Source organism: Eupeodes corollae, chromosome 3 (genome assembly GCF_945859685.1).
Source record: "Eupeodes corollae chromosome 3, idEupCoro1.1, whole genome shotgun sequence".
Taxonomy (NCBI): Eukaryota; Metazoa; Arthropoda; class Insecta; order Diptera; family Syrphidae; genus Eupeodes; species Eupeodes corollae.
Window position 1 is genome coordinate 131,757,347 of NC_079149.1, and position 72,089 is coordinate 131,829,435.

General features: G+C 32.3%; 2 protein-coding genes across 2 annotated transcripts; both read left to right on the forward strand.

Annotated features, from left to right (window-relative positions):
- The first annotated feature begins 38,420 nt into the window (after positions 1-38,420).
- LOC129951286 (mediator of RNA polymerase II transcription subunit 15) lies at positions 38,421-47,478 on the forward strand. The gene is made up of 3 exons (XM_056063369.1): positions 38,421-38,698; positions 45,417-45,683; positions 45,750-47,478. Exons 1-3 carry the CDS (start codon positions 38,690-38,692, stop codon positions 46,824-46,826), a joined length of 1,353 nt encoding a protein of 450 aa, XP_055919344.1. The 5' UTR covers positions 38,421-38,689; the 3' UTR covers positions 46,827-47,478.
- Positions 47,479-56,555: 9,077 nt separating this feature from the next.
- Positions 56,556-57,411, forward strand: LOC129952386 (uncharacterized). The gene has a single exon (XM_056064941.1). The coding sequence runs from the start codon at positions 56,595-56,597 to the stop codon at positions 57,168-57,170; it is 576 nt and encodes a 191-aa protein (XP_055920916.1). The 5' UTR covers positions 56,556-56,594; the 3' UTR covers positions 57,171-57,411.
- The last annotated feature ends 14,678 nt before the right edge of the window (positions 57,412-72,089 follow it).

Below are 72,089 nucleotides of genomic sequence, written 5' to 3' on the forward strand. Positions count from 1 at the left end.
ATGTCCAGAAATCGGAGACAATTCTGTTCTGAATGCCGTTGGCTAGGGTTACGAGGGATACGTGCAAGAATTGGAAAGATGCAAGATGGTCATCGTTGATCTTCACTGGCAGCCATTAGCAAGCAAAAGTGTAGTGAAGTACCTCGGTATCTGGTTAGATCAGTATTTATATTTCGACAGACATATAAATGGTGCTCTGACCAGGGCCAGAGGAACCTTCGCTCTGAACAAACGGCTGTTTTTTAGCAGTCGGCTTGACCCCAGAGTGAAGGTAATTTGCTACATGGCCCTCATACGGCCGATGATCGTTTATGGTTGTCCTGTGTGGTTCAACGTTGTCCCTTCACAGATGTAGAAGTTTCGGGTGTTCAAGTTTTTACGACGCTGTACCGGCTTACATAGAACAGCTGAATCTTTTTACGTGCATTACCATCTGAACGAGGTCCTGTTCAACAGGGTTCGAATCAACAGAATTGACAATTTCGTGATAGAACTCGATCGAGGTCACATTATAAGAGCTATGTCCTCGACCAACAATTTAATTTTCGGGGCGTTCTATCCGAACGACGAGTATTTTGAAAGTGCACGCTTGAGCGGCTTCATTCAGTTCCGCTAATCTACCACGCCAGACGACGACGATAGGCGACTACTATATAATCGGGACGTCATGGCACAAGGCGGAGCGGAGCTCCTTCGGTTCAGTAGGGCTGTGTCCTAATGGGACCAAACTGATAGGGTGAAGCAGAACCAGTTTTGGTGGCTTCAATCGGCACTTGATAGTGGGAAGTCGGGATGGGGTTTTAAGCCTTGGCCGGCTTACATACTTGTTTTATAGTTTCAGGGTTTTGTTTTAAGTAGAATAGGCATGATGGCACAAAAAAATACACACAAAAAAAATAAAATAAAAACATGGAATACAAAAAAAAAATAAGAAAAAAGACACGGAAATCTGAAAAACAAAAAACGTTTGATAGTTAGATTTGTTTCTGTGGTTGTTCTCGTTTTAAGTAGTTTTAAGGTAGAATAGGTAGTTTTAGTTAGCTTTAAGTTTTATATTAGTGACCTTATTTTAAGTAGTTTTTAAGTTAAAATAAAAAAGGATGCTGATATTAGTTTTTTCTAAATTTTCTAATAAATACAAAAATTAATAAAATGGAATTGAAGTTCAAAAGATCTTAGAGCCGAAAGGCATTAGCATTAAATATTATTGTTTAACTTAGAGTGGCCGTATGGGACCAGTAAGTTAATTGTAAGTTATGGTTAACTAGGCTAGTTTTATGAATTTTCGTCTAGTTTTCAGATAGGTTTTGTGGTACCCGTGGCATGATGGTTAGTGCGTTGGACTGTCATGCCAGAGGTCTTAGGTTCGATCCCTGCCTATGCCATCCAAAGTCTTTTCACGGGTACTGCCTCTTGCGAGGAATTGACAAATTCTCCCAGAGTAACTATTGTCATGAAAAAGTGCTTTCTCAAAATTAGCCGTTCGGAGTCGGCATATAAACTGTAGGTCCCCTCCATTCCTGACAACATTACTCGCACACAGGAATGGTTGAGAGTTGTAAGTCACTAGGCCTTGGTTCTCAACGGACTGTCGCGCCACCCAATTTATTATTTTTTTTTATTTTTTTCAGATAGGTTTAAGATTAAAGTAATAAATATGAATTTGAAAAAAAGATATTTGAAGCTAAATAATTGAGATTTTCTAACAACTCGGCAAATTATTATTGTAAATACAAAAATTAACTATTGAATTAATTTAAGGGCTCCTTCTCAAAAATGATGTTCCAACAGTGTTAATTTAAAAACAGTATTTTCTAGCTTGATAAGATTCAAAGTTCAGACAATTTCATCCAGTTTTGAACAAATCTCGAATTGTTTTCATGTTTCTAAGTGAATTTGTTAATAAAAATTATGTGACTATTTTTTAGGAACTTTCAATTTAGAAATTCGCCATTTGCAAAAACTAATATATAGAAAAATTATTATATAACAATTATTGTATAAAATTAAACAAATCGTTAGCTCACTGTGATTAAAAAGTAATAGGAGCTTAGGACCTTGAAAAAAGGAGTCGTCATAATAAAAACTCTGCACAGTCGGCATTTCGAAATATCTCTGTAATAATACTAACTATAAAATCTTGTTTCTACTATCACAGCTTATTTTATAGTATTCCTGAAGAGAAATCAACAAAAAGCCAATTTTTCGACATTTAAGGTTTTCATAGAGCTTTTGTTGGAAATCAAATTTTTGTTTGCACTGTTTACAGTCCTTACAATTATTTCATTACTGAACAAGTCTGCTGATTTTAATACATCTCCTTTACCTTTTTCGAATGTGTACTTTTCCCAATTGTTCTGAATTTCTTAATTTTTCAGTAACCAAAATTTTCTCATAAAAATATTTTCAAAGCGGATCTTATAATTCAAACAATGCAAGGTCATTACAGAGGAACGATTTTATTTAAAGACGTAATAATTTTGTTTTCAAACTTGATCTGACTTATTTTTGTTTCTGCTTAAATTATCAGAAATTGATTATTGATTTTACTGCCGATACATATTACGTACAAATTTTCCATACTTTATTTTACTTAAATCAAAACTAAATACAAATTTCTCCCACTTGTTACAACAACTCAATGAAACGTAAAATCTCCTTCCCCATTTATTTTAAGGAAAAAGAACTCCTTATTCCTAAGAATTAAACTCAATATGTAGATATCCTTCGCTTTATGAACTTCTATAACCAATCTGTGCTGCTTCTAACATTTCTTAAACGTAATGATGCAAAAGAAAAACATACTTTAACTTCGTATTCAAAACCAAATACTAGAAAAGTTAACTCATGAACTTTCCGGGTCACTGATGCGTATACGTAACTTTTTTTTCTTCTTTCTTTTGTTTCTCTTTCGTTTGACTCTTAGCCAAATTTTGAAATTGAATGACTAAGATTCTCAAAAGTTCACCATAATGTATCTTTCATTCTACCGCATAATAGCATCACATGAATATAAAAACTACATCCTTCGCAGTCTTCTATACAACAATTGTCCACCATCCAGCATATCCTTCGATTTTTTTTCATTTCTCAGATTCACTCACCCTTATAAACGGTATCTCTTTTCGAACATGTAAAAGTAAGTAAGTTAAGTATGCTGAAAAGGAAAAATCACTTTTTGCCTTGAGCTAGCTAAGCACAGCTATTGCCGCCACGCCGTTAGCGAATATGTATGTATCGAATTCGAAAACACTTAATGACTTAATAACTTTGTCGCTGCCTTTTGCTTTCCTTCTTCTTTTTTGACTGCATCATTCGAGAGTTCAATACACAAAACTCACATCAGGAGTATTGAAAACTTTTGCCTTTTCTCTCGAATCGAGATAACTTGTATGCGGTGCGGATGGCAAACTACAATTTGCCCAACGGTGCTGAAGAAAGATACCAAAACTTTAGTTTTTGCGAGAACTTAGAACAATGCTTTCTAGAAAAGGGTGTTGCCAATTTGTTTTTTTTAGAATTTTTGAACAAAACAAGCGTACATCCTGTTTTTATAAAATAAGAATGAAAGAAAATCTTATTTTATTTTTAAAAGAACCAGCACCATACTTAAAAATTTAAAGTACAATTGTAGTAGATTTTAAAAAGAATGCAAACAAATATTTATTTTTCATTGGTTTTATTAAAAAAATGCTCGAATTTATGTTTTTATTAAAAATATAATAGACTTTTTTAAATTCCTTTAAATATAGTATCGTCTCTTTCACAAAATTTTAGTACAATTGTACTAGATTCAAAAAACAATGCAATCATTTTTAATTTTCTAAGTTCATATTTTCTATTGTCAATGAATATAACATTTGAATTTGCTTTAAAAAGACTTTATGATATTTTAAAGAATCCAAAGTAGAAAAAAATCCTTAAAGTGGCAACACTTTTCCTACCATTTCTTTAAATGCTCTGAGAAACTATCGGGAAATGAATCAAAACCAACTCGATATGTGTATAATACGAGCACATAAGTTTTCAATCGGGAATTGAAATGCGTACGAGTATTATTTGTTAAGATTCTCTCAAACGTAAGCCCGTACTTTTGCAGTCAAAAACTTCCACATCAGACATTGATACTAACTTAGCAGGACTTTGTTTGTGTTCACAAAGAAAAGATCCTTAAACAAAAACCCAAAGGCAAACCTAAAGAAAATCAAAGAACAAAAAGGTTGAAAGGTAGAAAGGAGAATGGAGAAAATGGGAAAGTAAATCCCAAGAACTATACTATAGGAACAGCTATTTGATGCAATGTCTTGAATTAGAAATCTCAGTTCCTTTAGAAAACGTTGGTATTCAGTTCTTAAAGAAAATGGAAGTAAATGAAAGAGTTTGTGTGGGGTTTTTTGTGGGGGGGGTTTTCGAATTGGGTGAACTTTCATTTTGTTAACATTTTTGTTTTGTTTTTGTTTCCGTTTTCGTTTTGTTTTTAATTCCCCAGGAGAATATGACTTTTTGCTCTGACGCTACTGGCACTTTTCTCGTTTTAGCTTTGTTGTGTGTGTGTGTTTAGTTTAATGTAATTAATTTAGCTTAACACGAGATAATGCTGTGCGAAAATGGTTATGTCTTTAATTTGTAATGAAACAATTATTACTATTTTGATAGTTTGAGTTTTCTTCGTTTATACTTAATTCGAAGTATCCCTGCTGTTTGGGAGTTGTACAATAGAAGTTGAGCATATTTATATTCATGATGTAAATTTAATTGAATGTCAAAGAAAAGATTACAGAAATTTGTTTTCAAGAGTTTCGTTTTGAATATTCTATTCAAAATGAAAATGACTAACTTGAGATGCTAAGATATAAAAGAAGACAAAAGACCTGCCAACAGAAATGATGTTTGAGCTTTTGATTTGTTTTCTTGATTTTACGAATCAGTTTTCTATAAATAACTTTGTGTAGGTATTGAAAACGCTGTTTTTAAATTTCCTAAAAACTTCCAAAAAACTCACGTTATTCTATACAAAAAGTTTTGAATTTTAAGATTTGTTGAGATTCCGATTTCTCCTCACAATTTATTTAAAATTTTAAAGATATCTTGGATATCTTCCTCATCTTATAACACCAATTCTTGACTTATTATATTCAGCTTTCATTAGTGAATCAGTTACTGGAATAGTAATAAACAATTCCATCCATATCAAAGCTGTATTGAAACAAAAATAATTTGTATATCTCCTCTAGACCTACTAACAACGCCAGAAGATATAACTTCTCACTTAGTTTCTGCCAAGAGCATGCCTTGTAGCTCATCCATTAGGTATACTAAGAACAATAAACCAAATAGCTTTGTCTCTTCTTCTAAATTAGTGACGAATCCCACGTTTTTTGATTCAACTTGCAATAGAAATATATTGCCTGCAGAGTCAAAGAATTTACACAAAGTCAAAAACGAGGTGTTTGAAAACCAAGCCAAAAAATTCAACAGGCTTGCCCTCTTCTACCAAAACGTAAGGGGACTTCGTAGTAAGACTGCAGACATTTTTCTCAACTCCCAATCATTTCCACATGACGTATTCGTTTTGACAGAAACTTGGCTATTCCGACACAGAACTTTTCAGCCAAAAGTTTAAAGTTTACAGAAATGATCGTCATGTTGGTAATGCAAAGGTTTTAGGTGGAGGTGTTCGCATAGTGGTAAAAAATACATTTTTCTCTGCTCCTGTATATTTTCCATTTGAATCATCAATTGAACTGGTATGTGTGAAGATAATGGTACAGAATAAGACTATTTTCATTTTAAACGTTTATATTCCTCCAAAAAGTTTAGAGTCTGTTTATAGCAAACTCTACTTACCATTAGACTTTGTTATCAGTTTGTCCTGAGCTGATACCAATATTTTACTTTTAGGTGATTTTAATTGACTGGATTCCATCGGAAGATGAATCTTGAAGCCTCTCTTTTTTTCACAATTGGAACTATTTTTTCTCAATTTAATCCTTCTTACTAACTTACAGCAAACAAGCTGTATTAAAAACTCAAAAAATCGAATTTTCGATTTAGTACTTTCTTCTGACGCTATTAGTACTCTTGTTCTAGAATCTAGATAAGGGATTACTAATATAGATAAATATCACCTCCCCTTGGACATTTTTCTTGACTTAAATAATCACCTTACTAAACACAGTAATTCCTTTGATTGCTTACATAATTTTGACTTCAGAAGAGCTAATTTCCAGTTGTTGTCTAAAGATTTAACCATTTCTGGAATTGCTGATACTTTAGCATTTTCTAATATTGACGAAGCAGTTTTAATTTTTTATAAGATCCTTAATAATTGTTAAGAAAAAAATCTACCTTTTAAGAAATCAAGAAATACTAACTTTAACCACCCTTGGTAAACGAAAGAATTGCGTTTGCTTCGAAACAAAAGAAACAAGGCATGGAAAACTTATCTCAAAACTCTGTCTCCAATCAACTTCTCTGTTTATGTTGAATTCTTTAATGAATTTCAGTCTCTTTCTAATTTTGTATACGATTGTTCTGTTACTGATATGGGCACCTCTTTGAAAGAGAATCCTAAAAAAATTTGAAAACTTGTAAACTCAAAGAAAAAATCTGATGGCTTTGCAGTTAACTTCACTTACAAGAATCTTTCGTTAGATAAAACTGTTGATATCTATAACGCTTTCGCAACGAATTTCCGTGAGTCATTTGTTAATAGCCCTCAAGAAGTTGATGAAGTATATTTTCATAATCTTCACTCCTTTTCGCAAACTAGCTGCACATCCCTGTGCTAAAGAGTACGGTCTTTGATCTTTTATAATTGAATAATGACTGCTCAGCCGGGCCCGATGGTATTCCCCCGATAGTACTAAAAAAGTGTAGTAATTCAAACTTTCTCTAAAAACAGGCAAATGACCCAGTATATGGAAGAAGTGATTTCTAAAACCAATTTTCAAGAAAGGTAACAAGTCGGATATTAGCAACTACAGGCCCATTACAAAGCTTTCTTGCATTCCTAAATTGTTTGAACAAATTGTTTGTGAACGTTACTTACTTAATTCTTTACTTCTGTTTTAAATTGCTTTAATAAAAGAAACAACTTACTGGATTTTATTTTTAAAAGTCCTTTCCTTAACTTAGATGTCATGATTTGTAAAACAAAAATTATTTGAAAGTGATATCTCGGCTGTATCTTAAGATTTGGCCAAAACGTTTTATAATTTAGGACAACAATGTGACACCTTGTATTTAAAAAAAAATGTAATAAAGTGATAAAAATAAGTACGTTAATGTACCAAATATCGGCCTTCAGGAGATCCAAATAAAAATCATAACTTGCCAAAGATTTGTCCGATTTATAAAAATAATGGCTCAATTAATCTTAAACTAAAAAAATTAAAAGATACAAAATTTAAAACGGAAACATTGTCTAAAAGGTCTTAGACAATTTAAAAACACGCTTTTCAAAATCTTATAAAAATAAAAATCTGAAAAATTTTATAATTATGAGAATAGACAAAGAACTAATTTTTGAAAGTAACTAGTGAGATATTTAACACAGTCATAGCTTTTCTACTTTTCCAAGTTGCTTAAAAAGTAATAAATTTATCTTTATTTCCTAAGGACAGAGAAGTCAATTTAAGGATTTTTATACGAGGTTGTTGACCTTGGTTGCTTCGTCCTTTTAACAATTTAAATTATATCTTTTTAGTCTGAAGTTTAAAGCTGTCTATAAGTTGAGAAATTAATCAACTTTGTGTTCCTTCTTATTCCCTTTTTCCACATTTTATTTGTTTCAATAGATTTAAGGCACTAAATCATAAAGTGTTGAAAAAAGAAAGAAATACACATTTTAAACAACCCTCGTTAAGTTTATTGTTGCTTTAAAAAAAAGGTTCTATGACTAAATTCAGTAACCTAAACATGCTTTTCATCTTAAAGAATTTTACTTAGTTTTATACTCTGGTTATATCCTTGCACAACAATTTATCTAAATTGATGGCTTTTCTATTGGATTCCCTACATTTTCGTCCTTAAGTCCTTAAATAGTTTCCATTCAATTCAAAGGGTGTTAAAATCGATGGTCCATTGATGTTGGATAATAATTATATTAAAAGCAATTTTTCTACTGAATCCCAGAAGGTTTACGTCGTCGTCATCGGTCGGTTGTCCTTAAATTTAGGATATTTTGTGTGTCTATAAGGACGTCGATATATGTATGTTCTTAAAGTTCACTATAGATTCGTGCGTAATCAATCAAATCAACCGACTGACTACAAACTATACGACGTCGTCTGAAACTGAAGACGATGACGGCAATTTCTTAGAGAGGTATAATATCTATCGATTTATTCTTTTATATTTTGGGGTTTTCTATTTATTGAAGAGGTTCCAGAGGCTAACTATTCATACATATATGTATGTATATAGGTATGTAGAGATTGGCTTCTTATTTCTTTTGACGATAAATAATAGATATGGTCTCTTCTGTATCTATCTATGGCCAATGATTGATGGGTAAACATATTAAATCAAAGAACTATATACAAACCTACATTCTACAAAATATAGTGTGTGTAGTTTTCTTTTTTGTTGTTCTGTTTATCCTGAGAGTTTTCCATTTTTTTTTTTTGAAAATTTTCTATTTTGAGAGGCTGCTTGATTTTAATGGATGCCTCTTTGTATTTCATCATTGGGTTAAAGATTTGTTTGTCTATATATTATTTCCATTGTGTTCATAGATAAAAGGTTCAAATTTAGTTTTTCTTCTTTTTTTTGGAAATATTTACCAAAATGATGTAAGATAATTTGCTAACCACTTTTTTGTCTTATCCTTGTTTGACTACATACAGAAAACGATGTTGATTTTGGAAACCCAAAAAAATTGTGTACAACATTTAGCTTTCAATCAATTCAAAGAGAGGTTTGAAATATCGAAGCCATTTAGTAATTTAGTTGTGGGCTAAAGTTGGCTAATTTAAGTTTCAAGAAATCTGTTTACTTTTCCATTGATTACCAAACCAACTCAAATAATTCAATCTGCTCGTGTTTTTAATAGCTCTCTATTATGATTATAATACTTAACACTGTTACTAACTGAATTTCTAATAAACAAATGAAAGTATTCATCGAGTCAATGAAAAAATTGTTATTTTATGAACAACCTTAACCAATTAGGAGGTACCATTTACTGGCTTAAGAATTTTATAACGAAGACCTGTATCTTGTGCTTACAGTCTTGGAATTACTTATTTCTCAGAAAAAGTTGAGACGTGAGAGTAGTAAATCACTTGGTATTAAAATGTACACAAACTGCTCCACTGTCAAACCTAACTTTAATTATTTGTATTCAAAGCCCAATGAAATTATTTATATACTTCGAAAAAACTCACAAAAAAACTTTATTCGATAAAAAGCGTCATTTATATGTCCTTTAAAATATCAAAAATCGAAAAGAGGCTTGCTTCAAAGTTTGAAAGTTTTTGTTAAAAAGGTTGAATTATTCTTAAAGATTTTAAAATTATCAACAATATTTTGCATAAAATGAAACGGTTTAATATTTTTTTTTTGTTAACGAGGTTTTAAGTCGAAAACCTATTTTTAACGATTCTAGAAGCATTTAAAAAAATGTATTTCTTAAATAGACGATCACAAATTGAATGAATGAAATTAATTTTAAGTCGATATCTTCTATTGTTCAAAAAATATCGAGAACCAAACCAATTTTGCTTTTATTTTTTTGTAGATTTTATTTTGTATACAAAAACACACTGTTGTATTTTTATAAAAAAAGGACTGAATATCGAAAAAAAATGTATGTGACACAAAATTAGTTTAAAGCCAATATTTTTAATTTTTGAAAAGATATTTGAGTCGAAATCAATTTTTACCATCTTTTATTTTCATTTTTTTAGGTTTTCGTTTTTTGTAAAAAAAACTATCAATTCGATGTTGCTCAAAATGTTACAGAATGTTGACTATAATATTTTTTAAAAGATAAAATTAGTTCAAAGCCAATATCTCAAAGTTTTGAAAAGGTATTTGAGCCGAAAATCAATTTTTACCACCTTTTGTTATTTTTTTAGGATTTCAATTAAAAAAAAACTGTCTATTAAATTTTTCTCAAAATGTTTCCAAATGTTGACAAAAATATTTTTGAAAAGATAAAATAAGTTTTAAAGCCAATATCTCAAAGTTTTGAAAAGATATTTAGTTGGAAAATCAATTTTTACTAAATTTTGATATTATTTTTATGTTTTAACTTTTTGTAAAAAAAACTGTCAACTCGATGTTTCTCAAAATTATACTGAATGTTGACAAAAATATTTTTGAAAAGATAAAATTTAGTTTAAAGCCAATATCTCAAAGTTTTGAAAAGATATTTGAGCAGAAAATCATTTTTTACCAATTTTTATTCATTTTTTTAAGGTTTTGTTTTTTTGTAAAAAACAATGTCAATTCGACTTTCTCAAAATTTTTACCAGATATCAAAACATAATTGTTTGTTGAGCAAAATGGTTTTGGAGATAAAATTATTTTTTGTTCATAAAATTTTCGAATTGACAAATATTGTTGTTTCCATTTTGTTGCGGTAAATTTTACCACAACAAGTTTCACCTCCCTTTGTTGCTAACCACCCTTAACGAACCACCCCCAAAATTCTAGAAGAGTCTAGTAGAATCCTGGACCATCAGCCAGTAATCTGCTCTCCTAGCATTTTGGGAAAGCAAATTTAACAGGTATCACCAAAGTGTGCGAAAGGATTCCACACCAACGAACTGTGCGACGGTTGACCCACATATAGGTTGAACAAGATTATCAAGGCATGAAGACCCATGCCCAGCAATGTGTGTAGTAAAGTCACATCATCATTAACTTAGTATGGCCGAGGGCCCATCATAATATTACCGATAGAAAAATCACTCTAAGAATATCTTGATAACTTTTATTTAAATTATAGGCTTGGCTACCGACTTCCTTCAATACGACATAAGTAGTTTCTCCTCAACCAAAATATAGCGCGTGTAGGTACCCGGTAATGCGAGTAATTCCACGCGATTTTTCCAGAAAGTCTTGACTGGAATGGGTTCGAAAGTGAAGAGCTGAACTCACTCATTGAGCTACTGGGTGATAGCATCACCTCTTTAAACAGATCGCGTGCGTTGAAAGATATCTGGCTTCTCAGTCGCACACCCCAATCTTATGGATTCAAGAAGTTGCGGGACCGAGACAGATTAATCACCACGCAAAAGGTCCGTGAGGATTTGCCTGAGGGCAAGTAGCCGGAAGGGTCAAGCTCGCCATGATAATGGCCACTTTTTTTTCAATTGCACCCAAAGCCTTTTGACGAAAGAAATTTTTTGAAGGAATTTTTTGACCTACATAAAGTAATTTTGTTTCGTACGATAGTTTTTCTTTAAGTTTCTATTGAGTTAAAGATTTTGTTTTGTTCTGCCGAGGAGAAAAGTTGAGGAAGGACTACGATAGCTGTTGGAGGAAGTCAAAAAGAAGCTAAGTATAGTGTTTTCTGTTGTTTCTGAGAATATTGCTTTTGCTTGTGTTTTTCATTTGTTTCCAATTCGTCCTTTTGACCTTCGAGTCAAAGTATTAATTTCCTGATATTACGGGACGCGTTTACCGCTTTTTGATTTTTTTTTTCTTATCGAAATAATTTTTTCGAGTGATTTCTTTTACCGGTTTTTATCATTATATATATCATTTTCTTTTGCAAAACATTTATCGAGAATTACCCTTCCGTCAATCTCAATAATTCAATTTGTATCTTTCTCTTTTATAAGAGATCCTAGTTTTTAATCCCGGCTTCGGCTAAGGTTTTCCAGGCAATAAAACATAATTTAAATTTCCTTTCTGGAAAATAAAACCTTTCTTTTATATCGATATCATTTTGATATCAATTTTATTTCAATTTTATTGATCACCTTGATTGATCAGAAACAGAAGACTAGCTTTGAAGTTCTTAAAAAGTACTAAAAAAAAAAAATTCTGTGAAAGAGGAATCTCCAATATCCATGATGCACTTTCACAAAAAAGCCTTGCACTATCAAAAATAAACGAGGATATTTAAGAAATAACTCTTCATTTTTTACGAAAAGCTTAAGTTTGAACCTCTGAAAACAATTGATGTACAGACATTGTAAATATATCACTTTGTAAATTGTTTAACGTTTTAAACTCAATTCTATCTTGAAAAAAATGCTTTTTTATCTTTTATAAATACAAACAATTTTAAAAATTAATTTTGTTAAATATACACCCCTCCCTCTGAATATTAGGGTACTTTTTAGGAAATTTTAAAGCTTAATAAAGTTTAATCCAAATTTGTAAAATATTTCAAAATTAGGTCATTTTTGTATATCTTTTCTAGACTATCCAGAAAACTATCCTATTTTATTAACTAACTATTTGAAGTTAATAAAGCTCATTTCTCAAAATTCTCTAGACTACCAGCAGTGAATTTTTAAAACTTTAAATTAGAATTAAAAAGTAAATCACTGTTGCACAACAAAAACTCATTTAAAAGACTACTTTTTTGATAATGAAGCAAATTTTTCGTATGTTCGTCGGCTAACTTCAAAGTTATTTTATCAAACAATTCAATTCCTCAAAAACCAACACACAAATAAAAAAATAAAATAAATTGGATGGCGCGACAGTCCGTTGAGAACCAAGGCCTAGTGACTTACAACTCTCAACCATTCCTGTGTGCGAGTAATGTTGTCAGGAATGGAGGGGATCTACAGTTTATATGCCGACTCCGAACGGCTAATTTTTTGAGAAAGCACTTTTTCATGACAATAGTAACTTTTGGAGAATTTGTCAATTCCTCGCAAGAGGCAGTACCCGTGAAAACACTTTAGATGGCATAGGCAGGGATTGAACCCAAGACCTCTAGCATGACAGTCCAACGCAATAACCATCATGCCACGGGTACCACACAAATGTTTGCGCAAAAATAAGTTTAAATTTTTGTAGATTTTTTTGATTTTCGATTCCATTAAAAAGTGTAAGTCGAAGTAAATGACGTCTTTTTTTCTAGAACTCATACGCCATTAAAAACATTGTTCAAATAGATTTGTCCATTCTTTAGACATTTTTTTTAAATTTTTAAGAAAAGTGATTCATCACTCAGCTTTTTGTTGGAAACTTCCATATTCAAATAAGCCCTAATTAAAATTGCAACAAGATCCGATTAGACTTGACGGAGACTCGTGTTTGACTCATTTAAAAAATTGCCATTTCAAAAAAGGCAATTCTCAAATTTTCAGAGATTTTTAATCTACCGAAATCAAAGCCATCAACTAAAAATAAAGGGTGTCCCAAAATTAACGCAAGATTTGAAAACACCGTTTTTAGTCTTTTGATAGTTATATTTTTATTGACTCGTAAAGTACATAGGATAGGGTTATGTATGGAATAACACATCGGGCAAATGGCCTCCACGGCTTTGCATGCACATGCGCACTCTTTTGTTGAAATTTTCCATGACCATTCTGCATAAATGTGGCTAAATTTCGTTGATGCAGCGTTTAATCTCCTCCTTTAATGCACGGGTGGTTGTGGGCTTGTTGACATAGACTTGTGATTTCAAATAACCCCATAAAAAGAAGTCTAATGGTGCACCGAAACGAGAGAGTACACGACCTGGATTTTGGCAGAAAGAAATGTGTAATCATGTCGCGATATCGAGCACCAGTAACAATCACTGCTTGACCAGCATCATTTTCAAAAAAATATGGCCCAATTATGCCTTCAGCCCAAAATCCACACCATACAGTCACGCGTTGTGGATGCATTTGTTTTTCGACAGTCACATGTGGGTGCATTTGTTGATGTTCAATAATCCATATAACGAACTCTCTTCTCGGTCCATGGTCATTAGGCTTCAATTGTTGTGTTAATTGAATTTTGTAAGCATGATGACACAGATCTTTGGTGAGTATACGCTGTAGAGAGGTTCTTGAAATTTGCAATTCTTGTCCACGACGCCGAATTGAGGTTCCTAGATTGTCAGCAACACTCTTACGCACTGCTTCGACATTCACATTTAAACGGCTTGTTTTTGGACGACAGTGTGCTTGGCGTCTCCAATGGATACAGTTTCCATTAATTTTTCAATTAATCTCTTCACAGTTGACGAAGTTAAATCACTATACACACCATTTTTTGTATGAAATTTTCGAACTGCAGCCGCCAAGCTTTCACTATTTTTGAAATATTCTTTAATAAGGAAGACACGTTGTTCTATCGTGTGACGCTCCATTTTTAATAACCCTATTAGCTGTTTTTCAGGGTTGCCAACACTTCACTGCACAAATGGCGGCAAATTCAAATCTTGCGTTAATTTTGGGACACCTTTTACAATACTTGTCAGAACGAAAGATATCGTCAAAGATCTCCATAGATTTCGGGTCTAAAATAAACATTAACGTTTGAATCTTTAAATCAATACTATGAATATTAATGTTACATCTCATGGTCAGCTCTTTAAGTAGTCTATGATGTGGGTTAAAAAGTTTAATAGTCTCTTAATACCAAGGTAACCTTTCAGTTTCAACATATTCTCCATAACACACATAATTCCTAGTGTTTTTCAAAATAATTTCATCTTCAAACCAAAAACAAAACAAAAATTATTTCAAAACTAATTTCCATTATCAATCTTTCTCAATGAAGAAATAACAAATAACAAACAATTCTTCAACTTTAATTACTTCTTTAATCCCATAACTCAATTATCACCACAAAATTACCTTATTTAAAATATTATTGCTCAAAACCAAAAAACAAATTCCCTTAAGCATCAATTAATGGTTTATTTTCTTAGAATTGTATTTATTTGTTCTTCTTTGTTTTTTTAAAATTGAATTCACTCACCTTTCAAAATATCCTGCTTCCTATTGCTACTGTTATTGATGTTGGCGTGTGGTTCCTCCCTCAAAGCTATATCCAGTTCCATCTCCATCTCCATTAATTTCCGAGGCTACGAGATACGCATCAAAAAAATTAATTCATTCAGAAAAATCAAAAAATTATAATGAAAAAAAAGAACAAAAAAAGTAAAAGAAAAGAAAAACTTTTTCAAATTATTTTTAATTCCCTCTCGAATTAAAAAAGAGTGGTGTTAATGAGATATCACTGCTGGCCAGCCAAACAAATTCATCAGCAATCTCATTAACAAAACTCTTTCAACCGCTTTTACCACCCACCAGCAACACCACACCACCCCCATTACCACACCCACCACAACCATCAACAATCAATCGCGTAAACAAAAAATTAAACAATGAAAATATCGATTTAATCAATAATAAAATCGCGGTATTGAGCGGAATTGAAATTGGAATTTTAATTAATTATAATAACCAAAAAACAACAACAAAAAAGAACACTTTTGCTCATTAAACGCGCATAATTTATCCCTGGGCGTTCGACGTCCATAGATTGATAGATTTCGCAAGAAGCAAATTTCATCAATTGATTGTCGGAGCGTTATGTGATGTGCTACTATCGTTCCTGTGACAGGACATAATTTGATGCATCTGTCAACATATTTACCGCTAAAAGCACGTACGCACTATCCGAAGATAAAAGCCTTGAGCTTGCATTTGCTGTCGATTTATCTGTGGAAAAAAACACCTATGTAGAAAGGATCTCAAAGAGATAAAGCTTCCACATCCTGGCATTGGTATTCATGGAATTCAAATCTGCTCCAGAGAAGATATGACTTACCGTTGGCATGAGAGTTGGAGTCGATGTTGTTGTTGCAAAGAAATCCTTTGGGAAGACACGTTGATGCACAGCGATGACATTGCACCGATAAATCGCTAGTTACGGCTTCTGAATTCGACGGATGGCACACTACCGTTCCCATTTTGCTTCTTTGAATTTACACGCTTCTGGATCTTTTTATTTGTGTACGTATTTTTTCCCAGAAGTGACACTGGAATGTAGAGAAATACTTTTTGAAGTATTGATGGAAACAGGAATTTTATTATTGGTATTTTTTGTTTTATTTAACATAAAGGTACGTAAGATACTTTTAGCAAAGGTATGTTATTTTATTGACCAAAACAAACGAAAGGTTGTCTAAACTAAAAGCTCCAACTCGAGATTTCAAATTTGTGGATCCATTTTTCCTTACTCCAAATTGTTCAACAATCTTTGAAAAATTCATAAGAAAAATCTAATAACTGATTCCGATTTTCCATTTTATTTTTTAAATCTGGTTTTTAAAATGAAATTTCATAGACAAGGACAACTCTGTGTGACACCGTTTTGTACATTATTTCATTTACATTTGACATCATCAGAATTGGAAAAAATAAGTTTTGCAAAAGTTTTCCAATATCGAACAGAACAGATTCGAGTTCTTTGAATATACATACATTTATCTATACTCCTACCTCCCCACTTTTTGAAGATGAGAAAAGTCTCATTCAAAATAAATTTGTTTCCTGATGTTAAAGTTTGGTCCATATTTTTTGTTTTTTCTTTTGCTTTACCTTTGAATTATAGAAGATTTTGCTTGTTTTTATGGTCTTAAGAAAAAGAAGAAACAGGAAGGTATTTAGGTGTTTAAGAAAAACCACTGCAAACAAATAGTTCTTAGTTAAAAAAAAGTTGATTTACGGTATAAAAGTTGGTTTGACAAACAATTTCAGATTGTACTTCGTACCTTTGACATTTTTTAAGTTGAGAACATTAAAGAAACTTGTACAAAACTTACCTTTGATAATAAACAATACATTCCAAATATCTCTCTGACCTTAAAAAATATCAAAAGCACAACTAAAAGACGTAGGAATTAAGTTCTGTAAACTTTTATAAAAGAATTAAGTTGAAAAATTGAGAAATTTTCAGTCCTTGAATTTTCTTCTAACTAAACAAGGATTAGGTTTTGAGTCAGTATTTTACAATTTGGTACATTTTACGAACTGTATGGTTAATTGATAGGTTAATTGATTAATTCTTGACTCTTGACCCCTTGCCACTATGAAAAAATATATCAAGAACACTTTTTAACTAGACCTCTATTTTTTTAAATTTTATTAAAAATTTTAAATAATAAACGGCTGAATAAGAAAGGTGGCTAATTTTTAGGCCCAAGGCGTACACCCATAAAACTAGTTCTAAATAACAGCGCCACTGACCTTTCCTACGCCACAATTCCTGGTTAGATATTGTTTGTGTCCAGCGAATTTTAAGGATGTGACGCAGACAGGGGTTCACGAAAGCCTTCGATTTTCTCAAGATGGTGGCCGAGACTTTCCATGCAAGCATTTAATAGCATGGATTTCACATTGGATTCGAAGAATCTCAGTTTAGTGCGTAAGAAGACTTGACTGGATTTCCAAATTTGTAACAAAGCTCCAAAGGCAACACGAGACTTATTTATTCTGCTTTTTACGTCCAGACCCGTACCACCATTTGCTGATACAATACTTCCGAAGTAATTAAATTGTTCGACCTCTTCAATAGGCGTGTCATGCAGAATAATACGATGTTTTGTTGGGGGCCTGTTAGCATTATTTTTGTCTCTTTGCTATTTTTTTAGGACCACATGATTCTCCTTTAACCCGTAAAGTTTGATACATCTCGGTCAGCCCACTGATGTTATTTGCCATGAGACATATATTGTCGGCATAGTCTAAATGGCTGAGCCCTTCAAACGTTCTCCATTGAATACCTTGTCTCTCAGTAGTACCGTCGATGGCCGTCAGAACATCATCTATCGCCAGCAGAAAAAGATTTTGCGATAAAACATCACCGTGTCTCACACCCTGACGCATTTCGAAAGAGTTGGATAGCTGCCCTTGCATTGTTGTAGGACTCCTTAATAACGGCAACCATTTTTGGCGGAATTCCCCTCCCAAGAAGTGATCTCCAAATAGATTCTCGGTTAACTTGGTCAAAGGACTTCTCAAAATCTACAAACATGAGGTTAAGCGGTGTTTGAAATTCTGCAGACTGCTCAAGAACAGCCAGCTTGTTTCCTCTTGATTCTAGCCTTTATCCGTTCGAGGATTAAAGTTGTCATTAGCTTTGGGAAAACGGACAAAACGGTAATACCACGCCAATTGTTGCAGTTCTTGAGATCACCTTTTTTGGCAATCTAACAATCACTCCATCCTTCCATTCCATGGGATAGGTTTCGTTTTCCCAAACAGTTTGTATAAGCGGATGCAAGATACTAGCTGCTGTGGTGGGATCAGCTTTCAGAAATTCCGCTGGTACTCCGTCAAGCCCGACTGCTTTCTTGTTTTTGAGGAGATTAATAGCTGTTTCAATTTCCACAACTGAAGGGGGTTCGATTTCGATACCCCTGTAGGATCTGCGCATTTCGTTAAGTTGGGGCACTTTAACACTCTGTTCAACGGGGTCCTCATTTAACAGGGCACAAAAATGATCCTTATACCTGTGAAGTTGATCTTCAATTGATACCAATGGTGTCCCATCCACATCCATTACAGGATGATTGTTGTTGTTTTTTTCCCGACAACTTCCTTGGCTATTTGGTACAATTCTCGAATACCTCCTCTTTTTGCAGCGTTTTTAGCGAGTTCATCTATCCTCACCCTTCTGTCACGTCTCAAACAACGATATACCATCTGAGTCAACACTCACATTCAATGACGAAGCTCTGTAGTTAAGGGTGTTGATATAACTACGTTTTATGTTGGGATCACTTAAAGCATTCGTTTTGAATTTAGGATTTATAGCTGTTGTATTAAATAGATTCAAGTCATGAAAACCACAAAACAAATGCTGGTGTACCCCAGGGCTCTGTTCTATCTCCAACACTTTTTCTCATTTTTATTAATGATCTCCTGTCTGCAAATTTTAATATAATACACTGTTTCGCTGACGATAGTACTCTTAGCTTTTCATAAAAAAAATGTTAAGCTCAATAAATTCCGACCTAAACCGCATTGTACAATGGGGAATAATAACCACTGAACATCTCGATATTTTAGGTTTGTGTATAATCAGAGAGAAAAAAACTAAACGAGAGAACCAACTTCGACAGTTGCTCTCTTTTTGCCTACAAGCTGCGATTTGCACATAAACTTGCATATGTATTAACTCCATATAAAAAAAATGTGGGGAACGAATACTTATGCAAGAAGATGTGCATACTCCCCACATTAAAAAAAAAATGGCGTCCACCTTTGAAAAATGGCGGATGCCATGCTGTTCAGAGGTGTTCAAAGAAAATTCAAAATTGTGGATGAACAATTTTTTGGTATTCTCATTGTGTTACTTTGGGAGTAATATCATTCGAATATGAAGTGAAATTAATTACTCTTGTTAGGTGCCAGAACAATGAAGATTTAGCAACAATTGTAAATTACGCATTTAGAGAAATATTAGTTAGTTATTTGAAGCCAGTTTTAATTATTAAGTAAGTAAAATAAATAAGGTGGTGCAACGGTGCAATGAGAATTAGGACCTAGAAACATAAAACTCTGAAAGCACTACAGCTATTATTTGTTTTATTATTATAGCTGCGTTTATGAGTTTAATTTTCGCTCAGACCGTTGATAAATGCAAAAAAAACTCAGATTTAGTTTAATTTTCAGAGTTCATCGACTTAATTTTGGCTGCGAGAGTTGCTGGAACATTGACAACGAGAGTTAAAGAATGTAAACATGGATCATTAAAATAAAACAACGCAGAAACATTGAAAACATTTTTATATACTCATCTCTTTTTTACATTCCTATTGTATTTGTGTGTACTCGTTGTTCATTTTCTTTATGTTACCGACATTTCCAAAATGCTGAAAATAAGTGATTTAAGTAGAGACTAAATAAAAAACCGTGAACTTCTGTTGCCAATTTTCATCGCATAAGATTTGTGAATTGGCGATAAGCTATTTTCACTAAGCTAGTGTGCTGTTTTTAAAGGCTTAACTACATATGTAAGCCGAAAAGTACTTTTGTACAAAAGTAAAATTATTTGTATTCTCGCTAGGTCAGTAGTTTTGTGAAGAGAATATACAAATTTGTTCTTCAACCAAAATTTAAGTCTTATGCATCATTTTTATAAGTTTTCCAGTTCTACTATTTATTTATATCTTATCTTTCAGTTATATAGCGATAAGGAAAAATCTGTTAGGGGAAGTTCTAACTACAGTTTTCCTGAAAGTGCATTGTGGGTTATTCATAGATGTTTGCTAAACTTTTTAGGCTATTCATAAATAAATGCAAATCCAAGTTAAGGGCTAAACCTGAATAACTATAAACATAGAAAATGCTGTGTTCAAGTAATTATTATCGCAGCCAAATTTCATAATTAATTTTGTTGGTGTATAAAACAGCTGAAAGACTAATTCATGACAAATAAATGTTACGTTAACAATAAAATCCAGAAAATATCGATTGATACCGTAATTACAGAAGATATGGATATTTAATATAAATATTCCCGGTAAACTGTAGACCTTTATTATTTCCACCTATTATAATTAATTCGATGTAAAATAATTCAATGCAGTATATTGTAGATAAAACAGCAGTTAAGTTATTAATTAAGGTATTACTATTGAAATAAACATAACATACATTTATAAAAAACATGTACTTGTTCATAACAAATAAAGTCTAGTCTAAAAAACCTTAACCTTGTTATACACTCTTTCTGAACACATCTTTTCTGGTTTTGGTTGTTAATGCCATCTATCTGTAACTCAAAGAAAGAGAAAAGAAAAACAAATTCACCACAATCTTCCGTTTTAACGTTTACCGTAATTCATTGACAAACGAAAATTGTTTGCTAGAATTAATTTGTGAAAACCAGAGAGAGACAGAAATATCAAATGTCTCGATTCTCTCTGCTCTTCGAGGTGAAAACATGTATACACCGATACGAATTCAACACGCTATAAAAAATGAGAGTAAGAGGTTCCAAATTGACGGAGACGAGGAAATTTGGCTATCTCATTTAGTTTTTTCTCTCTGGTATAATGAACCACCTTTTGTGGGACGATCACATACACGATGTGGCTAAAAATGTCGCAAGATGTTTTGGTTTCCCAAGGCGATGCAAGAAGTTTTACTTCCCTCTGATCTGGTTGTTATCTACAAGACTTATTTACGTCCAAAGCTTAAGTATAACTCCCATATCTGGGCTGATGTTCCTGCAACTTACTTAAGCCTCTTGCTGGTGATAATGATGTAATAAGATCATTAAAAAAGAAATGTTTCTTGTCTCACCCTCTTTTACTGTTATTTTAACGGTTTTTGCTCTATGGAAAAAGCCAGCTGCATTTCTATTCTTAAACAGTTCAACTGTGATACTCGCGCTTCTAGGAATGCTGTCAACTACAGAGATTCATTCTTTAGCCGTACTACGCGAATGTGGAATGTCTTTCCCACTCATTACAATATTCAGAAATTCAAAACCGATATGCACCGACACTTCCTTTAAACCCCTAAATCCATTTTCTAGTATTCAAACTGTGTCTACATAATAATTGTAGTATTATCCACTTGAATGTGCTCTTATTATAAACTAAGGTCCCTAGAATAAAGAAGTCTATTTGCGTTGGTCCCAAATATCTCTACCAACTACCAACTTTATTAAATTAATTTGACGAAACCAAAATACCACAATTGAAGTTCGAAATTTCAATAATACAGTAATTAAGGAATCTTTTTGTGCTAATTTTGTTTCATTTTCCAGCCCTTGCCCTAAAACATTAATTATGGTAAAACTGTATTCAAATAATTTTCTAATTCTTTTATTTTGATCCATCAGACATTTTTATGTTCACTCAGAATAAGAACACTAAATTAGATCTAAATACCTGCATCATGAAACTACGAATTCCAATTATGGTTTTTCTTCAGCTTAACGTACCTGAATTATCCTCATCCTGATTAAATTTATAAAACCTTGTTTTTTTTCAGGCCCACATGTGACCTATTAAGCAGAAGAGAAAACATCAATTATGTTATTCACTGAATCTTCTTTGCGGATTTCTTAAAAAGCAGCTTATTTGTATTATCCGTCTTATATAAACCCCCAAACATAATAAATGTCCTTAATACAAAATCTGAAGCCTCATAAAACTCTTTAAGTTGGGTGGGATTACAATACAAGAGTGTCTTTAAAAATATTAACATTGAAAAGACGTTTTTTTTTTGTTTTTTGTTCTTTTGAAGAAGCTTAATAATAAATTTGTTCAAGAGAAAATAAAGTCATCATCATTGCTATTAATAAGTACTTGAACGAAAAAGTTTTCATCCCCAGGAATTAAGTGCGGTGATACGGATATAAATTATATACCATTAAAAACTTTTTGTCTCACAGCACACAGGTGTATTTTATGTAACCGTGGAGTGGTAAGGCAGCTAAAAGGAAGAATTTTTGAGGGTATTGATTTTGTATCATTATTTATACATAGCTGGCCTGAGAAACTTTAGAAAGATTGAAAAATTTTATTGATTTTTGTTGGTGAATTATTAGGATTTCTTCTTATTTAATATTTATAAAGTTCTTTGGTGAAGGTTATCAACAATCAAAACCTATATTTGTCTTTTCACTTTTGAATTATGAAAAATTATCCCTACTTTTGGCATAATTGCTCCATTCAGTATTTTTTAAAAAATGTATCTAGAACTAATAGATCTTTTTCCAAAATCATGATTTATATTCTGGAGACATCCAATCTTCGAAAAAATGTCAGAAATTTAGAGCTAAAATCACAAAATGGTAAATATAACTTCATAGAATTCGCTAAGTCCTTTTGGCTGCTAAGTTTCTAACATCTTTCTTAATAAAAAGCAAATTAGAAGTCTACTAAATCTAGGAATGACTATTAAATTACTAAATATTAGTACAATTTCATTGTTTGTTTGTTGAAGATTTGCAACATTTCCGCTTAACAAAGAAAACGTGTTCAGCACTCCTGTTCCTCGAATTAAGCTTTATTTTATGGAACTTCTTATCTGATGTCTTTCTATTTAAGTTATTTAGTAGCTTTATTTTCTATTATAGACAAAGTAAAGATTAATAAATAATGTATTTATATGATTTCCGTCCTAAAAGTTCAATAAGAAAAAATATCATGAATCTAACCCTAGTTCGAAAAACAAACAAAATTTAAGAAATTCATTACATTTTTCCCATTTCAACTATTAACACGCTATCCACAAATCCAATATTCACTTAATCCATCATTTTATTATAATTCAGTGTCTCCTAAATATTATTTTACGCGATTTCTAAACAAGTCAATTCATCATCAATAACAATAAACTCCAAATAGGTATCTATCATTTTTATTGATCTTATCAGTTTTTGAATCTATTTCCTTATTGTTCATAACTATAAAAATCGTCCTTTCCATGCAAAAAGAAAAACAATAAAATAAAAATAAATATTGAATAACTGACGTAGGAATTATAAAATATAATACGCAATACAATGTGATATCAAACACGTCTGTTATAAATTATTTAGGTAACTGAAAAGTAAAACGTCATTAAAAGAAACATAGGTACGAGTATTTTCAAATCAAAATAATTATTATTCGTCTATGTCACCGCTGCTGGGTGCTTTTTCCATTCAAGCTTGATGCATGCTTCGTGCAGTTCAATTAACTGTCACATCTAGAATTCTATAGAATATAAAAATTGCTTGTTAAGTCAATATACCGGTCATGGCCACAAAATAATAGCATTTTACCAACCAGCTAACCAATACAAACTCAAATTTCTAACTGTTCTGTCTCTATATGAACAGCAACATCAACAGCAACACGCAGCAATAAAGGACGAAAGAAAAAACATAATAAAAAAAACATTACATATTTTCGAAAATAGAATAAATTTGTTGAGTATTCCCAAATTGGAATTGAAATTGGGATTTCAATCAATCAATAATAATAATATGAATATCGAATGAATAAAACGTAAACCTATAAACCTAAACCTCAACCAAATCCCTAAAATTGTCGATCCCTATGGCTCAGGTTCATATATCCTATATATGCATCATGCAGGACGATGATGATGATGATATGGTTTTTAGAATGCTTGTTTATAATAATTGCAACATGTGTCCTGTCCACCTGCTGAGAGACTGCTATTTATAGAAATTAAAATAGACAGTCCTGTGGCTAGGATATATCAAAAATATACCTATGTTCATGTATAGAAAATATTCAGAATGAAGGACATAATTGCCATACGACTAATGACGATGAACGAACTAACAAACTAACATAAGGCTAAATATTTTAATGAATTAACACTTAAAAAAGGGGCGTGGGTGGGGGCGGTTTTTCTATGGAGGTTTTGAATTGAATGCCTGTGGTACTATGGTTCTGGGAATAGCAAAAGCAAGTGAAACTGACATTGGCTTAATTTTATAGTAGTTTGCTTACACTTCTGTTGTAAAGTGCGGACAATTTTCCGGATTAAAATATTTTCATATTATAATTTATTCATATACCTACCAAAGGGCCAGAGGGGAAATCAATTTGATACACTCAAATTCATTTTAGTTGCTGCAGAAGTGCAGAATGCAATTGAAGGGAAATTATTCAGCCAATTTAACATTAAATTTGAATAAGCGTTAAAAAAAATAAGGATTTTTTTAAAATGACAAACTGCCTCGCTTTAAAAAATTATCTACCAAATTATAGCTTTAAGGTAAAATATACCATTTCTTCATAATTAGAAAAGAGTTAATTTATTTTTTCCTTTTTTTTTGTCACTTTGACAGTTTTCCTTGTACAAGAATCTATCTTAATGAACTCCTTGTGTAGCTCTCCTTAATTACTCAATTAACATAGATGAGCATTTAATTAAATTCTACTTCTAACAAAGAAAGAGAGAAGATATATAAATTTAGTGGCGTCATAGTGTCGTCGATATAAATTTAGTACCAAGAATTCTCATTAAGCTTGACTAAGTATAATTTGTTTGTGCATCATTGTCCTGCTACAACTTTACACCTACTTGATTATGGATGGAAATTAAAAAGTTTATTATAGTTATTGATTTCGATTGTAGGATTAAGAAGGAGGTTAGAAGTTTATGTGGTAGTTTTAAATCCTTTAAAATTTAGTGTGAATGCAAAAATCAAAATGTTGGTCAAGTATAAAAAAACTGACCTTTACTTTGAATGGAGTAAATAATATAGGGCACTGTGTGACACCATATTTAAGGATACGCAAACGTAAGAAAAGTAAACAAAAAATCAAACAGGATTAATAATATTTCACAATTTTATGGGATAAGCACATACTCAAGGGAAAATTACTACATTCGCATTCCGCATTCGCGTAGTACGGCTAAAGAATGAATCTCTGTACTTGACAGTACGACCGAAGTCGGGCTCGAGGGTAAACTGATGAGCATTCCTAGAAGCGCGAGTATTACGGTTGAACTTTTTAAGGGGAGGTATGCAACTAGCTAGTTCGCTAAAACACAAACCATTAAAATAAAGGTAAAAGAGAGTGATACAAGAACATTTTGACGACGTTCAAGCGACCAACCAATTTAAAGGCTCTACGTTCAATACTGTCCAAGAGTCTTAAGTAAGTTGCAGAATCACTAGCCCGGATGTGGGAGTTATATTCAAGCTTAAGACGCATATAAACTTATAGATAACCGCCAGATCAGAGGGGGAGAAAATATTCTTGCATCGCCTTAGGAAACCCAAACATCTTGCGGAATTTTTGGCGACATCACGTATGTGATCATTCTACAAAAGGTGGTTGGTGATACACATACCTGGAGTATTGAGATGTTCAGTCTCTTCGATGTAAGTGCCATCTATGGATAATGGCAAGGGGGGTATATCTCGGTTTAACGATACACGCCAGCATTGGGTTTTTGAAGCATTCAATTACACGCAGTTTTTATTCCCCATTTAACAATCCGGTTGGGGTCGGAATTTTATAAAAAAAATTGGGTGGCGTACGTTGAGAACTAGGGCCTTGTGACTTACAACTCTCAACCATTCCTGTGTGCGAGAAATGTTGTCAGGAATGGAGGGGACCTACAGTTTATATGCCGAATCGGAACGGCTAATTTAAGAAAGCACTTTTTCATGACAAGAGTTTCGCTTGGAGAATTTGTCAATTCCTCGCAAGAGACAGTACCCGTGAAAAGACTTTAGATGGCATAGGCAGGGATCGAACCCAAGATCTCTGGCATGACAGTCCAACGCACTAACCATCATGCCACGGGTACTACTACGGAATTTAATAAGCTTAGCATATTTTGTCGTTGCAATTCTACATCCGAAGAAGAGGGATGTGTTTCTGAAAACGAATAATACAAGCTAGACTACTATCGTCGGCGAAACAATGTATTAGATTAGTAGTTGCAAAGAGCAGATCATTAATACAAATGAGAAAAAGTGTTGGAGATAGAACAGAGCCCAGCGGTACACCAGCATTTCTTTTGAGGTTTCCATACTTGAATCCATCCAATACAACTTGTTTGTAACGATCTGAAAGATAATTACCAATCTAATGAAGAAGGGATTCATGAAAACCGAAAGTTGTCATTTTCGATAAGAGAGCCTGATGCCAAACCCTATCAAATGCTTTGAAATATCAAGTGCAATAATCTTGCTTTTTCCAAAGCGATATAAAGATTTGATCCACTGTTCGGTGAGATGAACCATGATATCACCAGTGGACGTATTGCTACGAAAGCCGTATTGTCGGTCATTAAAAAGCTTTCGATCTTCGAGATATTTCTTGAGCTGATAATTAATCAGTGTATCAATGACCTTGGAAAGAAGGGACTTTGGAAAGAGGGTGAGGAAGATTCGCCATTTTTGGGAATAGGTTGGACAAATGTGTGTTTTTCCATACGATTGGGGCGAGATATGAAGAGTAGGACAGATGAAAAAGCTTACGTAGTGGTTTTTCCAGCGATGAAGAACATCTCTTCAGAACATCAGAACAATAGCGGGGATATCATATGGGCAAGCGAATTTTTGTGTGTTTAGAACTTTTAGGTCTCATCCCACAGTCCGAGTGCGAAAAAAAAATTAGTCCCATAGAATCACTAACTCGCTCAAGTACAGGCGGAATCATAACACTCACTTTTAGCATAGAATTGGCGGTGAACTGCTTAGCAAAGAGATAAGCTTTTTCTAAAGAGCTAACAAATGGAGTGTCATTGACAACCAGCGTCGGAATCGAGGAATAGGAAGAATTCCTCATGTTTTTGTACAAATTACCGAAAATGTTGACTGCCTTTGGGACATTGCAGTATTATTTGCATTAATTTTTGGTCATATAAAAATTCGGTCCATCGATTATGGGTGTTGCAATTCTTCCTGGCTTGTTTGAATTTATTTTGGTTATCCTCAGTTGGATTGGCTTTCAAACAACGAAAACTTACCCCCTTCACACAAATAACCTCTTTACAGCTCGAATCAAACCATGCGTTTTCCTTAGGTCTGATGCTTTTAACCCTGTTCGATATAAAAGTTCTTCTTCCCAGGATAATTAAACTTGTGATCATATCAGCGCTGGCGTCAACGTCACTAGCGAGGAAACATAGTGACCAGTTAAAGATCCTGAAGTAATTATTGAGACCGTCCCAGTTGGCTTTCTGGTATTGCCAAACGGTTCTCTTAGGAGATCGTTCTTTAACTGGCGAGTTTTTACACGAGAAATTTGCTGATATAAAACAAAGGTAAGATGCACCTAGAGGAAATAGAACACTAATAGTGGACTTACCAGGGTCAGAGGTAAGAAACAAGTCGAGAGTGTTTTCTGCTCAACCTACCACGTCTGATATTCGAGTGGGCTCGTGGACCAGCTGAGTTAGGTGGTTCAACTCAGAAAAAAATCTCAGCGCACACTTCTTCTTGTGTTCATTGAAATCGCCCGTAACAACAATTTCAGTGAAACAATTCTTTGGATGGAATCAAGCAACGCATCAAATTCACGCGAAATCGACACTCTGTCTAGATTAGGGCTTCGAAACGATGGGGTTGCATGTACATACTTGGTGCTTCTGCATTAATAACGACATTGATTGAGAGTTAAAAAGACTCAATTAACCTAAAATAAGCTTGTACTTAAAACTCAAACTCTTTGTAATCTTTAAAATGTAAGTGAGAATGTAAACTAAGACGTCCTTTCTTATAGTTCCCTCATTTTATTGTTGTTCTAGATGATTCTTGTTTTTTTTTTTTCGATTTCTTCCAAGTTTTTTATACAAAATAACAACTACCATAAGTTGTTACCCCAAAAACTGTTTTATTTATTCTTTTTGTTAAATATTTTTAAGCTTTTGTTTTTAAGTCCCTATTGTAAAAAATTTAATTCAATTATCTACTTGGTTAAGATTCGAATCGCATTGAAAAGGTCATTCAATTAATATAAACGAACCAAAGATTTAATACCATAAATAAAGGGGTCTGATGATCGGTTAGCACCCGTGAAACATATGTAGCAAAAAAAATTGTTCGTGTTGCATTCAAACAGTTCTAATATGGAAAAAGTTCCAAAAAATGCTTTGCCCCTTTTTTTTAGTTAAAGTTTCTGACATTGTAGTACCCGTGGCATGATGGTTAGTGCGTTGGACTGTCATGCAAGGGGTCTTGGGTTCAATCCCTGCCTGTGAAACCTTAATTTTAAAAAAAATTATTTGCGCGGGTACTGCATCTTGCTAGAAACTGACAAATCCTTCAAGAGTAATTCTTGTCATGAAAAAGAGCTTTCTCAAACTAGCCGTTCGGATTCGGCCTTAAATTGTAGGTCCCTTCCATTCCTGACAACAGTACTCGCACACAGGAATGGTTGAGAGTTGTAAGTCACTAGGCCTTGGTTCACAACGGACTGTTGCGACACTCAATTTAATTTTAATTCTCACATTGTTTGGAAGTGTTCAGATACACTTTTTTTTTAATAAAAGTGAAACTAGAACTCTATTAACTTTTAGAAAACCTGTTAAACTACCTAATACTCATATAATTTCTTATTTATTGGATAATGCAACATGTTATGCAATAAGTTTGTTGAAGTTTTGCAACATTTTCACTAAATAACGAAAACGGATTTAACACTAGTGTTCCTCCAATGGAGCTGTATTTTGAAAACTACTTATGTGATGTAGTTTCTTTTTAGTTGTTTAGAAGCTATATTTGCTATTAAAGAAAAAATAAATAATAATAAATAATTTATTAATATAATTTCTGTTCTCAAAGTTTAGTACAAAAAATATCATGAATCAAATGAATGAAAAGTTCGAAAAACAAACAAAAATTTATAAACTTATTACATTTTTGTTATTTCAACTATTAACATGCTATACACAAATCTTATATTTACTTAATCCATCAATTTATTATTATTCAGTGTCTCCTAAATATTATTTTAAGCGTTTTCTAAACCAAAAGTTACCAAAAGTTTAAACAAATTTTTTTGTTGCACAGAATTATTTTGGATTTAATATTATTTTTTGTTCTTAAAATGTTAAAATTGGCGAAAAATATTTATTATTGTTATAACAAATTGGAATTAGATTTTTTTCAATTTATAACAATTTTGCATGACATCACCATATTCAAGAACAAATTTATTTGAAGTTTATAGCTTTATTAGTTCGTGAGATATTTTTACTCAACTATCACTGTTGCCTCCTTATATACAGCAGACGAAAAAAAGTATCCCGAAAGTACGAAAGTAGATACAATCAAACACAGAAAATATCTGAAAACCATTGATTTCAATTCTAAGAAGAACTTTTAAGAAAAGTAAAATTTTCAATTTGGCAATTCAGACTGATTACAATAATTTCCAATAGAAAATAAAAACTCTCTGTAGCTAGTTAAAATGTAGCTGACTGTGTTTAAGTAGTTTCCTTTTTGATTTAAGGAAATTGTTTTGTTTTTCAAAATATCACAAAGATTTTAAGAAATTATTTTGTTTTTCAAATATTTGGGATATTTGAAAAACAAGAGCAATCGAATTTTTCAGCAATCGAATATTATTTGAATAAGACTTATTCCACCTTTTGCCCTTATTGTGTTTGTCACTATTCCAAGTCTTAAAATCTCTTATATCAAAATTTCGAAAGATAATTGGAAAACTCAACAAAATTAAATTTCTTTTACCATATTTTTTTAAAAAACTGTCGAAATATTCTTTCAAAAATTGTTACCATCCAAGTTTCTTTTGTTTCAAAATATAGTTCCAAGTGGTAGTTGTAGCAATTGTTCCAATTTGTCGAATTGATAGTTCTTAAATTTCTTGATGTTTCAAAGTGGACATTCTTTTTAAGAAAGATGTTTGTATGAGCTTTTTTGCTGTGTCTCAAGAACTAACAAATATATCAACTTCAAATATGTACAGAAAGAATTTAAAAAAAAAATTGAGAGTTGTTCTGTAATCGCTGTTTAAATGTTTTGTTTTAATTTTCATTAATCTTAACAGTTGACGAAAAATATAATACAAATAAATAAGGCCTTCAAATGTTAAAGTTTCTTACATCTTTTAAAATTTATGTAAAAATGTAGTTGGCAGTTTTTCTTACAAAAGTTTTCAACCTACTAATTTTACATTAAAAATAGATACAAATTATTTTTCGAAAAACATTTTCAAAGTGATAGTGACGTCAGATACATTTAAATATTTTTTTTTATTATTTTGTTGTTATCACGTTTTTATGAAAATAAATGGGTATTTTTTTCAAAAATTAAACATTACAAAAAATTGCTTCAATTATTGATATTTTTGAAAGACTTACTATTTGTCTTATATATCAAAATCAAAACCGTACTCCTTTTTTAAGCAAAAATTAATTTTATATGTTGATCCTTCAAAACGCTCAAAACCTCAAATTACAAACATAATTACATATTTAAAATCACTGAAAACAACGGGTTTATGAAGGATTGTTGAAAATGAAATTCTGAACAATTATTTGAGTTATTATTAAAAATTAAAAAAATTACAAAAGTTTTGTTCAAAGTTTCTAAATATGTAATTATTTGTATTGTTAAAAAAATTAAAAAATAAGTCAATTTGCTGAAATTTTGTATTGTCTGCTGTATGAAAGTTTTACCACAATTGAAATGTTCATACACAAAATCTTTTTTTCACCCCGTTTCCAGTTTAAACAAAATATAGAAATATCTGTGGAGTGGAAGCACCATTAAACAATTGCACATTTTTGTGTCCTTTTTCATCCACTTTGACCTCAACTTCCAGTTTTATCCACAAGTCCGAAACTTTGCTTTTACCAGTATTTGCCTTTATAGGTTGTGCTTTTAAAAATTGATGAAAAAGGCAGTGGGTAATTTATTTATGGTGTCGAGTTATTTCAATTTTATTTCCTACCACGTACATTTAAACTGGAACTGGAGTAGAAATCACGAACAAAAATATCCAAACCTTTTTGCTTTGTTTTTGAAAAATCCAAGAGCTCAAACATCTGTTTTTTATTTTATTCAACTTTCAACTTTTATATCCAAAGGATTTTTGTGCCACAGCAAAATGATATATGGAAATAAATTCACACAATATTCAATTTTATTTTATGTGTTCGTGTGCATATTTTTGGTCCTTTATGGTTCCTATAAACATACATAACAAATACTTTAATTTTTAAAGGATTTACTAAAGTTTTTGTTTTATTTAAAAAAAATTCAATTATTGTTTTGCGCAATTAACTGTCAATCATCAATGAATAATTTAACTCATTAAATTATCATATATCAGAGGAGTAGAGAGAGAGAGAGAGTAAAAATCCAGATATTCAATTAACCATAAATTATAACCATACATAGTTATTAAAAAATGTATGTTGATTGTTTTTTAATTTACTTTTATTTATTTTTATCTGATTTTTATTCTTTGAATATTTTATATTTTGTTCAGTATTTTTATTGTCATTCATTAAAATAAACTGAAAATCATGTCCTATTTTTATGTGTATATAAATATTTATTTTTAATAATTGGAAATATTTATCTGAATATTATAATTCCTGTGAGTTTCATTATAATTCAATCAGATTTTCCGTAGGTTCATAATAAAAGTGAATTGTATGTATTTTTGATGGAAAATCTGATAAATGGAAAATAAAAAAGTTGAATGATTTTTTCATTGTTTAATTTTTGTACTGAAATGTTAACTATGAAGGTGACATTATTCTTGATAGTATTGAAAATCAGCTTCATTATAATATTTTTTGCTTTGAGAGACATTTTCAGGCACATTCTTCGTGATATAGTAAAAGTAACTTTCGTAGAAAGGATTTTTTGTTCCGATTTTGATTTTGTATTCAAATGTCTATAAAACAGTTCGTGTGATTTTATAAAACCTTAATGCGTCCTAAATTGTTATAAAACAAAAAAAATGGAGTTTCAAATTTGTATCATAAAATTATATAGCATACTCGTGGTTTTAATTTCAAAAGTAAAAAGGGTCTGTGCTGCTGTAAATGATGTACCTGGCCCCTGTTCCACCAAACACTTTTCACTTTGCAATTTTGCACTTTTACTTGGCAAATAACATTTAACCAAACGCAAAATTTTCAAAAAGAGAAATTACGAATTGAAAAGTTTTCACCTTTGCAAAATATGTTTCACCAAACTAAAATTTGCAAAGTACAAAGTCTTTTCTGAAAAGTGAAAAGAATTGTAATTTCGCAAAGTAGTTGTTTCGTTTTGTTTTACCAAACAATAAACTTCGCAAAAAAAATATGGAATTTCAAAAAGATCAGTAAAATGTTAAGAGAAATTTGTGTTTGCAAATAAGAGTTTGTATTTAAAAGCTGTCGAAAACAAATAAAACATGTGGCTGGAATGCGACCCACACTGATAAATTCCCATCCCATCTGTAGATTTTTTAGTTTTGCTTAAAAGGGTTGTACGTTTTCGTGTTTTGTTAAAAAAGTTATCAGTTAAATTATTTTAAAAAATTCAAAAATAATCAACAATATTTTGCATATGGCGAAATAGTTTGATTTCCAAATATTTGTTTTTTAACGAGATTTTTATTCGTTAACCAATTTTTACCAATTTTAGTATATTTGAATTTTTTACGAATTTTTATGACTGATTTTTATAAAAAAAACTGAATGTCGAAAATAGTATTTTCTGTGAGATAAAATTAGTTTGGAGCAAACATTTTTAATTTTTGAAAAGATATTTGAGTCGAAAATCAATTTTTACCAACTTTGAGTAATGTTTTTTTAAGGTTTTTATATTTTATAAAAAAAACTGTCTATTCGATTATTTTCAATATTTTACCAGATGTTAAGGACGTTATTTTCCATTAGATTTAAGAGGTGACAAATATTTTGTTTCATCTGTTTTTTAATATTGATTGAATTTTTTTTTTTAACTATATTTGTTTGCTATCACGTAATAATATATAATATATAATTTAATTCAAGTCTCTAGCGTGATTGGTGAGATATTAGGGATTAACCAAATTTTTCACCTTTTTGTTAAATTGCTATGGTAAAAAGCACCCACTCAATTTTTTTAAAGAGTCCTTTCTCCATCTTTCTGCATTATTATCTGTATAACAAAATGTATTTGAAGTCGATATCTCTACTGATTCTCGAGCTATGGACGACGAAAAAACGTCGCGAACTTACGAACGCACGAACGGCTGAATTGCGAAACGAATATCAAATTGCACACAAGATGCGGTCTATCGTTGTGTGAGACGTGAGTTATAAGTCGCGGCGTGCGCTTGGGTAAAAAAAACAACTTATTGGGTTGAAATTCAAAATGACAATGATCTTTTATTTTCAATAACTTTACATGAAACTTATTCTATTGCTTGTTCTGATTCCAGGAATTCGAAAGGAAATGAACTAGACGCTGATTAAGCGTTATGCTTTCGAATTCCTGTTAACTTTAACAATTGTGTTGACCTAATAATAATAATAATTAGTATCGTCGGTCAGTGACTTGTTGTGTAAGCATTATTCCCTGTTGTTGCTGATGTTGCTGATGTTGCATGGGAATGAGGTTCGTAACTCGTGACAGGAGGGTGAGGATAGATGAACTTGCTGATAATGCTGAAAACGCTGCAAAAAGAGGAGATATCCGAGAATTGTACCAAATAGCCAAGGAAGTTGTCGTGAAAAAAAGCAACAACAATCATCCTGTAATGGATTTGGATGAAACACTATTGGTATCAATTGAAGATCAACTTCGCAGGTGAAAGGATCACTTTTGTGCCCTGTTAAATGAGGACCCCGTTGAACAGAGTGCTGAAATGCCCCAACTTAACGGAATGCGTTAGCTTTGGTGCTCTGTCACAAATTTGGAAGTCCAGTCAAGTTTCATTACGCTCTAAACTGAGATTCTTCGAATCCAATGTGATATCCGTGATATTATATTGCTTTTGAAACATGGAAAGTCTCGGCCACCATCTTGAAAAAATCGCAGGCTTTTGTGAACCGCTGTCTGCGTCACATCCTTAAAATTTGCTGGCCACAAACAATATCTAACCAGAAATTGTGGCGTAGGACAGGTCAGAGGCGCTTGGACATCGACATCAAAAAGCGCAAATGGCAATTGATTGGTTACACACTGAGGAAACCAAACGATGATATTGCGAAGCAGTCCTTTGAATGGAATCCTCAGAGGTCACTGCGAGTTGGAAGACCAAGAACAACATGGAAATCTACAGTGCTATCGGAAGCTAACTCCCAGCTAACTGCAGATCGAGAAGGATGGAGACGTTTTGTTGACGCACTATGCCCCGTACGGGGTGAGAGGAACTGGTGATTATATGGGAAGATAACAATAAATGAATCGTTTTGAAAATGAAAAAGTCAAAAAAGAAGAAGAAAATTTAGGGATAAGCAATTACAAAAATTGCTAACTTTTTAGAAGTTTTTCAATTTATCAACGTCGCCATCCTTGAATAGAATTTGAAAAAATTGTTTCTTTTGAAAATCAGTTGTAAATAAAACGAAGAAGTTAAAAATATTGACCAAGGAGTAATGAAACTAAAGATTAACTTCGATATCGGAAATGGTTTTTTGACAAAATAGAGTTTTCGCTTGATGAAAAGTACCATCAAATTTGTGTAGTTTAAAATTATAAATAAACTACAGTAATTAAATAGTCAAAGAAATATCTGCAAAAGCAAACGTCTGCAGAGTAGTTAAACGTTGTCTCTAACAATATATACCGGGCACAAAATTGTTCAGACATAGCCTCGGTAACTCTTTTCGTAGAAGGATTTCCTGATAAAGCTACATAGATGTGTTGATAGAAATATGAGAGACATTGATTCACCAATTTTTTCAACGCATATTAAAACCAAAGTTGAAACGCTTTTATTTGTCACATTTCAAATAGAGTCTGAAAAATTGAAAAGTTAAAAGTCTCGTCAATTTTTGTGAAAAATTTTGAACTTTACTTTGCAGGATATTATTTTTGCTAAGTGAGAAGTAAGAAGTGTTAAGTAAAACAGGCCCCTGGTTTTTATTTTGTATAGGTTAAAAAGAATACAGCAAAACATAGAGTTCAAAGTGGTTTTATATTGTAAAAATATATAAGACGTCTCCGAAAACGCTACATTCAAGAAGTGTATGCAATTTACCTTGAAGCTTATATTGTGACAAAAAATAAGCTCACTTGATTTCAGTGGATTCGACAACTAGCAAGTATGAGCGAAGAGGAACCACAGTAGACCGCAGCGAAAGAAGACCATGCTTATTCTACAGAGATGATGTAGACCAGGACTACCGAAGCCTTAGAGTATGCAACTGGATGGCTTCAGCTCGCGATTGGAATAAACGGAGAAACTTTTTGTGTGAGGTCAGGACCGGATTCTGGTTGTCGAGCCCATGATGATAATGATGATGACAAATTGGTAAACTTTCTACTCGAATATCTTGAAAACAAGTGAAAGTTTGACTTCAAACTTTCTTATATATAATATAACTTTAACCCGAGACTTCTTTCGCACTAGATAGTCTATTTGAATAATAATATGAAAAAAACTGAGCTGTACTTTTTGTAGGCCAAACTAAGTGTGATTGCCATAGGTTAGGTTAGGTAAGGTTAATACATTTTGAAAAGAAGATAGGTTATTGAAATACATTTTTATATACGACGTTTTTTGTTTTTCCTTCCTTGGCCAGAACGTAAAGATTTTGTGGAAAAAACTGTTTTTTTCTCCAAATTTACAGCGCTTGCCTCTGAGATTTATTTGTTGTTATTGCAAATGCTGCTTTCAGGGGAAACTGCACTCTTTAAAACTGAAACGGCAAATCGGTTGGAATTATCGAAATGCGGGGAATTAAAACATTTACTCCTTTTTATATTTCACAATATTTCGTCCTAGGTAAGTAATCTGTAGCCGTGTACCATTACATAACTTTGGTGCCTCAACATTTTTCATTAAAAGGACTGGAACACCAACCTTCAATCCCCACTTATGAGAAGGAACCCCTGATAATTTTACTCTATGGGGTATGATATTACTTGCTCCGTATCAATAACGTTGTCTACTGAGAGGTACTCCACGATATCTCCCTCCCCGTCCGACATAATTTGTTCGTTTAACTGGCTAACTATCTCATTAGTTGGCGCTTAAACTGCCCTCTCATAAAACCACTCCCGATTGCCCATATTAATATGCGATTTTGGATAGACATTACTTTTTTTAATTCATCAATGCTGAAGACAATTTGACAGAATTGACTCGACGTAATCGAGCCGTTGAGGTAAAAAGTAACTCATGTCCTTTCTTAAGTCCCAAACTATCTCCATACTGAATTTCATTTAAATCTGTTCAGTAGGTTAGGCGTAAAAGCGATCGGCCCACCTGAATTTTCCCACGAGAATTCTTCATTTTCCCGGGAAAAAAGTTGCCTATGTCCTTCCTCGGGTATCAAATTATCTCCATACCAAATTGTATGCAAATTGGTTCAGTAGTTCAGTCGTGATTGAATAACAGACGGACAGAGTAACTTTTGCATTTATAATATTAGTATGACTGTTGTTGAATTTTGTCTGAATTCAGAACTAAAGGAAACAGCTCAAACATAAATTACGGATTGTATACTTTTGAAATGCCTTTTTTTGTAAACAAGCCGTCATTTAAAAGTTTTATCAGGTGTCGAAAATGTTCATCTTCGTAATATAAATTCAAAGGTGCATCTATTATTTTTTGTTCTTAAAATTCTAAATTTTCTGGCCTAAACGTATTTTCATTTGTTAACTTTCGTTACATATTTTTGCGCAATGTTACAAAAAAGTCACTAGAAGTCACTGTTTCTTGAACAAAATTTCTATAAAAACTTGTTCTTTTAAGATTTACAACTTGATTAAAAAAACGTTACAACATTGTTACTTATTCACTTTCCAATAAAATAACAATTAACAAACATCATATGCTTAAAATTTGCAACCATAAGAAAACCATTATTATTTTATATTTTAAGATTTGAAGAAATATAAATTAAATGAGCTTTCAAATCTCATTTCTTTGATATTTTAACTTTTAAGAAATCTGATATATTTAATAACGAAATTTAATCTCCACATTTTCTTAAAGTCAACAAATAAAGTTTAACTAATCTAACTGACCAAACCTTTAAATACCTTATACACCATCTGTTCGACTTTAACTAATTCTAACGCCACCATCCGGTGCGCCGCTACGCCCGATACCGCCTGGCCGCTGCATGTCAGTAGCTCAATACACGTTCTTATAATATGCTCTAATTTCCACTTATTTTTTTTTTTTCAATCGTATAAAACAAGAAAAACGAAAGAATTTAAGTCTCAAGGGCAACAAATTACTTCACTCTGACACAAATGTGAATTCAAGAAATTCGATATCAGCTGCCACTGCTACTGCAACTCTATAACCTAATCCCCTACAACAGGCCATCTAACCAAATAACCTAAGATACCATACCATACAATCAACCCTAAGTAAGCAGCTCCTAACAAAAATAAAACAAAGCTTTTTCGTCTGATGGGCGTCCGGTCAGCATCGTCCGCATCGTCGACGCTCGTTGGGGTAACCTAAGCTGTTTCATAATTAAATCTGTCCCACGTTGAGCATTATAATAATTCCAATGTAATGCATTCATCTTATTTGTGAATCTTGTTATGATGATGATGCTGATGGCCTCCATGGCCAGAAAGGGAACCTCTTACTCAAACAGAACGAAACCAAGTGAATGTCACACTATATCGCAGCATTAAAGCAAAGTTTCCATCAACTACTATGCAACTTAAGGGTTGGGCTGGGTAGTGGTGCCGCGCCACGCCACGCAACGCATTCAACCCCTACCTCTTCTCCAGAGACTCACAAGAGACAATGATGACCATCGGTAAGTAATTGAAAGTAAATCCCCAAGAAGTGGGAGCAATTCATATAAATTCCATGACTTCACTTGAACATAGCATCAAAGTGCTAAGAGCAATCATTTCAGAGTGGCGTGTGTATATTGACACAGAGACAATAATACAAAAAAATCAAATAAGGATCTATTCGTTCGTCCTTAAAGCACTCGGTGTATTTTTGTGTATTTTTTCTTCTTTTCATTCTAAGCTTTGTTTGATTGACATAACTTAGTTTAACTTGAGTGTACATTGTGTTAAAAAGGAACACACATCTTACTGTGATTTCATAGAGTGGATAACCAACAACAACAACAGCAACAGCACCAAAAAGGAAAAAGGATTACGCAAAATGTCAAGGGTATGTCAGTTAGTTTGTGTGTACTTGGTCCTTCTGCAAGGATTTAAGAATAATTTATGTTGTGTCGATGTCAAAAAAAAAGAAAGAAAACTTAAATACCATCATTTCCATAACCATATGTGGAGCTATAGCTGTATAATCTTTTTGGCTATTCAGTGAATGAAAACCTTTTTGAGAAATTGAGTTTCGAAACACTTTAACTTTGTTTTTCTTTTTGAAATCGTTAAAGGATGTTGAAAAGGGAGAAACTTTAAATAAACTCGATTCTTTTAAGGGACTTAGATCACCTCTCTTTTCTATTTTGTTGGTGTTCCAATAAAGAATTCAAACTCAATTTTCGGAAATGGCTTAAACGAGAAAATTGTTTCCTTTCAAAAACAAAGAATGTTTTCAATGAACAAAAAAGAACCTAGACAAAACCACACAAAACAAAAAATTGATAGGAAAAAACTTTGATATAAGATAATCTTTAAGGGAAATTGGAAATAAAAAAATGTGCTGTGGTCAGGAATCAGGATGAAACTGTAGTCGAGTTATTTCGACCACAACCAATCGTCAGTATTTTCGTCCTTCGTTTTCGTTGCTCATTCAAAACATTTCTTTTAGGTTTTTTTTAGTTTTAGGTTTTACTTGAAAGGGCTTGAGAATTTATTTTGTCATTTGTTTTAAGGGTTTTAATCAAATAAACCATCATCCATTGCAATGATATCAAGAAGTCAAGACAGACATTTTCATCTATTCCCTCAGTCTTTTGCGGTTATGTGTTTGGGACGGAATTCACATTTCACATTCGATTAATATTTGAATATTTTTGTATGTGATAGGTTTTCCTTGTTATGCTGACAATTTGTGTTCAAAAAAAGGGCCAATTGCAATTTGGGTTTTTTTTTTTATTTTATCCAAGAGAAAATATAAAAATATTCGAAAGGATAGATCAAAATACACGAAAAGCAATTAAGTGTTTTTATCCGTATTTTTTAACAGTTTTTCGTTATAAATCTAAACAAAAGCAGTTGCAATATTTATTTATTTTATTTTTAAATGAGTCAAAAAATTGATTTTGAAAAAAATTAACAAATTTAGTTTCTGCTAAATTTAATCTCAAAAAGTGTTTACTTTAACAATTGATATTTTTTAAATGTATTATGGCTTTGGAGCTTCTGACACTTCCAAAATTTGTTTTAATTTTCTTAACATAAAAATGTCACTTTTAAGGCTTACACATTTTTTCCTTAGTTAGCAAAGATTATGATTTTAGAACAACTAGTAAAATGATAATTTTTTAAAAAAATAAGTTTTTAGGTTTCCGTGTTGGGTTAAAAAAGACGTCAGTCGAATTATTCTCAAAATTTTAAATTACCAATAATATTTTTCATACCAAGATACAGTTTAGTTTGAAAATCAAGTTTTGTTAAATAGATTTTTAGTCGAAAACAAGTTTTTACAAATTTTGGTAGCAATTCTTAAATTTGCATAAATTGGATAATTGAAATTCATTTCAGACATATCAAGAAGCGAACATCAAATTTTACCAAATTTGCGTACTATTTTTTGTAGATTTTATTTTTTTATGAAAAAAAACGGACTGTTGGATATAAAAAAAAAACTACTTAATATCAAAAACAATTTTGTGTGAAATAAAAAAGTATGAAGACACTATTTTTGATTTTTAAAAAGCTATTTGAGACGAAAGTAAATTTTTACCAACTTTTTTAATTTGTTTAGGTCTTTAGTTTTTTGTAAAAAAAACTGGAAATTCGATTGTTCTCAAATTTTTTCTAATTGTTGAAAACAATATTTTTTAAAAGTAAAAATAAGTTGGAAGCTAAAATCTTAAAGTTTTGAAAAGATATTTGAGTCGAAAATCAATTTTTATTAACTTTCATTATATTTTCTTTTAAGTTTTTATTTTTTGTAAAAAAACTTTCTATTCCATTTTTCTCAAATTTTTTCCGTATGTTGACAACAAAATTTTTTAAAAGATAAAAGTAGTTTAAAGCCAAAATCTCAAAGTTTTGTAAAGTTATTTGAGTCGAAAATCAATTTTTAAAAACTTATTCATTTTTTTGTTCAGGTTCTCATTTTTTGTAAAAAAAACTGTCAATTCGATTTTTCTCAAAATTTTTTTGTTGACAACAATATTTTAAAAAAGATAAAAGTTGTTAAAAGCCAAAATCTCAAAGTTTTGAAAAGATATTTGTTTCGAAAATTAATTTTTACCAACTTTGAGTAATGTTTTTTTAGGTTTTAATTTTTATAAAAAAAACTGTCTTTTTTAATTTTTCTCAAAATTCTACCAGATACTAGAATCGTTAGTTTTCGTTGCACAAAATTGTTTACGTTAATATCTCAAAGCTTTAAAAGCTATTTGAGTCGAAATTAATTTTTTAGCAACTTTTATTAATTTTTTTGTTTAGGTTTTTATTTTTTGTAGAAACAACTATCACATTCGATTTTTTTCAAAATTTTTATGAATTTTGAAAACAGTATTTTCTATAAGTGAAAATTGGTTAGAAGCCATAATCTCAAAAGTTTTGAAAAGATATTTGAGTCGAAAATCAATTTTTCCCAACTTTTATTAAATTTTCTTTTAAGTTTTTATTTTTTTGTAAAAAAAAAAAACAATCAATTATATTTTTCTCAAAATTTCACTGAATGTTTACAACAATATTTTTTAAAACTAAAAAGAAGTTTAAAGCCAATATCTTAGAGTCTTTAAAAGATATTTGAAACGAAATTTTTTTTTCGGTTTTTAATTTTGTAAGAAAACTGTCAATTCGATTTTTTTCAAAATTTTACTAAATGTTACCAGGAATATTTTTTGAAAGATAAAAAGTCGAAAATCAATTTTTACCTACTTTTATTAATTTTTTTGTTTAGATTTTAATTTTGTATAAAGAAAACTGTCGATTTGAAATGAAAATTGTACCAGATACTAAAAACGTTAGTTTTCGTTGCTCAAGATTGTTTTGGAGATTACATCATTTTTTATTCGTAAAATTTTCGAGGTGAAAAATTTTATTTCTTCAGTTTTTTTCGACTTATAATAACGCAATAATTTGATTTTTTTCCAAAAATATACTGGTTACCAAACCATGTATAATATAAAATTTAATTCAAGTCTCTAGCATTATTGGTTCGTGAGAAATTTAAGGTTATTAAAAATGTTCACCTTTTTTTAAACTGCTTTGGTAAAAAAAACCATTCATGCAATTTTCTTGAAAGCCCTTTCTGCATCTTTCTGCCTCATTATCTGAATAACAAACTTTATTTGAAATCGATATCTCTTCTGGTTCTTGAGCTATGAACGACGAAAAAACTTCGCGAACATACGGACGGACGTATAGACGTAGGGACCACAAGGGTACCCCTAAGAATTTCATTATTTTGTTATTATGATCAAAAATGTATACTTCTTTAGATTTAAAAAAAAAATATTTAAAACAAAAATTTACAATTTTGTACATACCAAAAAATAGTTTAAAAGTAAAACGGTCTCACAATGTTCAAAAAGGAAAATAAACTAAGCATATTTTTTTGAAAGATATTTAAATTTTTGGTATTAAACTTATTTTGCTGGTATATTTTTAAACTTCAAAACATTTTGTTTTTAAATTATTTTATGTGTTCTTTTGTTCAAATTTTTTTTGATCAGCAATAAAAACAGAGTATTTAAATGCAGCATCAAGTTTGTCCGACCAAATCTTTCATTTAATTCTTAATTAATATGAGTCTTGAAAGTATTGGCATTGCTAGACATTTTAAGGTTCCCATAAAAATGTAGTTCATTGTTTTTTCAGGAAAATGTCTGTGGGAACTTTTTCGGGATACCTATGTTCGTAGATTCGCAGAAAGAACCTTCAATTTGTTGTTGTTTTACTACAGGAACTTAAAGAAAAGCGAACATTTGGTTACTCACAACCATCTGTACAATTAACGCTATCGACTCAAATTTTCTGGTTTTTTTTATGTTTTAAAATATTCAACTGACGGTATTTTTATGATTATAAGAAACTCGAATATTTGAATAATAGAGAACTTATTTCACCATCAGAATAATTTAAACTACTAAGAATGACCGTTTTGAAACCTGAAGCCACTTTTTTTTCTTATTAAAACTGACGACTTTTCATTGGTACCCCACGGCGTATACTTATTATTTACTTCATTTTCAATAAATTTCACTAAATTCTTTGTTGTGGATGTTTCAGCATCTTATCACCACTTTCTGTGTGTTAATGACGGGAAAATGTCAGCAAAGCCAAATAGTAAAATATGAAACAAAAGAACTTATAATTTAAGTTTAAGACAGTCTCACTCACTTATCTTTTCTGATGAATATAAATGATTTTTTATACTTAAATGTAGAGTAATAAACTTAAAACATGTTTGTGATTAATTGACATGTGTCATGTTTTTTAACTTCCCATAGGAAGTTATTGTAATGGGTCCGATTTGTCAAATTGAAAATTTTGACATTTCTCGACGTTTCAAGGTACCTAGAGTCGAAATAAAAGATTTTTAGAAAGATGTCTGTGCGTGCGTGTGTACGTACGTTCGTACGTCCGTACGTCCGTACGTCCGTATGTCCGTACGTCCGTACGTTCGCGACGTTTTTTTCGTTGTCCATAGCTCAAGAACCAGAAGAGATATCGACTCCAAATAAATTTTGTTATACAGATAATAAGGCAGAAAGATGCAGAAAGGGCTCTCAAGAAAATTGCGTGGGTGGTTTTTTTACTATAGCAGTTTAAAAAAAACGTGAAAATTTTGGTTAACCCTAAATATCTTACGAACCAAAAACGTTAGAGACTTGAATTAAATTTTATATAATATATTGTAACGTGATACCAAACATACATATTTTTTGAAAAAAATCTATCTAACGGTATTTTTTATAAATCAAAAAAACTGAAAAAAAAATAATTGTCATCTCCAAAATTTAACGACTAAAATATAATTTCATCTCCAAAACAATTTTGAGCAACGGAGAACAATGTTTTTGAAATCTGATAAAATTTTGAGAAAAATCGAATTGACAGTTTTTTTTATAAAAAATAAAAATCTAAAAAAAACATTACTCAAAGTTGGTAAAAATTGAATATTGATTCAAATATCTTTTCAAAAACTTAAAATTTAGGCTTAAAACTTATTTTATCTTATAACAAATATTGAAAACAATATTCAATAAAATTTTGAAAAAAATCGAATTGACAGTTTTTTTTACAAAAAATAAAAACCTAAAAAAAAATAATAAAAGTTGGTAAAAATTAATTTTCGACTCAAATATCTTTTCAAAACTTTGAAATATTGGCTTAGATTCACTTTAATCTTTCAAAAACTATTGTTTTCAACGTGCAGTAAGATTTTGAAAAAAATCGAATTGATAGTTTTTTTACAAAAAATTAAAAACCGAAAAAAAATTAATAAAAGTTGGTAAAAATTGATTTTCGACTCAAATATCTTTTCAAAAATTGTAGATATTGTCTTATATCTACTTTTATCTTTCAAAAAATGTTGTTGTTAACATTCAGTAAAATTTTGAAAAAAAATCGAATTGATAGTTTTTGTACAAAAAATTAAAAACCTAAAAAAAATTAACAAAAGTTGGTAAAAATTGATTTTCGACTCAAATATCTTTTCAAAAATTTTAGATATTGGCTTCAAACTTATTTATTTTACAGAAAATATTGTTTTCAATATTCAATGATTTTTATATAAAAATCCAAAAGTCCGTTTTTTCATGAAAAAATCTACAAAAAGTAGTACGCAAATTTGGTAAAAATTGATACAAGTACATATAGACAAACTTTTAAGCAAGACAAATCGACAGACGGGTTGGGAAGTTATCAGTGTGGGTCGCATCCCAGCCTCTTTTTTTTTATTGTGATTGAGCGTGTTGGAACTCTTCTGAGCAGACCTTAACCCTTACTTAATTCTTCCCTAAGTAAAAATACATAAACGCAGTAAAGGATTAATAAATATTACAATCGATATTAAAGTAACCAAAAATATTTTTTATTAGATTTGTTTATAGGACCTCCAAAATAAAATGGAATTTTTATATTAACTCTCATAAACCACTTCCTTCAAACTCCCCTTGACTAACAATCCTTAACTTAACTCATCACTTTCATCAAAGTGAAATTCCCAAAATAAAATAATCAAATGTCTTAATAATTTATTATTACCCCATATACTTAAAAACCTTCGTTTTTTTTCTTCCTTGTGAAGACATTCCAAAACTTCCATAAACCCTTCTTGTTCATTCTTTTAGTTGTTGTTGAATAAATTATTAAAGAGTATTATAAGAAAAGGGAGACCAAACAAAAAAAAGGGGAGACAAATGAAATGATGAAAATATGATAAACCCATCATCATAATACGAGTAACGCTTCCCCTTTCCCTTTATATACTACACTTCTTAGAGAATGTGGTTTCGAAACATCAGCAAACAAAATATTTATTAAATATCATCAAAAACAGACAATTTCGTCCTCAGAACGTCCTCGTTGTCATCGTACAGCATAAGTATAATGTCAAAAGAGCTGCTCTTTGAGTGGCCACAGATGTGAAGTGTCTTGATTGACAGATAAAATGAATATGAAATTACGTATTTTTTTATAGCTAACAATTTCAGAATTGCTGATTTTTATGGTGTATCATTGTTGGAAACATCATTAATCGAAAAGAGTTTTTTTTATTATTTTATTTTAAGATACCGTCATTATTGTTATTCGTCACTTTTGGAATTTATGCAAACGCCCGGACACTGCATTCGTTGAATTTGAATCAAGCCACAGCACAATTGGTGCAGCAGCAGCTTCAGGGATCACAGGAAAATGCAATCGGAGCTAGAATCACATCATCGGAGGATTATGACAACCATCCGCAATATAGTTTCTCATATGATGTCAAGGATGCAGTGACAGGTGATGATAAGCAACAGGAGGAGAAGAGAGATGGTGACTTAGTTCGTGGACAGGTAAATTGCATTTTTCTTCAAAAAAAAACACATACAATACTTAAATTCAATCTTGTGGTTTTTTAGTACTCTCTTGTAGAACCAGATGGCACTCGTCGAATTGTTGAATACACTGCTGATTCCATCAATGGATTTAATGCTGTAGTATCAAAGCAAGTTCCTGAACAAGCAACCTTATCACCTATTGAAGTTGTGCAGGCCCAAGCTCAAGCCCGTGTTGATGCTGCCCAGGCTCAGGCTGAAGCACAAGCCAATGCTGCTATTGCCCAAGTTCAAGCTGAGGCCCAGGCTCAAGCTGATGCAGCAGCGGCTCAAGCCCGTGCTGCTGCTGAAGCCCAGGCTGCAGCTATTGCTGCTGCTCAAGCTGAAAGTGCAGCTCAAGCTCAAGCCGAAGCTCGTGTCCAGGCTCAACAAATTATCGAACAATTCCAACAGCAAATGCAAGAAGAACTCCAACAGCGTCGTCAACTCCAACAGCAACAACAAACTCAGTCAATTCAGACATCAACCCTCCAGAGCCAAAATCGTCTTTCCAACAGCCAAGCTCTGCTCCTTTCTCAAGATCTTCCATCCCAACTTCTAGGACAAACTGTACACTCAAGTGTCATTTCTCATCCTCCAACTTTGGTCACCCGAACACCCACCACCAATGTGTTTGCCAAGTCTTCAGATATCGCCGCCTTGGACAGAAATAACCGTCGAACGATAATCATTGAACGTTTACCTCAGCCAAAGACCATCATTAGCCGACCACCAACTGCAACCATCCAAACTCAACTCCTTCAATCACCATTGGTGATAACACGACTGAATAACGGTATTGGAACTCGGGCAGGACAGATTTTGACCCTTGACACTGGAAAGAGTATAAGTTCAACTATCACCACAAGTCTGAGCAGTGCTCTAGGAAGCAGAACTTTGACAAATGGAAGCATCAATGGTGGTGGAAACAGTACCGACATCGGGAATGGAAACTCGAGTTCTGAACTTCAACGAACAGATCAAGAAACGAGTCAGAATGGCAATGATAGCAATAGCCGTCAAACTAGCAGCAATGTTAACGGAAATGGAAATTCAAACGGCAATGGAAATGGTCAGTCAAAAAATGGCAACGGAAACGGAAATGGTAGAAGTTCACATTAGTCACACAGATTGACTTTTGAACAACGAAAAAATATTGTGATACCAAAACAGGCAAAGAGTAAGCGGCATTTTCTGCATCCAGGACAAATCCAGTTGACATAATTCCATTTATTGTTATTTATATAGAAACATTAACTTAGAAACTAAGAATACTCGTATACGAGTATGTACTAAAAATAAAATTAGTTAACAATTGAATCAGTGTTGCCACATACATTGATTAGGTCGCACGTTATAGAGCACAAAAGGAACAAACAAGCAAAACTAAAAAACACAATTGTAACGAGCGCTCGTCCCTTAATCAGCACACATCACATTTAACGAAGGATTACAGTGAAATTAAGTTAATTGAGAAAATTAAATAACTCCAATTAATGATGTTGTATGACCATCCCAGGAGGCAGCTCGCACCCAAAGCACCATCATCACTGTGTTATCGAACATACTAATATTTTTTTAATTTTTTTATAAACTAATAATAATTTTTTACTAACACGAAAGAAATAAAGACTTTTTAAATTTGTTTTTATTTTTAAGTAACCCAAAGTGTGTTCAATAAGTAATTAACAAAAATATATAATATTGAAACTATACAATTAAATAGTATTTAGCTTTAATTTAATTTTAAGAATGCATTAATAAAGAAATTTCATTAAAGAAAAAACATGGTTATTTTATTAATAAAAATTAACAAAATATTACAAAATTTCAAAATTATAAAAGTAACGAATGTAATTTCAAAACAAGGTAAAAATGTCAAATGCTGGAAGAGGTAACGCGATGATGCTGTACAAAATCACTAAAGATTTTGTAGGCCAACAAAATATTGCCAACCATCCTGTTTGTGACACGAACGGTAGTCTTTTAGTGTCAATGGAATATCAATTTCGGAGATGGAAGGAGCACTTCTGTACATTGTTGAGCGATGACCAGAATGCGAATGCAAATCATCATCTGCCGGACATACGTAGATCTACCAGAAGCATTAATATTGACCTCAAACATGCACGGAAATAAGAACCGCGATACATCTTTTAAAGAACAACAAAGCAACTGGGCTAGATGGCATACCTGCTGAATTCCTCAAAGCAGACCCCGACTTGGCTGCCGGTATTTTGTTGCCACTTGTTAAGTCTGTTTGGCAAAGCGAAACCTTTTAAAGGGAATGGAAGGACGTTGTTATCGTCAAGCTACCAAAAAAAGGAGATCTTAAGAACTGCAATAACTGGCGTGGAATCACTATCTGTCCGTATTCCCAAAGTTAATGGAAATCATCATTCTTGAGATAATAAAATCTAAGATCGAGTCTACGCTCAAGAGACATCAAGCGGGATTTCTCAGTGGTCGATCATGTTTCGACCACATTAACACCTTGCGAATTATTCTGGAACGATCGTCGGAGTACCATTAGCCGCTTTACCTCATGTTCATCGATTTTGAAAAGGCCTTCGATCGCGTTAGTCGTCAAGTTATCTGGACATCGCTTGTTGCTAGAGGCATTCCTGATGAAATTGTTGCTATAATAAAATAGTCTTACAACAACGCAAGGCGTTACGTTTTGAACAATGGACAGCTTTCCGACACATTTGAAGAGCGCCACTCAGGGAGTAAGACAGGGTGATGTATTGTCACCGATTCTGTTCTTGCTTGCTATCGATGATGTTTTGACTGCTACGGTGGGTGAACACCAGAGACTGGGGTATCTAATGGCACCTGAAGGAAACATTAAGCCATTTGGACTATGGTGACGATATATTCTTAATGGCAAACAAAAATGGAGACCTAAGCCAAATGTGCCACTCTCTTCTCTAGGGAGGTGGCTGGCTTAAGGATGAATGCCAGTAAGACTAAGTTAATGCACAGCAGCCGAAACCACCAACAACAGGTTATTGTGAGACAAGTGGCAGTAGAAGAGGTCACCCAGTTAAACTATCTGAGAAATTCTCGATGGTGGAACGGACCTGGATGTCACCAATAGAATATATAAAGTCTGTAGTGCATTTGGAATGCTTTCTAAAGTGCGGAACTCCAGGAAAATAGCGCTCCGTACCAAGTTAAAGTTGTGTAAGTCCAACATGAAATTCGTGCTGATATATGCCTGCGAAATAAGTGCTCTGCTGCCATCTCGAGAAGGTTGCAAAGTACATAAAACATATTGCTTATAATACTCTTATAGGCTATGTTCAATTTCTGAGGTAGTTCTTATTCCATAAAAATCGTAATGGTTTTCTAAATTCATAAGCCCTATTATTGTGAACTGTCATCAATGTAATGTGTTTAGAAAATTAACTTAGACAGTTATTTTATCCGTAACATTCATTATTATTAAATATTTAAATGAAATTCGATTTGTTGTTCGACAAGGTGCTTTCAGGACATTTTTGTTTCTCTATTAAACTATATCCAACCCTTTCTTAATCAATTTTAAAAGTAGCTCAAAATTTCCAATCCCACGACCTCAATTCATCAGCATTTGAACAATAAAATGCTAGATTTCAGAACATCGTTCGTTATCTTTCTTTCATAAACTGTAAAGTCGTTTTTAATGAAAAATTTAAAGTTTTTTTCATATTTTTTTATTATTACCATGCAGAGGCACAGTGTGAGCACTAGGAAGAGGATAAAGGGTTTAAAAGGAGATGTCAGTGCACATTGGTTTTCAATTCCTGAATATTGCAATGACTAGAAAAGACAGAGTGTGGTAAGGCATTCCACAATCGCGTAGTACGGCAAAAGAACAAATCTCTCTATTTGATAGTACGGCCGAAATTGGGCTCGAGGGTATACTGATGAGCATTCCTAGAGATTTACGGTTGAACTGTTTAAGAGGAGGAATGCAACTTTCTTTTTCACTAGAGCATAAGCCGTTAAAATAACGGTAGAAAAGGGTCAGGCAAGAGACCTTACGACGATGTTAAAGCGAAGTAAATGAACTTATGATGAAATTATCATCTATCTATTTAAATGCTCTTCGTTCATCACTATCCAAGAAGCTTAAGTAAGTTGCAGGAGCACCAACCCAGAGATGGGAGTTGTACTCAAGCTTTTAACGTATATAAGTCTTGTATCAACGACACAATTCTTAGAAGAAGCAATTCCATTTTTCTTAAAATGTCATTCATATTTTAATGAGTGAATTCTTATAACCTGTTTCATAAAATAAAATGAAATTCAAGTGCGATTCGTTAAGTTTCGTTAAAATCAAATCGCTCTAGTTTAAACTAAATTTGACAGCTCACTTAAAATCAATCCTAACAAATATTTTAAAAAGAAAAATATAGAACCTATTCCCGGAGAATTTAAAATGCACACCGAAATCTTGTTTATATACCAGGTTAACTCAATTTATTTCAATAAATATTTCGGCAAGTATTAAATCGAGTAAAGTTTCACTATGGCTACTACTTTAGCAAACAAGATCAAATGTTTCGTTGAGTTTTTGACATAGCCTTATGTCATATTCGGGGACAAGTTTGACATTACAAAATTTGAAATCAAACTGAACTTAACGAAGCATTCAGCTTTTTCTGACAGCTCTCATTCAGGCTTTTTTCAAGTAGTATTGACATCTAATCATTTTTACTTTGCTCAGACTTGATAGTAAAGATGAGATAGAAGCAAACGTCAAAATGCTGAATCATTTTGACGTTCGTTTTTAGCTGTGGTCTTATTAATATTTGTTCCTCTTCTATGCAAACCTTAAATAGATTTTGTGCAGCTTGTTCAGTTCAAAGTCAGAAAATTACTTCTTTTTGTGTTGTTCTTTTAAAAAAAACTACCCCCAGTCTTTTGTTGAAAGTTCTTTCCGCTGCTCTTGACGTTATTTTCTGTTAAGCAACATTTATTGGAGTACATATATTCACTCGTTTCTGAGATATGTTAGTGAAAAGAAGCTTCACACATTTGCTGAGACATCATTATTAATGTTATAGATTTATATTTTATTAACCTTGAAAATTTATTGGAAACAATTATCAGGCGTAAGAAAACTACACCTTCCATAAACTAAATTTAAAACTTACACAAACGTGAGACTTCTCGAATAAATAAGTTCTCTATTATTTCTTGACATTTTTTTAACCTTAGTTAAAAATAAAAATTTGTAAAGTTACCTCGAAAACGAATTTAATTTTTATTTCAATCAAGGTCACTCCTTCTTAAAATTGTAACTCATTAAATCTTAAACTAGAAGGAAGGTACTGTTGTGTTCATTCATCTATAGAATATCCTGGGAAAAAAATCTCCACTTAATTACATTTTTCCTTCACGTTACACGATAATCATTTTTAATTAATTTTAATTAGACACACATGATAATTACATTCGTATTTCCTGCAGCTATTTTTATTATACCCAGAGTAACACCTTTTTATTGAATAATTTCACACATCTTGCATCCAGAAGTCGACCCTTTTCATATACCCAAGTGATTAGTGTGGTATCCCATATAGAAAAATAATGTACTTAAATTTCCTCGTCGTAAGTCCTTAATGCACTTACTCAAACCTGCACAAATCTTCTCAAACAAAATAAAAAACACTTAAACAAAATAAAATCCTTACAAACCCTTAAAAACTCTGGCTACATCATAAAAAAAAAAAGAAAATCCATAACCTTCCCTAAAGCCGAAACGATAACCGATTTGCTTGCTATAGCTAAACCATCAGGACCGACTAACAACCTTAATCAAGCATGAAACGAAAACATAATTGCACCCAACACTCGAGCTTACTGACCATAAGACTGTAAACATTGTTAACCTTTGCGCCCCAACGATAACGCAAGGCACACAGGGCTATAAATTGCCAGGGTAAAATAAATCGATATCAAAGGTAGACCTGCTGTCGATATACCAAAGACTTGTGTGTGTAAGGTAGGTTGTCCATAATACATATTTATTAACCAACAAATCGATATTTTTTGTGCGCCATTATTCGTCCTTCGTCCTTCTTCGAATTGCTCTTGCAGCAATATGGAGGACAAACGCACGGTGTTGGCACCGGAAACCTCTCTCCAACTTTTTACCACCTTTATAAAGAGATGCCGACGAGCGATGCGATGGCGATGCAAAAGGGTAGGATGTAAAATTACATTAAGGATATCTTTCGAAGAGATGTGTATGACCAACTTTATACGACTACTGTGGAAGGTAAATAGAGGAGAGATACTTCAAGCTACTGTTACGAGGAGGACGACATCATCTCTGGGATATTCTATCTGCAGGTTTGAAAATTGAGAAATGTACGATAATTAAAAACGACAACTCGATATCATCGAGAATGAAAAACACCAGTGCCGATTCTAAGGGATATGGCTCAGGGAGATGGTAAGATATAAAAAGATAAAAAGAAAAAAAAAGAAAACTATGAGGCTTCCCACAACAATGGCCAGAAGGACCTTTGGTGCAAAATGTTTTATTAATTTCCAACCAGTAACCGTTGAGGTTCAAGAGTTCATCAAAAAGTTGCTTTTGTCTTCTTGTACAAAAACTGAAGAAACTGTTGGAGTGTTTTCATTCATTTTTATTTTTTAATATTTTGTGTTGTTTTGATTCTGGTTCTTGTTGTTGTTATTGTCTTTTGCCAAAATGTATATCCTCAATGGTTCTTTCGTTTCTCATTGTTATGGTCGATGGAAATTTGCAAACAGTTTTTGTGAATATTTGCATAGAAAGTTTCATTCTTATTGAAATTGAAAAACAAAACAGTAATATTTGTTGGAAGGATTGAAAGAGAGAGGAAAATGGGGGAGGAGGGGGTACATAAGGATGAGATTTTAAGAAGAGAAGTGGTTTAGAAGTTCAAATAGTTTATAGAACTTTTTTGAGTTCCTTAAAGTGAGATAATGGGATATTTTTTGAGCAGTTTGAGGTTAAATTGTTTGAAAAATTTACCTCTGGAATTGATTTAACAGCGAAAACTATTCTTGTGAAACAACTTCAGTACAATTTTTGTACAATTAGTCTCACTGGTTTATACTAGTTTCAACATTTTGAAAAATTCATTTGAAGAATTTGAGCTGAGTAATTTTATATTGATGGGGGATCTTAATGTCATAACAGGATTGAGGAGTTCAGTAGATATTGGGGCAGTACCACAGCAGTCAGTCACTGATTCTAGAAGTTACAAAGATTCTACAACTGACAGAAATTGCAATGCATTTCTTGAGTTTCTTCAAGATATTGGTGCTTTTAATTTTAATGGGAGAAGCTTTGGTGATACAAGTGGAGAATTCACATTCGTATCGAGTAGACGATCATCAGTCATTGACTATTGTTGTTCATCTTACAATTCGGTAGAAATAATTGAAGATTTTTCTGTAGGCTGTAAGACATACTCTGACCACATGCCATTAATTCTAAAATTAAAGTCATCTGAAGACATCCCTAGTTATACGAAAATGCAGTTACTTCCAAGGCTGAAGTGGGTAGAAAGAAAACATCCAGATTACAAAAAGAAGCTACCCGAAGCTATACCTCAGTACGTTGTGCGTGAAGATCACATTGAATCAAGATGTGAGACAATAAAAAATTGTGTGTACAAAGCCAAGGGACGATCTAACAACCAAGTTATAAAATTCGAAAGGAAGAAACCTTGGTATGATTTACAGTGTCACATTGCTAGAAAAGAATCCTTGAAAGCACTGAGAGTATTTAAGAAATATAAACTGGAAGCTAGTAGAAAAAATTATGCCTCAGCAAACAAAAAATATAAGACTCTTTGTAAGTCCAAACAGTATGAATATTTACAAAACATCTCTCTACAACTTGCATCTGTGAATTCGGCAAAAGAATGGTGCACAATCGCAAAGAAAAATACGTGGAAATTCAACGAACATTGGAATACAAATCACGGCTAACGAGTTCATAGAACATTTCAATGGCACACTGAATCCAGTTTCGTCAAGTATTACGTTACCTATAACAGTTTTCGAAACCATTCATATTCCAATGCTTGATAGTCAAATAGAAACATCTAAAGTGTTCTCAGCAATAGAAACAACAAAAGAAACCAAAGCACCCGGTATAGATGGTATTCCGAATAAGTTCTACAAAAACGCAAGCATTTTATTTGTTGAAGAGGTACACACTCTTCTAAGAGATATCTTTGAAACAGGAAATATACCTTCTTACTTCAGAAAGTCAATAATTGTCCCTCTATACAAAAAGGATGATGCCAGTAGCGCTTCCAACTATCGCGGGCTCTGATTTCTGGACACGCTTTACAAAATATCTACAACAATTCTGCTTAGGAGGCTTACTCTCTGGATTGAAGAGAACAACATACATACCAGGCTGCATACAGAAAACAATATAGTACAGTTGACTAAGTCTACAACCTTTCTTGTATCATTCAACTTCAGCTGAGCCAGAAGAAAAAGCTTTACGCTTTCTTTGTAGATTTGTAAAGCAAAGCTTCTCTGTTAATGTTATCGAACGCTGCTAACAAATCTACAAAGAAAGCGTAAAGCTTTTTCTTGAAATATACCTCGTAGAATGGTAGTTTCATTATAGTTTATAAATTGTAGATGGTGTGCAGACTCTATACCTTTATTATACCCAAATAAACACCCTTCGCTTGCTCGATAACATTAACAGAGAAGCTTTGCTTTACAAATTATCAAAGATAGGCGTCTCTACAAAACTGGCGTCTTTTATAATATTGTACAAAAATATGATTGCTACAGTCTGTGATGGAACTAGTACGTCTAGCTTCTTCCAGACATCCAAAGGAGTCAAAGAAAGATGCGTAATGAGTGCCCTTCTATTTGTACTATTCCTAAACGATCTACACTTAGAACTTCCAACTAGTCTCACTGTAAATGGTAGGCAAATATGTTTTGTTACACGCGGACGACGTTCTTTTTTCTGACAGACCTAGTACCCTACAATCTAACATCGATAGCTTCGGAATATATTGCAAAATTTGGAACCTTGCTGTCAACTTAGAAAAATCGGAAAAAGTAATTTTTAGGAATGGAGGTAGAAGCTGAAAAATGGTATTTCAACAATGGTGAGATAAAGAGAACTAATCAATACAAATATCTTGGCGTTAACTTCTCTTACAACATGTTCTGGTCATATCACTTAAAAAAAAGACTTACATCATCGAAAAACTCAATCAACTCGACATGCTCGAAATTTTTAAAGAACAAGTTTGTTACTCACTCTGCTAAATATAAAGTGCAGCAACTAAGTCAATAATGCACTACTCTTCGCAAGTGTGGGGATACAAGGAACACATTCAAACTGAAAAACTACAACGTTTCTTCGACAAAAAATGCTTTGGTCTGCCTGATAATACGGCTTACTATGCAAAACACATCGAAACTGGTATTCCAAAGGCTTTCCTAAGTACATTAAAGATACATCTGTCATACATACGTAGAGTGATGTTAATGCCACGTAATCGCTTACCGTTTATCCTCTCTGAAGCAGTCATCGAGAAAAATATTTATTGGGCCCAGGAATGGTCAGGTCTTCCCCAAGAGATGCAGATTGATTTCAGTCCCGAAACTCCAGTTTCAGAATGGAATCAAACGCACAAATTGCTGCTGACAAAGCTAGTAGAAAATGCAGTCACAGTTTCACGACAAATATTGCAATCTTTTGTATGCGGAAGTCCCGAATTATTTTCAAGATAATAATGTCCGTGGCATGATCAGCTCAATCTTCAAAGCAGAGTGCGGTCTTTTGAACTTAAATGCTAAAGCTTTTCGCAACTACTCTGTTGGCCTATTCACTCTATGTAATCAGGATGCGACAGAAAATAGTAACCACTTCATTGGTGTTTGCCCCATATTTAGAGCATACCGACAAAAATATCTTGGAAATGTAACTTTAGATCGGCCAACATTCCTAAACATTTAAAATGGATCTTGCTACCCAAAACTTTACATTTTTTTAAAAGACTCCCTTAAATATCGTAGTTTAATAATAAAAGAATTTTGTTAAAACTTGCTAAGCTTTGCTTTAATATAATTAACTAATTTTTTTTGAACCTGACAGACAACTTTAAAACTTTTTTCGATGACTCTTCTTTATTTTAATCTTATCACTTGTCATTTCTCAAATTATTTTACCAACCATTATTATAAACTAGTAAAAAAGAAACATTTTCTTCACCAAGATCTTATTGGTATAAGAAATTGTATACATATTTGTTGTATCCCTTTTATTACAAACATGGTAAAATATTTTGTGCACTTATGAACAATTTTTTTCCTAAATTCTTTTATCCGATGATTGGTATAAACTGTTATGAGTTCTCTTCTTGATGTTGATGTAATTGGTACAAAAATGTACCTGTCAAATGCTTGTATCTCATGAACTATAAATAGATACATTTCGTTCACATTCATTGATCTGATGATTGGTATAAAACATTTTTATCACGATGATTTAATTGGCATAGGAAATTTTTGTATCTAATTTAATAAGTGCCTTATGTGCCTTTCACCAATTATAAATTCATATCCCTTTATCTGACAATTGGTATAAACTGGTATAAATCCTTTTCATCATGTTAATACTATTGGTATAAAACACCTGTTTGTCCAATGTTCGTATTTCGTTCAATAAAGAAGATATCTACTTATTTATGGCTCTATTTTGTGTTAGTCCAGTTCATACCAATTGGTCCAAATGTCACTCGTTTACCAGTATGTTTCCATTTGTTCACTTATTTCAGCCAAAAAAACAAATTTCATTTCCTCCTTCTGTGATTTTTACATCAAATTCAAACTGAACATAAAAGAACAACAAAGAAAATGCTGTCACCATACAAATTAATTCCAATAAAATATCTTACAACATATAAATTATTCCCCCATCTACCATTGCAAAATTTTGCACTTCCATGTCCGACAACCACAAGATACAATTCTGAAGATGGCAACAAATGTGAGCGCATCCAAACAAATACACCACATCCGCCAAGAGACCCACCACAATCGGAGCCTTACAATCCAATATCCTTTAAGCATTGTGCCTTTGATAAACCAAAAAATGTTCAACCACTTGTATTCCGCCCAATGCAAGGCTACGAAGTTCTTGGACCGAATGCATCCAAGAAGAAAGTCTACAAGAATCCTGAATATTATGCATATCATCGGTATTCACATGTAGATCTGTTTATGAATGCAATGCGCATTCGAAAGGAGAAAGAACTGCAACTAAATTGTTGCAGTCCGGAGGAGGACCTCGAAGAATGTGAGGACGATGAAGAAAGTGACGATGACGAGAATTGTAAGGAGGAAGAAAATAATCATCGAGGAAACGGAAGCAATGCAGACGACTGTGAGCGGAAAGGTGATGTAAAGAAGGATAACTCCAAGAAGAAATAGATAAGGGAAGATCTAAAAGTAGGATATTTCTTTTAATTGCCAGAAGGGACATATTTTATGAGAAAATTAAATTTAATAAGTTCGGTGTTATGAGAAAGTCAAAATTTTATATTTTCGGGCAAACATGGCGTATGTGGAACTTTTTTTTGTGTTTCTCTAGTAAATTATTAAAAACCCTAGAAAATATTATATGTGTGCATATTTTTGTGTTATAACTTTTGACATCATCATGAAAACTACCAGCCATCAGAATAGTGAAGTCCTGGTTATTATATTATATTACATCATAACTCAACCAAGCATATAGATATAACATAGAGAAAAAGTGACAAAGAGTGAGAGTCCAATGTTCCACGCATTAATAATTAAAAAAGCAATTTTGTGGGGTAAAAAGTACAAAGGTAATAATTCTTATTCATATACTCGTATGTCTCTTACATATTACCCTGACAAGTGAAATATAAAAATAACATGACAAAAATAAAAGAAATTACATCAGTGATCTTTTTTCTGAAAGGACATTATTTGTGTGTGTTCTTTCGCTATGACGCTGTGACAGATGCAGCAGCTACGAAAATGGCAAGAGCATATAACCAAAATGTCCTCACATCCTCACGACGATGTTCAAACTTCGTCATGTTCGTGTAAAATATATTCTTGTTTGTGTTAGAAAATATACTTTAATTCATAAAAAATGGGATTGGAAATATTCCGAAATGTTTGAAAATGATTCACACTAATTTTCTTAAATTTTTTCACTTACTTTTTAGGTCAAGAAGTATTAACAAAAAAGAGGCTGGGATGCGACCCACACTGATAACTTCCCATTCCGTCTGTCGATTTGTCTTGCTTAAAAGTTTGTCTATATGTACTCGTATCAATTTTTAAGAAATTTGCGTACTATTTTTTGTAGATTTTATTTTTTATGAAAAAACGGACTGTTGGATTCTTATATAAAAATTACTGAATATCGGAAACAATATTTTCTGTGAAATAAAAAAAGTTTGAAGACAATATTTTTAATTTTTGAAAAGCTATTTGAGTCGTATGTAAATTTTTACCAAGGTTTAGTATTGTTTTTTTTTTAGAGTTTTATATTTTGTAAAAAAACTGTCAGTTCGATTTTTCTCAACATTTTTCAAAATGTTGAAAACAATATTTCTTATAAGATAATTTAAGATTAAACCCAAAGTTCAAGTTTTTGAAAAGATATTTTAATCGATATTCAATTTTTACGAACTTTAAGTAATGTTTTTTTTAGATTTTTATTTTTTATAAAAAAAACTGTGAATTTGATTTTTCTCAAAATTTTATCAGATGTCAAAAACATTATTCTTCGTTGCACAAAATTGTTTTGGAGATGAAATCATATTTCAGTCGTAAAATTTTAGAGGTGACAAATTTTTTTTTTTCAGTTTTATTGATTTATTAAAAAAAACCGTTATATTGATTTTTTTCACAAAGTCTCTAGCGTTTTTTGTTCGTAAGATATTAAGGGTTAACCAAAATGTTCACCTTTTTTTCAAACTGCTATGGTAAAAAAACCACAGACATCTTTTTAAAAATCTTTTATTTCGACTCTTGATATCTTGAAACGTCGAGAAATGTCAAAATTTTGATTTTTACAAATCGGACCCATTACAATAACTTCCTATGGGAAGTTAATAATTACAAAATTACAAGAGCTGTCACTCAAGCCGTTTATCCCTAAAGAAAAATGACATCATATTAAGAAAGCTTTACAGTAACCTTTTTGAAATAAATTGGTTAAAAAAATGTATTATTAAAATTTCTATTGCCCGACTTGTTTCTAAAAATCATGATTATACATTTTGTGATGTTATTTTCATTTAATTTGGAACAAAATCAATAATCATGACCATCTTTCAAAAATTGTAATTTAATGGACAAAACCTCTCAGTGAATTCTAAACCATAATAAATAAGTATACATTTTCCCTAATTCAACAAAAATTGAGAGGGGGACCGTTTTTTTTTTTAAGTTGAAGCTCGTAAATTACTAATTAGAAATCACTGTTTTTTAAAATAATCTAACTAAAACTTGAACATATTGGGGGTTGTACAAAAATGAATCCGTGTTTTCAAAAACAGTTAAAAAAATCTATAATTTCGTTGTTCGTCCTATTCTAAATTTAATGTCCTTTTTAAAAATAATGAAACACCTTTTAATGAAGTTAATTCTGACATGTTAATAACGAATGTTTTCGAAATGAGAATCATACTTTTCTAAATTATGCAATTATTGTGACGAACTTTGGGACACAATTTATCAAACAAAATATCATTGAGTTAAAATTTTCTAAATGAAAAACAAATGAACTTCTTAAAAACTCGTAATATTGGGCTAATTACAAGCAACATCGATCAAATCGGATGTTAAATAGGACTGCGTTCTGTTTTTTAACTTCCCATAGGAAGTTATTGTAATGGGTCCGATTTGTCAAATTGAAAATTTTGACATTTCTCGACGTTTCAAGATCCATAGAGTCTAAATAAAAGATTTTTAGAAAGATGTCTGTGCGTCCGTACGTTCGCGGCGTTTTTTTTCGTCGTCCATAGCTCAAGAAAAAGAAGAGATATCGACTTCAAATAAATATTTTTGTACAGATAATAAGGCAAAAAGATGAAGAAATGGTTCTCAAGAAAATTGCGTTTGTGGTTTTTTACCATAGCAGTTTGAAAAAAGGTGAAAATTTTGGTTAACCCTAAATATCTTACGAACCAAAAACGCTAGAGACTTGAAATAAATTTTATAAAATATATTGTAACGTGATATTAAAGAAGTATATTTTTTAAAAAAAAAATCCATTTAACGGTTTCTTTTATAAATCAAAAAACTGAAAAAAAAATTTGTCTCCTTCAAAATTTTACGACTAAAATATGATTTCATCTCCAAAAAAATTTTGTGCGACGAAGAATAATGTTTTTGACATCTGATAAAATTTTGATAAAAATCGAATTAACAATTTTTTTATAAAAAATAAATATCTAAAAAAAACATTGCTCAAAGTTATTAAAAATTGAATATCGATTCAAATATCTTTTCAAAACTTGAAATTTAGGCTTCAAACTTATTTTATCTTCTAAGAAATATTGTCTTCAACATTATGAAAAAATATAAAAATCCACCAGTCCGTTTTTTCATAAAAAATAAAATCTACAAAAAATAGTACGTAAATTTGGTAAAAATTGATACGAGTACATTAAGACAACCTTTTAAGCAAGACAAATCGACCGACGGGATAGGAAGTTATCAGTGTGGGTCGCATCCCAGCCTCTTTTTTTTATAATTATATTGATATAATAAATTAAGTTTTTATTATATAAAATGACTGCTAGAATTTTTGGGATAAAGTTTATTTTGGCCAAATCAAATAATTCTTCAGTAGAAGTGACAAATTTTCGAGGAAAACCATACCATAGATGTTATAAGGAAATTATTAGGCAATACATTAAAAACGTATTTTAAATATATTCAAAATTTTGAGTAAATCGAGGGAAAAATTTTGGAATTATTAGACCAACTAAAAGAATGACGTTTTGAGGTACATATATGCGTATTAACGATTCGGGAACAATTTTGAAATACCTATACGAAAGTATGTCTATATTATTGATTTTTTCAATTGCCCCAAACACGACCTGGAAAACAGAGCCCTACTTAATCAATTTTACCTTCGAAATGATATGACACAAAGGCGATCTGAGAACCGCGGTTCAATGACAATTCCTTGGCAAATACCATAATCGCCGAGCAAATGGGAGCAAATCCGTTGTTAGTGACGAAGGTTGAGCTTCAGCTCACCTTCAATTCAATAAAAAATAAAAAGTCAGCAGGTGTCGATTATATGTCCAAAGTTGTACTAAGACATTTACCGATGGAAGCAATTGACATTTACACCACACTCTTCAACAATGCACTGAATAATGGATACTATCCAATGCATTGGAAGACCGTTGTGGTTCGTCCTCTCCCGAAAAAGGGAAAGGACAACTCCAACCCGTCAAATCTTCGGTCGATAAGTCTTCTTCCGAGCATCAGCAAAGTTTTGGAAAAATTCATTAATAGGTCTTTGACTAAGTGGGCGGATAACAACAAAATAATTCGGGATAAACTGTTCGGGTTCAAGGCGTGTCATGACACAGTTCAATTCAGATTGACAAAACAAAATTAGCTATCAAAGTTCGTGTTGCAAAACCAGTGTTGACCAGTGAATCTTTTAATTATTCTGTTGTCTAGCTATTATCATCTAACAATCGAAAGCTGACGAAATATTAAAATTCGACCTTTGAAATCTTTACAAATTGAAAAAGTAACAATCTTTCCACTGTAAAGTAATTTGTCACGTTATTCATAAGGTCCCGGTATAGCAACTATCAATATTTAATGCCAGAACTTACTTAGAAAAAATAAATCAGTTCGTAAAGTTCATAGAGCACTTCATCCATTTTACGGTGTTAAATGATGACAAGGTCATTTCAAGCAAAATAGTAATTTTATCTTCAAAAATTATAATATCTCAAAAAACCTTAATTTATTATTTTATTGTAGAAAATCTTTTTCAATAAATATTTTTGATATGCAAATATTTAAATGCTTACTACCAGTTTTTGGTCTGAAACTACTAATAAATAAACTTTGTTAATTCTATACTGACACACCAACGAATACCTTATGGCAACAGAGTATCATAACGCTTCTCCACAAGGAAGGAAACATAGATGGAATATATAATTACAGACCCATACGCCTTATATCGACTATTTACAAACTTTGCCCGAAGACTTTATTATGCAAGAACCAAACAAACGATGATTCACTGAGAGAGCAAGCAGGATTTAGAGACGGTTTCTGAACCACTGTCCATCTTCAGAGTCAACACAGATAATTGAAAAATAATGTGAAAAATTTCAAAAACCTCTTTATCTCTGTTTTATCCGCTGTTTTATCGACTTCTCGAAAGCTTTTAAAACTGATAAACACAACAGCGTATGGACATCACAAATCGGTCAGGAGATTAACAACCTACCCCTATCAGGACGTTCAAAAACATTTGAAAGAATAATAATACTTTGGTAAGCACGGAAAAAACATTAAGATAATTTCATTTGAATAGAGGAGTTCCACAAGTTTAACCCATGTCACCGTCACTTTTTTGAGCCGTGCTACAGGATATTTTTCTAAAACTATAATACGATACACAAATACACTGGGATTCCATGATCAAAGATTTGCTGAAGCGTTGCCCTATTTTAAATTTAGTTTCGCAGTTACAGATATTGTTCATCAGACATTGTTGAATGACAAAAGAAAATAATTAAAAAGACTTTCTGAAAAAATTAAATCTTTCAAAAACTAAGACGAAAAAGAAATAAATAGACGAATCGATTACGGAGGAAATCAGTTTTGAATTTGAAAAAAAAAGTACTGAACTCTAACATAAGTTGTGTTACAAGAAAATACATATTGGGCTCTACAATCTTGCCTGTTTTGACTTACCGGCTTTAAATCCGTACTTACTTCAAATCAACAATTTACATTGAGAATATTCCAAACGAAAATGAAACAAACACACGAATAAAGTATTTAAAACAAAACTGAACGGGTTATCAAGAATTGAAGTCCAAAGATTAACAAAAATATTTACAAAATTTAACCTCATGAGATGAGAAGAAACCAAGAGGACTCCCCAAAAAAGAGCAATATAAAAATAAAGGGTTTTTCAATAAGGGCGGGAAGATGTTCAAATGTTCAAATGGAATAAAACGAGCTGTATTTCAGGTACTAACAAAATTATTTTGTTATTTGAAAGGCGCATGTATGCCATTAAGTGTGGAATATGACATCATTCAAATGCCCGCCTCGGCTTCTTACGTTGACACGGATCCAGTGGTCCAATTTTGAATGACTCTTTCACATAGATCTGGCTGAATTTAAACGGTTATGGCCTGTGTTTTGTCCACCTTTAGGGCATCGCTAGGTTGTGGTTTTGCATAGATCTGTGATTTCAAGAACACCCACAGGAAAAAGTATAGCGTGGTCAAATCGCATGACCTTAGTTGCCCATACACATAATCCCTGCGAGAGATAACCAACGTTTGCAGTGTAGCACGAAACACCGTCTTGCTGGAACCAAATATCGTCTAGGTCCATATGGGTTAACTTGGGCCAAAAGAAATTACTTTTCATAGTTATGTCTCTCGCTGTTTAGAGTGACCGCCTCACTAACGTCGTTTTAAGAGAAGTTCGGACTAATTACGTAGCCGGTTTAGAATCCACACCAAACCGCAGCTTTTTGAGGATGTATTATCACCTTGTGAACCTCGATTAGGTTGGTATCGTCTCATATACGGCAGTTTTGCTTGCTAACATTTTTCCGCCAAAATTAGGGTCCTTTTCCAAAAAATTTGAAGCCCATTCAACGAACAAATGGCGTTGTCTATGGTCATGAACTTTTATTTCTTGGGTCAGTTAGATGTTGTACGGGCGTAGGCCCAAGTCCCGATGCAAAATTCACCAAGTTGAAGTCTTGTGCACTGCGAGGAATAAACTGCCCCGGGTTCTGCTGTACACTTTCACGGACCGCGGCGATGTTCCCGGCTGATCTTGCGTTCCTTGAAAGTACGGGTGGTGACTGATTGTTAACTGAACCGGTCGTCTCAAATGTGGCCACTAAACATTGAAGAGTCGACTGTGAAGGGCCACCATGTCTACCGTAAAATTTGCGGAATGGGCGCAACGTTTGCGTTAATGAACACTCATTTTGATAATTAAGTTTGATCATTTGAACGTGCTGTTCAATCATGTAACATGAAATGAAGCTTTGCCAAAAACAACTGAATAATAAACAACAGATTTGACAGATGTCACCAACACAGAATGGCCGCCACGGGGAGCCAACATCTACCCGCTCCAATTAAAAAACTTTAATATTTCTCATATTGAAACAACAAAGGTAAGCAAAACAAATTTAAAGAACATTTTATAAAAATCTATCGAGCCGTTTTTGAGAATGTTAGAGTTTTGAACAAAAATTTTGTACAAAACCTAAGAGAAAAAATCTTACGCGAATTTCTCTGAGGCATACATTTCCAAGTTTAAACTCAATTGATCTAAGGGCTTATACAGATCTTTCTGATAAGATAGGACATTCCTGGAAGATGGGTCAATCCATTTTTATACAGATGGTTTAAAAACAAAAGAAGGGGTTGGTGGAGGTGTGTACTCTGAACGACAGAAATCAAGTCTCTCATTCCACCTTCCCCACCATTGTAGCGTGCTCCAGGCGAAAATTTTGGCGATTAAAGAAGTCTTGTCCTGGCTTAAAGAAAACGTGATATCAACATCTGATATCCGTATTTTCTCAGATAAACAGGCTTCTATAAAATCTTTGTCTCTACAAACTCTATAACAGTCCATAACTGTCGATCATCTCTAATGGAGACGGCACAACAGTTTAATATTCACCTTTGCTGGGTGCCAGGCGATAGAGACATTCCAGGTATCTGTAAGGCAGATGAACTCGCCAGGAACGGTACAGTACACCCCATCCTACCACGTTTGCCAAGTACTGGCATACCAATCGCTACTTGTAAACTGTTGCTAATGCAAGCCGCTGTGAGGAGGGCAGGCACCAGGTGGAACAACATCAATACGTGTCAAGTTACAAAAAACATCTGGCCAACACTGGATTTACAACGATCCAGCTAGATAATAGGTGTCATAACCGGACACTGTCTAATAGAAAAGCATGCTACTCGACTAGGCGTATTCTCAAATGACTTTTACAGAAGCTGTATGGCAAAAAAGAGGAGGAAACAGTTCTTCATCTTCTCTGAACAAGCCCTGCCTTGGCTCAAAAACACAAAAATTACCTTTAACGATCTAAATCATATCAGCATAATCAGCCTCTCACGTTTTGTAGGGGACTCAAACCGGTTCCAGGAAGGTAAGGAAGAAGACTCAAGATTTTTGGTATCACAATGAGCCTTTAAACTGGCCTAAGTGTGTCCGTTTCCATCTTGGACAGCCACTTCAACCTAACCACCTAATGGCTTAGGCAGAAAGAGTGAAGCCAGGCAGACAGATATGCTCATGGGCGGAATCGGAGGACAAACTAGTTTCGACTTCTCAACCATCTTTATGATCTGTTTTATTAAATTATGAAGTTCAAATTATCTACAAGACTTTCCTAAGCAGAACGGAATTAATAAAGTCAAATATTTAAACCAAAATATATTTTTAAGTACACGTTTGTGTGAAACCATTACAAAGATAAACTTTTCCAGTTAAAAATCAAAGAGTCGTCATTAAAATAACAAGAGGAAAAGCAAATTACAATAAATAAATTGGATTTTTGTATTCATTGAGTACATTTATGTACTCAATTAAATGCTTTGTTGGTTGTATTCCCGATTCAATAAGATAAGATATTTCATTTCTCTTTTCCTCAAAATATCTCTTCTTTTTCTCCTTGATAAAAATTCCCTTTGAGGCCGTCTACCAATGTCAGAATAAATGAAAAATAAAAACGAAATGAAGTTCATTCTTCTTTAATCAACTATACCATCAGAAAAGCTGATGAGTTAAAGAAGTAGAAGAAAAACTCATCTACTTAGGGATCATAGGACAATAAATAAAATTCATTCTTTCTCTTAGTAAAATTAATAAAAAGCCTCAAAAATTCTACCACAAAAACCAAAATAAAACGTTTATTGAAAATAACTTGGCCGAAACAGAAAAATAAATATATTTTAATTTTCTTCTCGCTCTGAAGAAAAAATAAAAACTTACATCACGCTTTATTAAAATTCACAATTATTACGTTTGCCCTTTGCATTCTTTAGCGTAGAGGTAAACCTATGAGGAATCAAAAAAGGACCACACAAATAAAACTCCTTAATTTTATTTCTCGTCCTGATGGGAATACCAACGAAATCCTACGGAAATGCCATTGACTTGTGTAATATTGTTTTGTTGTTGGAGAAGTTCGTGTTCGAAAGTACTCGAATATAGTATTTTCAATTCTCATGTTAATGTGGTGTTCTGAGCCAGGTTCATGTTTTATCGTTTTGTCCTTAATTTCTGCTGTTTCACCTTCTGCTTATATTCACATAAATTCATACGTTACGTATACACCCACTCGAAAAATTATAACGATGATTCAGAGAGGTCCTTGTTCGATGCAGAAGTTCTGAAGGATGGGTGCATTGAATAGAAATTTTAGGAATTTTTCGTCATCATCATCATCATCATCGTGATCCTTGTGATATAGAAACTACACATATATAGGTACCAAAAAAGAACATTCAATAAACACCCACCAAATGTACTGTATCTATAGCATGTATAGAACTATAAAGGACATGAATGGTTCCATACTATGCCTTGAGGAAATATCTTTGAAATCAAACCAAAAAACCGAAAAAAAGGAATGGAAATAAACGTTGAATTTCATTCATCGCTCTGACTCACCTACGAGCTTCGACGACGGTACCAAGTTCAATCTACAAACGTGTACATATGGAGATGTAATGTATGTATGTATGTTTATACGAGTAGCACCGCACCTTTTGAGTTTTTGCCCAGTGAGTTTTTTTGTCTATATCACACGTTTGAAGGATCAGACCAAATTGAGTTTCGGTCTAGGGCACAAACTGTTTTCCTAATTAATTTGTTAGCACTTCTGACACACACGCATGGATTGCTCAAAGCAAATTTAACAACGTATCTCAACCGACAGCAATTTTCCAACTGAGTTGTTTTCAAATCCTAAAACACACCGCGCCCACGACAACGACAACGACGACCCAGGATACGAGCAAGTTCATCATATCAACCTTTTTCTGTACTAAACGAAAGGAGCTCCAGATGCATCATATATACAATGCAAATTCCTCTTCCGTTGGTATTGTCGTTGTCGACGTCGCCGTCATCAACCAACACCGAATCATCATCATCATCATCATTGATTGACTTCCTTCTCTTCATCATCAGCAAAAGGATGAGTTTTAGAATGACATCCATCATGGAATAGACGCGACGACGACGATGATGAAGATGAGGATGAGGACTTCGACAGTGACGCTGGGCATTAATTCCTTACTCCTCATGGTGAAAATAGAAATAGAAAAAAGGGAAACTTGAAAGTTGGATCCACTAAGCTTCTATCAAGTCCTTCAAGGACATTCGAAGGAGCAATAATGTTCCTGGTTAGAATTTACTTTCTGAGAAAAGACACCTGTTTGCTGCTTCAAGAAGGTGAAGTGCAATTTTCTAGACTCGACTCGGTGATTGAAAAAGCTTGTTCGAAGCTTTTAGAACACCTTCATCCTGTCCTCTGTCTATTGTGTTGAGTTAGTTTAAGAGTAGTAGTTCTTCTATTATTTTAGCATCTTCTTGTTTAAGCCTTCTGGGAAATAATAACAAAACAAAAAATCAGGCAAACAAAGTTAAGATGATAGTAGTTGAATAAGTTGATTAAGTAATGGAAAGAACAAGAGAGGTTAATTTATTGATTTTTCTTAAAATACTTTAAAACAATTCTGTAAAACTACTTAGAAAATTAACTTAGTTTAAAGAAATTTAAGGTTCGAATAGATGACAAAAAAGGACATTGTAGCTTTTGAATACAAGACTGAATGGAATTTAAGATTGAAAGGGTTAATCATGAGTTAAATTTAAAAAAAAATTAAAAAATTTAAACGTCGTTTATGATGATTTAAAATAGAGTTTTGGCACTCAAGGGGTTATTAATTAATACCCCTTACACGTTTAGAGTTTAAACGCAGTGCGAGCTTTAGAAAAATAAGAAAGGATTCAATTGGAGATACCGGTGGACATTTGTGTTAAAGTTTTGAAGAGCAAAATGATAGGGAATACAGAGTTGGGTTAAGCATGCCACATTCTTAATGTGCGGTTAAAAAAAGAATCTCTATACTTGAAAGTACTTCAGAAATTGAGCTCAATGTTAAAATGATGAGCATTTCCAGAAGTGAGAGAATTTCGACTGAAATGTTTGTGGGGGGGGATGTAACTGACTAACACTGTTTGTTAAAATAATGCTAGAACAATGAAAGGCATACAACATTACTGCGGTGTTCTAGTGATGTTATTGTTTCGGTAATATTTCTAAAATAAAAGAAGATGGGATGCGATCCACTCTGATATCTTCCCATCCCGTCTGTCGATTTGTCTTGCTTAAAAGTTTGTAGGTTTTCTCGTAAGTTGAATTATTTTTTAATTATAAACAATATTTTCCATTAAATGAAATAGTTTGATTTCAAAATCAATTTTTGCTAACGTGATTTTTAGTCAAAACCCAATACCAATTTTAATAGCATTTCCTTAAAGTTATTATTTCTTATATAAAAAAATACAAAATGGATGCATGAAATTTATTTAAAGTCAATATCTTCTATTTTTCTCGAGATATCGAGAACCGAACATCAATTTTTACCAAGTTTGCGTAATTTTTTTTGTAGATTTAATTTTTTTTATTGAAAAACGGACTGTTGGATTTTTATAAAAAAAATTATTGAATGTCGAAAACAATATTTTCAGTGGGATAAAATTAGTTTGAAGCCAATATTTTTAATTTTTGAAAAGATATTTGAATCGAAAGTAAATTTGTACCTAACCTATTTGTAAGAAAACTATCACTTCGATTTTTCTCAAAATTTAACAGAATGTTCAAAGCAATATTTCGTATAAGAAAAAATTTGTTTGAAGCCTTATTCTTAAAATTTTGAAAAGATATTTGAGTCGAAAATTATTTTTTACCAACTTTTAGTAATGTTTTGTAGGTTTTTATTTTTTGTAAAAAGAAACTGTCTATTTGTTTTTTTTTTTAATTGTACCGAATTTTGAAAACAATATTTTTTTATAAAATAAAATTAATTTTGGACCATTATCTCAAATTTTTGAAAATATTAATTTGAAGGATCGACTACAGATTTTTCTTTCTTAACTTTGTGCTATCACTTTGGAGGAAGTTTAAACTTTTAATTTTTTTTTCATGTTTTTTAGACCATAAGCTCATGAGGCTTGGTTCTTCCTGCTCTCCGAACATGGTTTCTTATATTCAAGACGGACTCCATTTCAGAATTAGTATGACTTTGCAGTTGGCGATACAGCGTATTTTTTAACAACTTCTGTAACCATTTCTATTTGTAAGTCACGACGTAGATCAGTATTTCTTATGTACCAAGGTGCATTAACTATTCCACGAAGGACTTTTTTTTGGAATTTTTGGATGATTTCGGTATTTGTTTCCTTTTTACAGCCCCATAATTGGATTCTATAGGTCAAAACAGAGTTTAGCACTTGATTATACAGCATTATTTTGTTTTGGATTGATAAATCAGAGTTGTTACCAAGCAACCTGTACATTTTTTTTATATTTCAAGTTTAGTTCTTCTCTTTTCTTTTTGATGTGCTCTTTCCACTCAACCATTGCATCCAAACTCTCACTGTGTCAACGGCATTTTGTAGTTTTACTGCTGCCTTAGAGACACATTTGTCGGGTACCAAAATTGCAGTATCATCTGCAAAAGTAGCCATTACGGTGTGATTACCAACTGGAATATTCCTTGTGTATAGTAAATACAGGGTAGGACCTAGGGCACTTCCTTGTGGTACACCGGCTTCTATTTTCTTCAATTACGAGTATTCTTGATCGTACCTTACTCTAAACAATCGGTCTGAGATGAATGATTTAAATATTTCAAAATACTGCCTGGGAAAATCCCTTTGCAGTTTGTCCTCAAGTCCCTCATGTCCAACATTGTCAAAAGCTTGAGCAACATCTAACAAAATAGCTGAACATACTTGTTTTTCTTTTAATGCTTTTTCTATTACATCCGATATTCTATGAACTTGGTCTATCGTGGAATGTTTATTTCTAAAGCCAAACTGATGGTTTGGGATTAACCTTTTTTCTTCTATGATTTTGCTAAGTCTCTTCAGAAGCAGTTTTTCAAAAACTTTTGCCATAATTGGTATAAGCGATATTGGTATGTAACCCGTCACATCTGTAGGTGGTTAACCTTGTTTTGGTATTACAATTTCTTCAGCAATTTTACAATGGTGCGTGACATACCGGTTCTTAAGGCATGCATTTATTATATATTGGAGTTTTATGAAGGCTTTCAATGGCATTTCTTTCATCAGATCGTAACCTGTTGATTTTTTATTTGATAGTCGATTTAAACACATACTTTTTATTTCTTTAAGTCTTACAATTGGTATTTCACTTTCATCTATCTTATCAACTAACTGTAAGCTATTTTAAGCCGCGTTTTATAAGTATGGCAAAAACATTTGCAAGATGTTCAGCGAAAAGTTTAACTTTTTCTTTCCGGTTATCGATCCATTTCCCATCTTGAGATTTCAAGGCGCTTGGCTGCTTTCCATAGCGAAAAATCCATTGAAGCATCAGTCGTTAAATTCCTTAGGAATGTACTGAGTGAATTATTTTTGAATTTGTAAATTTGTTTTTTAAGATTGTTGCTTATAAGGTTAAACGTTGTTTTATCATCTGGAAATCTAATATTTTGCCATTTTCTTCGAGCTCTTCTTTTCTCTATTATTAACTCTCTTATCTCTAATGGATATTTTATTTCATTTTGTTTTCTATAAGAAAATGTTGGACTACTTTCTTCAGAGGTCTGTTGCACATCAGCAATAAATTGTTCCACTTCATGGTCAATTTGCTCGAGATCTTCAATTTTAAAAACTTAAAAGCCTTTCTCTAAAATCATTCCAGTTTGTTTTTTATTTACAAGCTTTTGATTACTTTTTTCTAGTATTTCCGATTCACTTAGTTATAGAATCATCGGAGTATGATCTGATGACAGGTCATAGTTACCTTCGACACTAATGTGATTTCGTTTGATTCCCTTAGCTACGAAAAAGTCAATAAGGTCTGGTATTTTGTTAGTATCGGAAGGCCAGTAAGTTGGCGACCTAGAGGAATAGAATTCGCAATTGGATTTACGGCCTGCTTGGAAAAGCCTCTTGCCTTTTGTTGATATAAGGGAGAACATCTGAAAAAGCTTTATGGAGTAATACAAACGTTTAATTTTTTAATTGAAAATTTCTGTATAAATTAAGAAAAAAAAAATGAGAAAATTATATAAAAATCTATCGATAAATTTGTATGAAAACTCAACTCAATTAAAGCCTATTTAAGCACACTTAAGCCAGGAACTGTTTTTTAATATTTAAATAAAATGAAAAAAATTTAGTTAATTTCTATCAGAGATGAGTTTCTATTCAATTCAGAAATCTGTTTTCAGAATTGTAAAAACGGCTGTTTCTATCCATGTTCTAAAATTTGGAATTTCAAAAATGGTTTTGTCGAACTAAAACATTCATAATGAACTTTAAATTTTTCTTTTTTTTTCTTTTAATACCGTTCAAGTGTATTAAAGCCACAATTTCAGAATGAAAGTAATTTTTCTCTTTTGGTTTCTTTTTGAAAATTTCCCAATTAATCAAACAGAATTAAAAAACTTTAGAATTTTTGTTAGTTTTAATGATCCTTAAATTCTTTTATAAAAAGGGAAATCAAATTAATTTCTTGTTTCAAATTTAAGGATCTTGCACAAAAACGTTCTTCTCTTATTTTTGTTTGGAAATTTAGAATTCGTTTTCTTCAAAAACACTTTTAAAAAGACTAAAGCCACTTTTGTATATCATCCTACATTTTTTGGCTAATAAAATTAAATCTAAATATTTTGTTTAAATTAATAAAATAAAAAAATTGAAATAAATAAAGGGGGAATAGAGTAGATGACTGCGTTGAACGAGCTTGATCTTGTATCGAGAGATGCTGTTTACAAACAGTACTTAAAATTTTAAATTTAAATGACATTTAATTAATCACAAAAACCTTGG

Bases quoted from the DNA above. Each gene is read 5' to 3' on its own strand.
- LOC129952386 (XM_056064941.1), top strand. From the start codon at position 56,595: ATGCTGTCACCATACAAATTAATTCCAATAAAATATCTTACAACATAT.
- LOC129951286 (XM_056063369.1), top strand. The intron at 45,684-45,749 runs GTAAATTGCATT...GTGGTTTTTTAG, and splicing joins GTGACTTAGTTCGTGGACAG to TACTCTCTTGTAGAACCAGA.